We start from the raw sequence: 72,089 nt of genomic DNA, 5'->3' as shown, positions 1-72,089 counted from the left end.
CCGCTACTGTAATTGGTCGAGCTACTGAAAGACAAACAAAACAACTGTGTAAGAGGCTGTTTACAGTTGTAATATGTCCGAAGAATTTCATTTTAATTGCTTATTATTCAGCAACTCATTCAGGATTATACATACATCAAAAAAGTTTTGCATCACCTCGGTTCCGAGAGTTCCGGAACCTGTACAGAAAATTGGAATAGAGATCTACATAAACATCATTCCCGCCCTTTTTGTTGTTCATGAAAATCACACATTGTCTGTTGTTCCACCATACAGCGACACCTTCAGAGGTGGTGGTCCATATTGCTGGACACACCGGTACTTCTAATACCCTGTAGCACATCCTCTTGCAGTGATGCATGCCTGTATTCGTCGTGGCATACTATCCACAAGTTCATCAAGGTACTGTTGGTCCATATTGTCCCATTCCTCAACGACGAATTGGCGTAGATCCCTTAGAGTGGATGGTGGCTCACGTAGTCCATAAACAGACCTTTTCATCAATTCCAGGCATGTTCGATAGGGTTCATGTCTGAAGAACATGCTGAGCACTCTAGTCGAGCGATGTTGTTGTATTGAAGGAAGTCATTCACAAGATGTGCACAATGGGGGCGCGAAATGTCGTTCATGAAGACGAATGCCTCGCCAATATGCTGCCGATATGGTTGCACTATCGTTCGTAGGATGGCATTCACGTATCGTACAGCCGTTACAGCGCTTTCCATGACCACTAGTGGAGTACGTCCGCCTCACATAATGCCACTCCAAAACGTCAGGGAACCTCCACCTTGCTGCACTCGTTGGATAGTGTGTCTAAGGCGTTCAGCCTTACCGGGTTGCCTTCAAACACGTCTCCGACGATTATCTAGTTGAAGGCATATGTGACACTCATCGGTAAAGAGAACATGATGCTAATCCTAAGTGGTCCATTCTGCATGTTGCTGTGCCCATCTGTACTGCGCTGCTTGATGTCGTGGTTGCAAAGATGGACCTCGCCATGGATGTCGGGAGTGAAGTTGCGCATCATAGCCGGCCAGTGTGGCCGTGTGGTTCTAGGCGCTTCAGTCTGGAACCGCGTGACCGCTACGGTTGCAGGTTCGAATCCTGCCTGGAGCATGGATGTGTGTGATGTCCTTAGGTTAGTCAGGTTTAAGTAGTTCTAAGTTATAGGGGACTGATGACCTCAGATGTTAAGTCCCATAGTGCTCAGAGCCATTTGAACCATTTGTTTCCGCATCATACAGCCTATTGCGCACAAATTGAGTCGTGTTGCGACGACCTGTGGCTGCACAAAAAGCATTATTCTACATGGTGGCGTTGCTGTCAGGGTTCCTCCGAGACATAATCCGTAGGTGGTGGTCATGTACTGCAGTAGTAGCCCTTGAGCTGCCTGAGCGAGGCATGTCATCGACAGTTTCTGTCTCTCTGTATCTCCTCCATGTCCGAAAAACATAGCTTTGGTTCACTACGAGACGCCTGGACACTTCGCTTGTTGAGAGCCCTTCTTGGCACAAAGTAACAGTGAGGACGCGATTGAACCGCGGTATTGACCGTCTAGGCATGGTTGAACTACAGACAACACGAGCCATGTGTGGTGTCACCGCCAGACACCACGCTTGCTAGGTGGTAGCTTAAATCGGCCGCGGTCCATTTAGTACATGTCGGACCCGCGTGTCGCCACTGTGTGATCGCAGACCGAGCGCCACCACAAGGCAGGTCTCGAGATACGATATAGCACTCGCCCAGTTGTACGACGACATTGCTAGCGACTACACTGACGAGCTTTCTCTCATTTGCCGAGAGACTGTTAGAATAGCCTTCAGCTAAGTCCATGGCTACGACCTAGCAAGGCGCCATTAGCCTTACATAGTTTGATAGTTATCGTATGAAATGTCTCATCCAGAATGCTGTAAACAACAAGGATAAATAAAAGATAAGTATTCGAGGAGCTGCATACTTTTCTTATTAGCATTCAATAGTTATCCTGTTCCAGACTTCACGCCAGTCAGCGTGTGTGTACGCGTGCCTTTCTTTCGGCTACCCGTCACTGTGGACTGGCTGCCTTAGCAGTCCACATCACCGTGTACCTCCTCCCTGGTGGAATGACTGGAACTAATCGGCTGTCGGGCCCCCTACGTCTAATAGGCGCTGCCCATGCATGGTTGTTTACATCTTCGGGTGGGTTTAATTACATGTCTGGACAGTCAAAGGACTGTCTCTGTGATACAATATCCACAGTCAACCTGTATCTTCAGGGGTTCTGAGAACCGGGGTGATGCAAAACGTTTTTTGATGTGTGTGTTTAGACCACCTGAATAACAACTGAAAATGGATTGCGTTTTTGTAAATTCAACGAAATTCTTCTAAAAGTAACAGAATGGAGACCGTTTTCCGCTAAAAATTATACATTGTACATTACAGGTTTGCAGTTGTGACCTTTTAAGCTTGTCTCGCTGATTAGTATGACACTGGCGATTCATATAAAAAAGTAATTAACAATCATGGTAATGCGGAGAGTAGACCTGCGTCTACCGATTTCTTTGCTGACAGGAGTTCAGTTACGCTGATAGCCAGAACATTATGACCACCTATCCAATAGCCGGTACGTTCACCTTTGGGACGGATAACAGCGGCGACGTGTCCTGGCATGGAAGCAATGAGATCTTGGTAGGTTACTGGAGATTGTTGGCACTGATTCTGCACATACATGTCACTTAATTCTCGTAAATTCCGGGTGATGGGAGCGAGGGAGGGGGAGTGGGCGAGCAATGAGTTCTGACGCCACGTTCAATCACATTCCGAATATGTTCGACTGGGTACCGATCTGGCGAGCTGGGGGACCGCAGTTCAATTGGAGCGCGCCACTATGTTCCTCAAACCACACCATCACACGCTTGGCCATGTGACATGGCGCATTATCCTATTGAAAAATTCAACTGCCATAGGGAAACATGATCGTCATGAAGGGGTGTACGTGGTCTGCAACCAGTGTACGATACTCTTTGACCGTCTTGGTGTCTTGCACGAGCTCCACTAGATCCATGGATCCCAGATGTGTGTTCCCCAGAACATAATGGAGCCACCGCCAGATTGTCTCTGTCTTGCAGTAAAGGTGTCAGGAAACTGTTTCCCTGGAAGACGGCGGATTCACGCCCTCCCACCGGCATGATGAAGAAGGTATCGGGATTCATCAGACCACGCAACGCTCTGCCACTGCCCTACGTGCATTGGCGATGGTCAGGTGCCCATTTCAGTCGTAGTTGCCGATGTCGTGGAAACATTCTTACATGCATGGGTCGTCGGATGCGGAGACCCATCGTTAGAAGAGTTCGGTGCACCATGTATTCAGACACACTTGTACTCTGCCCAGAGTTAATCTGATCTTAGTTCCGCCACAGTTTGCCGCGTGTCCTGTTTTACCAGTCTGTCCAACCTACGACGTGCGACATCTGCAATGAGGGGTGGCCGCTTAAACTAACGAAGTTTGTTCATCGAACTACTCCATCACTCTTCTGGCCTCGTTACATGGCGCATTATCTTGCTGAAAAATATCACTGCCGTCGGAAAAACTAATCGTCTTGAATGGGAGTACGTCGTCTGGATCCAGCGTACGATACTCCTTGGCCGTCATGATGCCTTGCACGAGCTCCCATGGACTCGCCATGTGTTGAAGAGACTCGCCACAGCGCCACTCGAACACCCGACGAGTTGTGGAGTTTCTGGAATGTTCGTACCGAGCCTCCGCGCCATCAGAATCCGCCCTCGGTCAAAATCAGATCGTACGCCTTCCCCATTCTACGCACGTAGAGCACCATGCATGTCTCTGACCAAATGGTTCAAATCACTCCAAGCACTATGCGACAACTTCTGAGGTCATCAGTCCCCTAGATTTCGAACTACTTAAACCTAACCAACCTAAGACATCACACACATCCATGCCCGAGGCAGGATTCGAATCTGCGACCGTAGCTGCCGCGTGATTCCGGATTGAAGCTCCTAGAATCGCTCGACTACAGCGGCCGGCTGTGTCTGACCAGAAAATCATTTCTCGCCAGGTGACGCTGCTATCACCTAGACTGCTTTATATCGATAGTAGGTCGGTGGTTGTAATGTTCTGGCTGAGCAGCGTACATCTCATAGCAGAATCATTTTTCCTTAGTAAATGAGGTTTCGTGATTGTAGTGTTCCATTGATATAAATTTATTATATAATATGATGGTGTTCACAAGCAGTTGATCCTGCTAGTGCTTAAATTATTAATTTATTTCTTTGTGGGATCGGTGCTGTTATGCCCATGTGCCAAGCTACCTGTCCAAAGGTCTGGGGTACGACCTCTGGCCAGACCTAGGATTTTTATGCTTCACTATTTGATGATATGAATCGACGTTTCGGAATTCACCTTAAGGTATAGATAACCCTATAACAGGACGAGTAAGTCAGTTCAACAATCGGAGAGAGGCAAGCCCATACCATCTCCAATAGCACCGGACCTTGTACAGAAATGTAGTGTTCCAGCTAACCTTAGGATTGATGAGTGATTTACCATTTGTTTATGTATGTCGTTTTAAATATAACCTGTACATATCTTTTCAAAGTGGACGGATGAAAATGATGAAAAAGTCTCCTCTCATTGCAGATATATTTTTCATCCTTTATTTTATTTTATTTTTTGTGCTGTCTATCAGTTCACAATTCCCGTGCAACCTGTCATATACTCATCACCTAGTGCCAAAATACCAAATTACCAGAGTGCTGCATTTAACTAATGGCTGACTGTAATCAAAACTGACCGTTAAAATGCATTACGACTAATAGTACTAGTACAGTAGTTACTGGAAATCAGTGTTGCTGGAGAGACAAACAGTAAATTAAAGGATGAGGAAGAGGGGAAGTAGGTTGTCACATTTACTGTGGCGTCACTCTAAATACAACACGCCTACCCGTGGCAGCACAGATGGCGCCGACTGCTGTTGCAGACTCTGCATTAAGCTTTCCGCAGTTGTAATTTCTATACAGCCTCAAGTAAAATACGACCTGCGATCATAAATGTCATGTTACACGTTTTAGCACCGGATCTTGGAGAGATATAAAACGGCGGAAAAAGAACGTAAAGTACAGTGGCACATTTTCGTATTTTACTCTCTGGTTTCCTATTCCGATGGCGTTGATCTCATTAGAAACATGTCTCACACAAACACATGCATAAAAAGCTAATTGTTCTGTAGTGAAACTATATTAGTGCTAGAAAACTACAATGCATATGGAGCTAGACCTTTAAAGGTTTGTTCTTATTATCGTCACACCCGCACACCTGTATATGTGTGTTATCGATACTGGTGTGAGATAACATAAATTATCTAAACCGTGACGACGGCCTAAAGAACATGAGACGAGTCTACGTGAGCTGAAACGTATCAGTTCAGGACTATCTGAAGATGACTGTTAGTGGAAGTACGCATAACAAGAATCAATTGAAATACCTTTTGCAACCAACTTGATTGCTGGTTTTGGGGAAACATTTTAAATAGTTGCATGTGAAAACATCTGTTTTCCCTATATTTCACATATTTTATTTTATATCAGTCGACCTAAATTTACAGTTAAAGCCTCATTTTGTAGTGTTAACGTTTCATACGTGGTATTCACATCTTCTGGTGTAGGTGAGAGTCATGTAGCTCAGGACACTTTCACACATTCGTCTCTAGGCAGCTCTGCAGTGGAAGTTTAGTATATTGTAGTGTTCACTATTTATGTGCTATACTCTTCTTCTGGAGTTATAAAAATACTTTGGAACATTAAGGTTTTTCCAGATGTGGAAACAGTCTGCTAGGTACAACATGGTCATCTACCTAGGGTAAAATTTTTCACAGAAATTTAAAAGCATTTCATTCGAGAAAATCTTGTTAATATCGCATTTAATAGTCTATCTGTTACACTGTTACTCTACAACACACTAAAATCAGTAAGTGAAATCAAATTAAGCGGTAGTACTATCAAAAACTCGTAACAATTTAAATACATTTTTAAATATAAGATATTGGAATTTAACACAAATTTTCATTTTCAAGATATTAAAGAAACCAAGTTAATTTGAAAGCATCACATGTTGTATGGTAAAACATTTTTTTCAAAGTACGGTATGGTTCACGACTGATGAAATACGGTTACCTGTCAATATGTGACGTCAATAGTTCTAAAAATACATAACATTTTATTCTCCACAAATCTCTGTAGCTGAAGAATTAACAAGATATTCCAAATAGATTTAGTTTATTATACATCACTTAAATGCGTAGAATGCATAATATTAAAAAAAATGTTGCACGAAACAAAACCCCATGTCGACCAACAAGAAAAGCTGTCGAAAATGACGGAAACTCTTTATGGCTATCTCTGGTGCACATTTCTTCATTATTAGACCGCAGCATCGACCAGAAACCGTCGTATATTTCCAGGTAAACTATAATCTAGGTACAACACCCTCACCTACAATGGAGTAAAAAATCTACAACAACAAAAAAATTAGTAGTATTTTCCAAACACATCAAGAGCTCACAATATACAACAACGGGATTAAGTGACGATTACGACACACTGGAGTACTGCAAAAGAGATTAGAGGATTACTGGTAAAAATGCACTTATTCACCACACAGTACCGACTATAGGCGAACTAGATTACAGGTTGAATAGAGATTTTCTCGCAACGCAATACTGATGCTGTACTGCACGACAAAGGATCACGTATAGTTCATTAATTTCAACAATATTTAATGACGGAGGTTCTAGTACAAATTAAGTAACTGAACTACAACAGTTTAGCTAGGGAAAGGGGAAGAATCAATGTGGTTTTCGTTCATCTCAGCTAGTTTTTCAGGTATATCAGTGTTTATCACGTCATATCTTCCGAACGGAATGTCGTACAATTATATAATTTTGCAGGTACATTCAGTGGTATATGAAGATACTGACTGCGAAATATATTGCGAACAGAGTTCGTACTAAAGAAGCAATAAGTTGAATGTCATGCAGTTTTACAGCATTAAAAGCGAAAATGTGGTAAGCGACTACCTATTTTCCTTCCATCATTTTGTGGGAGTTGTCAGCGAGGAAAAATTCATAAGCGTTAGAAATCACGTGTAAAGTTTGTTGAAGTCACTAGACGCTACCATTCTGAAATAATGGGTGAATGTAGCCGGAGTATTCCAGCGCGATGCGTTACGCTTGTTTTTCACCCACATCACCATGCTTTTGAGAGGTAGGTGGTTTTTACCCACACAGTACTTCTTCCTGATACCAACTGATATGGGTACCAAGTCATTAAAATCAATCCAGTAGGTGGAGCAGATGTTGAAGATATTTACATGCGTGTTTTTTTGTAAAATATGGAAGCACGGTACGAAAAACACAATACAACAGAACAGAACAGAACACCACACTACACACACAGACACACACACACACACACACACACAAACACACACACACACACAGAGAGAGAGAGAGAGAGAGAGAGAGAGAGAGAGAGAGAGAGAGCGAGAGAGAGAGAGAGATCTTACATTCACATGCACTGACCAAATTCATAGCTCTCATACTCTGCGAGATAACGAAGCTGAACGCACCTCTCGGCGTTTCCCACCCATCAATGCCATACGACTATTTTTTGTTACTGATATAAAGTTTATTTTCTTTATGTCTTGTAACTGGACGAAATCCAAAAACTTGTTATGCAGGGGTATTATAATTAATAGAAGGGAGAGGGTGGAAATCGATGACGCAACCGTCACAAATAACCCACCATCCGAAGGATGGATCAGCAGTATCACTGCCAACAGCTTGCAGTTAGGATTGCAATTTTGTCTAGGATATTGGACGACAACTCGGTGATCAACAAACCTGCACCATGACTCTCTAGTATTTGCAATCCAAACGCTTATGATGAAAAAAAAATCATACAAACAGAATCTTGTTCTTGGTAGAACAACATTATAATAAATGAAAAGCACCAGTTTGCTTTTGTTCTACTATATTACTTTTATTGCTAACCGGTTTTCGGCTTACAAGGCCATCTTCAGACATTTATTGAGTATTATCACCAAAGAAGTTAAATGTTAGCAGACAACATTGGAAGAGAAGTAACATATCTAGACTGAAGTAGAAACATACAGTAAGTAACATATTTGCAATGAAAAAGTAAAAACTGAACAGTACATAAATAACAATGGAGTAGACAGGAAAACCTTTAGCAAAAAATAGAAATAGCATGCCTACATAACAGTTTCTATTAATAAACAAAACTAATAAAATAACATAAAATAAAATAAAATTAAAATTAGTACTAGACAAGGCTGCATCAGGAAGTATGAAACATGGAGAGTGATACACGACCAATTAAAAGAAGACACAGTTATCAATGTGAATACAGATTGGTAACAAATCCATAAACTTCTTAGATATCACCAATGACATCAGTACACACACTCATTGTTTCAAAATTTACAGAAAACAACAACTACAGACGCAGTAATACCTTCTTGCTCACAACACCCCATAGCTCACAATCATGCAGCTTTCCACTCAATGGTACATCATCTCATATCCATCCCCATGTCCAGAGATGATTTTAACGCAGAGTTAGATACAATAAAATTTATTGCCACAGCCAGTGGCTACAAATCCAGTTCTTATTGACCACATCTTGCACAGGAAACAAAATCGAAAAATTATACCCCTCCTCTATGCCCCACCTGCTTACCCATCCACTGTCTTCAAGAAATGGTGTACACTACCACTCCTAGGTCAGGTATCACATATTGAAGCCAAAGCACTAAAATCCTCCAAGTACAGGCTTTCCTACTATGTCAGGAACACGAAAGCATAGTGTGTTTTTAATAGCAAAGACAAGATCCAGTTATTAGGCAACAGTGGGGTATACAAAATCACCTGTTCTGATTGTGACAAATTTTACATTGGTCAGTCAGGCACAGACATATCAACTAGGCTGGCTGAACATGAACACAGATGGAGGTTGCAGGATTCAGACTCTGCATTTGCTGAGCATGTACTGAGTGAGCCAGTGTCCCATGTACTTCACATAGCAAACAAATGCCATAAACTCAACCTGCTCGAAGCCCTGGAAATTAACAAACATCTTGCTCACAGTCCAGATCTCATCCTAAATGACCAGACTCAGCTCAACACTTCCCCTCTCCTAAACTTCAGATAATCATCTTTGTTGTTCATTACTTCCCACACTCTCTCTTCCTACATATTCCCATTTTCCAGTATTCATTAAGTTGTTTTGTTTTGTTGAAGTTGTCTTTGTATTCCACAATGACTGCTGTTTCAATAGTTAAGGCTTTCTTTTAAATGGTACTTGTATTACTGTCCATGTTTAACACCCCTTGTAGTTGTCTCATCAAATACTGTTCATATGTTACTTTGCTCATTTATTTAATGAAAACTGGTACACAGCCACTGCTTTGATTATAATGTTAATGTTAAAATGCAGTACCACCACACTCTTAAACTTTAGGTTCCCTCAAACACCTCCATTTTCCGGCATTTATTTATTTCTGTTTATCTTATTGATCTTGCTTAAGTTCCTTATGCATTCTGTATTTACATTGATAACTGTCTCTTCTTTTAATTGGTTGTGTATCACTCTCCATGCTTCATACCTCCTGATGCAGCCTTGTCTAATACTAATTTTAATTTTATTTTATTACTTTTGTTTATTAATAGAAACTGTGTGTGTTACTTCTCTTCCAATGATGTCTGCTAACATGTAACTTCTTTGGTGATAATACTCAGTAAATATCTGAAGATGGTCTTGTAAGCCGAAAACCGGTTAACAATAAAAGTAATGTTGTAGAACAAAAGCGAACTGGTGCTTTTCATTTATTATGAAAAAAAAAATCCATCAACAGGAACTTAGCTTTCGATAAAACGGCATTCCTTTTGCAGAGACAATGTCTATCTCATTGTGAGGTACTAATTCTTTTTTATTTTTTACTCAGTTACTTTTTATGAGACAATCATAATCGGTTTCCGTCTTCAAAGGCGTCTTCAGATGTTATGGGCGGCATCTGACGAATAAATGTTCATGCGTTGTCAGTGTAACTGTCTAGCATTGGAGAACATCGGCTGGTAATCCCGAATGTAGGGAGAAAAATTTGGTAATTGCAGGTCGTCAGACAAGATATCAAAAAGTTAGAACGAACCGCTATTCGTGCCGGAATGTGTGGAATGACGTACAACAAGTGCATAAGAACGTCGCCCATAAACTGAGAAAGCCAATCTCCACAAGGCTGGCAGACAAGTATTTGACTCACAAATTAAATCGTACGGGACGACGAACGTTCTGGTGGCCGTCTATAACTCAAGAAATGGTGGAAATCATAGAGGATGCCTTGTCATGAAGCACTTCTGCATTTACCAACAGACGGACTATCGTGCTAGGTATTCCGTAAATTTAGAAAGCCAAGTTCCACAAGATAGGAAACCAAGAATTTGGCTCACAAATTAAATCATACACGAGAAGAAACGTTCTGGTGGCCGTCTGAACTCAAGAAATGGTGGGACTCATAGAAGATGCGTTCCAATGAAGCACTTCTGCATCTACCAGGAGACTAAGTAGGGAGTTACGTATTCTATAGTCAACAGGTTGCATACATTCAGGAAACGTGCGCACCACGCCCAGATTCTACAAATGCTTGAAGTTAATGTTAGTACAGCCTAAGAGGCTATGTGCTATCATCTCTTACAGACTGTGAAAAATGCGAATCTCCTAGCACATCTTTGTTCAGCGATGAAGCAACACTCTAGCCTTCTGAGCACATGAAGAGAGAGAGTGCAGAATTTTGGGCAAATAAAGGATTACACGCAGGACACTCCCAAAGTGAATGTGTCGTCATGGATAAGAACTGATCTATAGACTCTTTCAGTTCTCAGGGAAAACCATTACTGGAGACGCTTTCTTCAATAGGTTGCCAACCTTTCTGGAGCCAAACTTAATACAAGACAGGATTAGGGACTCAGCAGTTTTCCAGCAGGATGGGGAACCATCCCATTCTGTCTCATTTGTCCATAATAACCTGGAAGCTGATTTTCCCGATAGATATGTCAGACGTGGATCTTAAAGGCTTTGGGCTCGTTCCACTGTTCGCAAGTATCAGTATCCGAAAGGTAAGTGTAAGGTTACAGGTAACTCTTCTGGAATTATATGTAATACGACAACACACACAACGATTTTATGTTGTTCGGATTATGAAACTGACGAAGTTCAGTTTACTGCTATTATAGTTCTTAAATTAATTGTATCACACAACTATTTTTCAAATTTTGGAACGAATGACTTTGAAATGATGTATTTCTCTGAAATACAAATTCTTGAAAGTTATATTAAAGAAGTCATTTAATAGGTTTTAGTATATATATATATATATATATATATATGTTGCCCTACTAAGGACCCCACATGAAATAACTTCTTTATTTTTTCCTTTCTTTCCTCCCATTAGTTTTTAATTCTTTCCCTATTTTGTCTCTTCCTTCTTGTGTGCATACTGCGCCTGAATTTTTCTTTGTTTGTCCTGGAAATCCTTGAAGCTTTCACTTTTGATTTCAACTTTTCTCCTCCTCCTACCCCATCCTCCGTTATTTCCATTTTTCTCAGGTCTTTTTAAACCTCTGTGAACCATGTCAATGATGTTTTTGGGTTTGTGTCAAGAAAGTTAAAAACTGTTTTTGTTATTCTCTTTTTCATCTACTCTCTTTAGGTGTCCAGAAAATACTAGTCTTCTTGTTGTGTTGGCAGAAGAGCCAACACCGTGTTACGAATAGAGGCCGAAATGCACGCGTTTTAGGTCACGCAGGCTGTCGTGAGGAGGGAAGAACTATACTGACGTGAGGTCTGCAACATGACAAGGAATTAGAATTCAGAAAGAGGACGTAATTAGTTTGACACTTAACTTTAATCCATTAATGATGATCGTCGCTCTTGACGGTACATGATTCACAATATTATCTGAATATGGCGCCTTGCTAGGTCTTAGCAAATGACATAGCTGAAGGCTATGCTAAACTGTCGTCTCTGCAAATGAGAGCGTATGTAGACAGTGAACCATCGCTAGCAAAGTCGGCTGTACAACTGGGGCGAGTGCTAGGGACTCTCTCTAGACTAGACCTGCCGTGTGGCGGCGCTCGGTCTGCAATTCACTGATAGTGGCGACACGCGGGTCCGACGTATACTAACGGACCGCGGCCGATTTAAAGGCTACCACCCAGCAAGTGTGGTGTTTGGCGGTGACACCACATTCCTCCCCCGCAAATCAGCGTACGGTTGTGGTATAAGGCCTCCGTCCGCCGTGGGGAGGACGATGATGATGGCATTGAAACAGAGGATGACACGCGTAAAGCTGAAATACTAAACACCTTTTTCCAAAGCTGTTTCACAGAGGAAGACCGCACTGCAATTCCTTCTCTAAATCCTCGCACAAACGAAAAAATGGCTGACATCGAAATAAGTGTCCAAGGAATAGAAAAGCAACTGGAATCACTCAATAGAGGAAAGTCCACTGGACCTGACGGGATACCAATTCGATTCTACACAGAGTACGCGAAAGAACTTGCCCCCCTTCTAACAGCCGTGTACCACAAGTCTCTAGAGGAAAGGAGGGTTCCAAATGATTGGAAAAGAGCACAGGTAGTCCCAGTCTTCAAGAAGGGTCGTCGAGCAGTTGCGCAAAACTATAGACCTATATCTCTGACGTCGATCTGTTGTAAAATTTTAGAACATGTTTTTTGCTCGAGTATCATGTCGTTTCTGGAAACCCAGAATCTACTATGTAGGAATCAACATGGATTCCGGAAACAGCGATCGTGTGAGACCCAACTCGCTTTATTTGTTCATGAGACCCAGAAAATATTAGATACAGGCTCCCAGGTAGATGCTATTTTTCTTGACTTCCGGAAGGCGTTCGATACAGTTCCGCACTGTCGCCTGATAAACAAAGTAAGAGCCTACGGAATATCAGACCAGCTGTGTGGCTGGATTGAAGAGTTTTTAGCAAACGGAACACAGCATGTTTTTATCAATGGAGAGACGTCTACAGACGTTAAAGTAACCTCTGGCGTGCCACAGGGGAGTGTTATGGGACCATTGCTTTTCACAATATATATAAATGACCTAGTAGATAGTGTCGGAAGTTCCATGCGGCTTTTCGCGGATGATGCTTTAGTATACAGAGAAGTTGCAGCATTAGAAAATTGTAGCGAAATGTAGGAAGATCTGCAGCGGATAGACACTTGGTGCAGGGAGTGGCAACTGTCCCTTAACATAGACAAATGTAATGTATTGCGAATACATAGAAAGAAGGATCCTTTATTGTATGATTATATGATAGCGGAACAAACACTGGTAGCAGTTACTTCTGTAAAATATCTGGGAGTATGCGTGCGGAACGATTTGAAGTGGAATGATCATATAAAATTAATTGTTGGTATGGCGGGTACCAGGTTGAGATTCATTGGGAGAGTGCTTAGAAAATGTAGTCCATCAACAAAGGAGGTGGCTTACAAAACTCTCGTTCGACCTATACTTGAGTATTGCTCATCAGTGTGGGATCCGTACCAGATCGGTTTGACGGAGGAGATAGAGAAGATCCAAAGAAGAGCGGCGCGTTTCGTCACAGGGTTATTTGGTAACCGTGATAGCGTTACGGAGATGTTTAATAAACTCAAGTGGCAGACTCTGCAAGAGAGGCGCTCTGCATCGCGGTGTAGCTTGCTCGCCAGGTTTCGAGAGGGTGCGTTTCTGGATGAGGTATCGAATATATTGCTTCCCCCTACTTATACCTCCAGAGGAGATCATGAATGTAAAATTAGAGAGATTAGAGCGCGCACGGAGGCTTTCAGACAGTCGTTCTTCCCGCGAACCATACGCGACTGGAACAGGAAAGGGAGGTAATGACAGTGGCACGTAAAATGCCATCCGCCACACACCTTTGGGTGGCTTGCGGAGTATAAATGTAGATGTAGATGTAGATGTAGACCACATGTTGACGTATGCGACGAGGTGGGGACCCTAACAACAGGCGAGGCTGTGTCACCCGCACCCTGCCATTCGGACCGCGGGGAGCTATGGAACGCCTGAAAACCTACTCCAGGGTGCACGCCAACATGCGGTGCATGCGCCCGTAGAGAGGCAGGAGGGGCCGAAGGGTCGATCTCCATCGGGCCGGGGCATTCGACGGGTGAAGACGACATATGGTCTGGAGCGGGCAAGAGTTCCATGTCGGAGGACAACTGGTCACGGGAAGCGATCGGCGGCGCGTGACCCAGGGGGGCGCCCGGCGGCTGCAGCGACGCGTCCACTGCGGGCGTCGCCGTCGGGAGAACAGGCTGCGGCGACGGCGGCGGCGCGTCGCCATGGGGCAAAATGGAAGGCAGCGTCGGTAACACCTGGTGCAGAGGCGAGCCAGTAGATGGGTCCCCGGGGCGCTGACGGGACGGCACCGTCGCTGAAAGCAGACGGCGAGCGGCAGATCCCGTGCGACGACAGAGGGGCAGCTGATTGAGATGCCGGCGCACCTCACCAGAGGCCCCCAAAACCAGATACATAGCGCGGCCGAGGCAGCGAAGAGCGCGCCCTTCGAGCCAACGCCGTGAACCACGATAGTGGCGGTAGTAGACAACGTCGCCTGGGGCAAAAGCAGCTGTCTGCCGCTGCACAGGAACCTGATGCGGCGGATGTAGCAAAGACATCGAGGTTCGATGATGGCGACCGTGGAGAAACTCAGCCGGCGAGCGACCATCTCGGGGCTGAGAGCGATACGAGGACAAAAAGAGCAATAACGCGTCCTCCCGAGAGTGCGACTGTTTCAACTTCAACATCTGTGACTTGAAAGTCCTGACCAATCGTTCAGCGGCACCGTTTGACTGTGGCGAAAACGGCGCGATGTTGAATACCATTGGCCTTGCAGAATGACTGAAATTCGGCGGACATGAATTGTGGGCCATTATCGGAAACAATTGTCTGTGGAAGACCTTCAACGCAAAAGATAGCAGATAACGCTTGGATGGTGGCAGATGATGTCGTGGAAGTCATCCGGACAACAAAAGGAAAATTACTGAATGAATCTATCACAACCAACCATCAAGCATTCCAGAATGGACCAGCAAGATCGATGTGTAAGCGTTGCCAAGGGATAGTGGCTTTTGGCCATGCAAAGAATTTCTGCGGTGGTGCTGATAGTTGCTCGGCACACATCATGCAAGAAGAGCACATATTCGTAATAGCGGCATCGATTGCGAACCAAGTACAGTGCTGACGAGCAAGTTCTTTCGGTCTGACTATACCCCAATGTCCTTGGCGGAGAAGCTTTAAGACAGAGTGTAGCGTCCCCACAGCAAATACCCTCTACCACGCCCCAATTAATAATTTTCAATCAAACTATCCACATTCATTCACTTTGGAAAAGTTATCTGATCTGATTTTCTCATAATATATGCCGCGACAGCTCGTCGATGCCAAAGTATTTTCTAGTGCATTTATTCTTTGAAATAACAGAGATGCATATATGCATTCTCCATGGTTGTTAGAGGGGTAACTAGGACAGCTTCTGGAGTATCTGTTGAGGGATTGACGTGTTTCTGAGAGATACATATTCTGCTTTTCTTCTCGCTAAAGCGAGCCAGTTAACATTTGTGCCGCTATCGGTTTGTTTTGAAGAGAAAGAGATTGTAAAAGGAAAAATAATTAAGGCGTGGAATCACCGGAGATCTGGACATTTAATGGAGATGGACTTAATACACGATTTCCTCCATAAATAAGGTTTGTGACTTTTTTGTTCTGTAGTGAATGAACGAATCAGTTTTTTCTGAATTATTTGTTGATCACGTTGGCCCTGTGATTAGTGGGGAGTTTCAGCTGTGTCGAAGAGAGCCTGCAATCACTGCGTCTGTGTTAAATCGTCCAAAAAGGCTTCGTACACATCTGGAATTCGCAGTCTTTCGTAAAAGGAACAAATTGTCCAAACGATTGATTCTCCCGACTGACTGCAGTGTTTAACAGTAATAATAAATGTAAAGATCTCTTACAGCAAGCCAGCCGCTGATTACTAGGACGACGTACTCCACCAAAGATTCTATTTGGCTGATTCTTTTTATCACTACATCAAGTAATGAAATCTTGTATTAAAAACTATACATAGATAAAGGAGAAAAAGAGAGAGAGAGCGAATGAAAATAGAGATAATACTAATAATCCTCCATTAGTCTAATTTTTCGCCTGTCTTATCACGGATCAGCCAAGAACTGGGAGGACCTTACTTTACTGTATAGACTTATGTGTGATGATGAAGGGACCTTAAAGACAACAGATACACGTCTATACAGACAAGACATTACACAGAGATAGCGGCTAGCTGCATTGATCGTCAATCCTTAGATTAAAGAGACGGCAACTTCTCATCCGAACATTAAAATGTTAAGAGAGGACTGTAACGAACGTGTTACCACGACCCTGGACTGATCATTATCAGAATGCAACACCAAAAAACACGCCGAACAAAAGTCTCCCCTTCTCAGCAAAAAATCGGCGAACCAACGGGTCCCCGGTCCGTGACTTTGACAAGGGCCTCTGCGTAGCAACAAAATACAGAACGGTAGCAAGGAAAGGGTCGGCAGTTGTGGCTGTAGCTACACGACGAAAATCAATCGGAAACGATTCGACCACGTCATCGGTTTCCGAATCAATGAACATTACAGCAAGTTCGGAGGAATCGAATGCCCTACCCTCAGCAACAGGCAAACGGGACAACGCATCGGCGTTTGCGTGCTTAGCAGTGGACCGATACATGATATCGTAGCGGTACTGCGTGAGGAAATTAGGCCAGCGAATGATTTTCTGTGCTGTACATGGAGGTACAGGCTTGTTCGGATGAAAAAGCGATGTCAAAGTTTTGTGGTCTGTGATTATGGTAAAGTGACGATCATACAAGAAGTCATGAAACTTTTTAACACCAAATACGAGAGCCAATGCTTCTTTCTAGATCTGTGAATAATTTCTTTGCGCACACGAGAGCAATTTGGACGCAAAGGCAATAGGGCGATCGTGTGAGCCATCTTTGTGCGCAAGCTCAGCACCGATCCCGAAATCCGATGCATCCACCATCAACAAAAGGGGCTTCCGGGAATCGAATGGCGTAAGGCAAGTATTGGAAAGCAACGCCGATTTCAACCGGCGAGAGGCGCGTTCGCATTCCGTCGTCCAGACGATCGGAACACCTTTACGGCGTAAGTGATGAAGCGGAGCTGAAATGGAAGAGGCATGCGTCACATATCTGTGATAATACACTCCTGGAAATGGAAAAAAGAACACATTGACACCGGTGTGTCAGACCCACCATACTTGCTCCGGACACTGCGAGAGGGCTGTACAAGCAATGATCACACGCACGGCACAGCGGACACACCAGGAACCGCGGTGTTGGCCGTCGAATGGCGCTAGCTGCGCAGCATTTGTGCACCGCCGCCGTCAGTGCCAGCCAGTTTGCCGTGGCATACGGAGCTCCATCGCAGTCTTTAACACTGGTAGCATGCCGCGACAGCGTGGACGTGAACCGTATGTGCAGTTGACGGACTTTGAGCGAGGGCGTATAGTGGGCATGCGGGAGGCCCGGTGGACGTAACGCCGAATTGCTCAACACGTGGGGCGTGAGGTCTCCACAGTACATCGATGTTGTCGCCAGTGGTCGGCGGAAGGTGCACGTGCCCGTCGACCTGGGACCGGACCGCAGCGACGCACGGATGCACGCCAAGACCGTAGGATCCTACGCAGTGCCGTAGGGGACCGGTACCGCCACTTCCCAGCAAATTAGGGACACTGTTGCTCCTGGGGTATCGGCGAGGACCATTCGCAACCGTCTCCATGAAGCTGGGCTATGGTCCCGCACACCGTTAGGCCGTCTTCCGCTCACGCCCCAACATCGTGCAGCCCGCCTCCAGTGGTGTCGCGACAGGCGTGAATGGAGGGACGAATGGAGACGTGTCGTCTTCAGCGATGAGAGTCGCTTCTGCCTTGGTGCCAATGATGGTCGTATGCGTGTTTGGCGCCGTGCAGGTGAGCGCCACAATCAGGACTGCATACGACCGAGGCACACAGGGCCAACACCCGGCATCATGGTGTGGGGAGCGATCTCCTACACTGACCGTACACCACTGGTGATCGTCGAGGGGACACTGAATAGTGCACGGTACATCCAAACCGTCATCGAACCCATCGTTCTACCATTCCTAGACCGGCAAGGGAACTTGCTGTTCCAACAGGACAATGCACGTCCGCATGTATCCCGTGCCACCCAACGTGCTCTAGAAGGTGTAAGTCAACTACCCTGGCCAGCAAGATCTCCGGATCTGTCCCCCATTGAGCATGTTTGGGACTGGATGAAGCGTCGTCTCACGCGGTCTGCACGTCCAGCACGAACGCTGGTCCAACTGAGGCGCCAGGTGGAAATGGCATGGCAAGCCGTTCCACAGGACTACATCCAGCATCTCTACGATCGTCTCCATGGGAGAATAGCAGCCTGCATTGCTGCGAACGGTGGATATACACTGTACTAGTGCCGACATTGTGCATGCTCTGTTGCCTGTGTCTGTGTGCCTGTGGTTCTGTCAAAGTGATCATGTGATGTATGTGACCCCAGGAATGTGTCAATAAAGTTTACCCTTCCTGGGACAATGAATTCACGGTGTTCGTATTTCAATTTCCAGGAGTGTAGTTGATTTTTCCCAGCACACTCTGTAGCTGCTTCAAATTCTGCGGCGAAGGCAAATCTTGTATGGCACAGAGGAGCGTGGAACTGGGATGTATGCCTTGGGCATTGAGTACATGTCCCAAGTATGACACGTCACTAGCAAAAAACACACATTTGTCCTTCCGTAAGCGAAGACCATTTTGTCGCTAGACCTGAAATAATGTTCTGAGATTGCCTAAATGTTCTTCTTCCGTCTTTCCGGGGATCACAAGCTCGTCTAGATAGTTTGCTGCAGTAGGGACCGACACACAAACAGTTTGTAGATATTGCTGAAACAATGCAGGGGCGGATGCACACCCGAAGGGCAGTCGTTTGAATTGATGCTAACCAAGATGCGTTTTAACCACCAAAACGCGCTGGGATTCTTCGTCCACCGGTATTTGCAAGTACGCATCTGATAGGTCCAACTTCGAAAAATATTTGCCCTGGCACAGTTTGTCAAAAACATCTTCTGGGCGGGGTAAAGGAAAAGTTGCAATCACTAGTTGTGGATTCACTGTTGTCTTGAAGTCCACACAAAGTCTCAATTTTCCCGAAAGTTTGTGCAAAATGTCTAAGGGTGATGCCCAGAGAGAAGCCTGCACACGTTCAATTACTTCTTGTGATTCCAAATCGTGTAATGTTTTTGCGACCTCATCACGCAGTGCGTGGGGAACATTGCGCGCTCTGAAAAATTTCGGCGGCGCGTTTACTTTCAGTTCCAAATGTGCTTTATAGTTCTTAGCGCAACCGAGGCCCGGTGCAAAAATGTCTGCAAATTCTTCACATAGACGAGAAACACTGTCCAAAGGCACAGTCTGGTTCAATGATAGGACCTAATTTACTATAGACAAGTTGAGTAACTGAAAGGAATCGAAACCAATCAAGTTCACTGCAGAAGAAGAACGAAGGACGTAAAATGACACAAGTTTTGTTTGTCCTTTGTATGTTGCAAGAAGGCTGCACTGTCCTAACACGGGGATCTCTTGAACTGAATAGTTAGTGAACGTAACATTTGCGGCACGCAGTGGATGTGTGCCCAGCTGTTTGTAAGTGTCCAAGTCTATAAAAAGTTTATTGTCCTGCTGACGACAAGAGCGACTGTCTCGTGCAACGTGAACTGACACTGGTACAAAATCACTTGCGACTTGACGGGAGTTCCGGCGATGTCGACGCACACTATTTGTGGGACGAACACAGTCACTGTTAGAGAGAGAGACACTGGGCGGAGTGGAATGAACGACATGATTTTCCATGGGCAAAGTTTCACGAGCCTGAGTATCGACGGTTCGATTCCGATTTCGGCGCGAAGCAAAAGGCCGGGAATGGGTTTGAGTTTTCGAGCTGAGCTTTTTCTGGCAAACACTCTGAACATGTCCTGTTTTATTACAGTAAAAGCAAATAGCTTGGCGTGGCGGGCAATTCTCACGCGAATGTTTAGTAGCGCACCGCGGGCATGATTTGAGCACTGCATTTGCTATCTGGCGCGGCACATGTGGCTGAGAGCCTGGCGGCAGCGGCGCGGCCTGGCGGGGGCGAAGTTTCAAATGATCCCTGAGCAAAGTCAAGTGTGTCCTGCCGATTCAATATGTCCATCACTTGTTCAAGGGAGGGATTGACTAGTTTCAAAATCTGTTCCCTTATACGAACATCAGAAACGTTCTGTGCAATTGCATCACTTACCATAGTACCTGTTTAAGAGAGTCCACATTGACACTCGAAAGCACAATCCCTAGTAAGGCCTTGCAAGGTTGCAACCCACTCCCGATTAGTCTGACCTGTCGTAAATTTTTTACGAAAGAAGGTATACCGTTTCGCAACTACATTGATTGATTGTTTGAAATATGCATCTAATGCAGAGTTGCTACGTCGCGTCGGGGAAATAATATGACTATCACATGGTAGGTTTGCACACCGACGGACGACAAAAGAAAAGGCTGCCGCTTGTTACCTTGATTTCTGTAGGCAGCGAGATGGAATCCAAATTGGCGTGACCACTCCGTCCAGCTTTCCAGTGCAGCATCAAAAGGTCTGAAGGGCGGTGCAACTGCGTGTTGTGGCTGCGTTAGTGGTGTAGTGGCGGCTGCCGCATCGTTTTGCATTGTACGTTGACCCTGGATAAGCTGTCCGAGGGCATCCAGTAACGCCTGCGTCTGCTGATTCTGTAAGCGATAAAATTCGGACAGTACATTTGGAAATCGTGGGGAAGCCATTAGAGAATTAAATCAGGGCAGTATAGATAAGGACACCGGTTTTACACTCGTCGCCAATGTTGTGTTGGCAGTGGAGCCAACACCGTGTTACGAATGGAGGCCGAAATGCACGCGTTTTATCTCACACAGGCTGGCGTGAGGAGGGAAGAACTATACTGACGTGAGGTCTGGAACATGACAAGGAAATAGAATTCAGAAAGCGGACGTAATTAGTTTGATATTTAACTTTAATCCATTAATGATGAACGTTGCTCTTGGCGGTACATGATTAACAATATTATCTGAATATGGTGCCTTGCTAGATCGTAGCAAATGACATAGCTGAAGGCTAAGCTAAACTGTCGTCTCTGCAAATGAGAGCATATGTAGACAGTGAACCATCGCTAGCAATGTCGGCTGCAATTCACTGATAGTAGCGACACGCGGGTCCGACGTATACTAACGGACCGTGGCCGATTTAAAGGCTACCATCTAGCACGTGTGCTGTCTGGCGGTGACACCACACTTCTCTTTCTCGTCGTGACTGATATTGGTTCCAGTTTTTTCATAAATTTCTTTATAATTTGTCAATTTACTTTACCCATTCATATAATTTGCTTCCAAGACTTCCCTTGTTATTTTCTTTCCTTCGTTGCAATTTCACCTAGTTGTTTAGCTGTGTTTAACGAAAGTCATTCTGAAGCTGTAATATCAAATGTTACCACAGAAATAACTGTGGCAGATATAGTGCTGTGTACAGGAATCAAAGAGACTGTTCCTCGCATAAGAAAAGCGAACATTGTTATTGCATTATCTCTGATTTTTACTGTTTCTGTTATTGAATGTAATTTTGACCATGTTCTAATAAAGACGAAGGGAACTTATTGTGAATATTATGTATTACAATTCGATAGTAAGAACAGAAGTTGTACAATAAACGAGTGCTCATCTCTGATAAATATTTAGGTGACACTCGAACGTAAATATTACTCTTAGTCATTATCACTACTACTGAATGTTTCAGTTACACTGTGTCGACTTGGAGTTGGAGAGACGCTGGGGAGATTGGAGAAAGAACCTGCAAATAAGCCGGCCGGAGTGGCCGTGCGGCTCTAGGCGCTACAGTCTGGAGCCGAGGGACCGCTACGGTCGCAGGTTCGAATCCTGCCTCGGGCATGGATGTGTGTGATGTCATTAGGTTAGTTAGATTTTATTAGTTCTAAGTTCTAGGCGTCTGATGACTTCAGAAGTTAAGTCGCATAGTGCTCAGAGCCATTTGAACCATTATGAACCTGCAAATAAACATGACGACTTTCAACGGACGCAAGAGCAAGCAACAAGAAATCTGCGACAGCTCTTTACCAGCAAATTACTCATGACAAAACACGCAGAATGCGAGTTTAATTTCTTTATACTATTTAAAAACCAAGATTACAAGCTAATCTGGCCCGTAAAACCATAAAATACAATAAAAATAACAATGTAAAGCATAAAGGCATTCTGGTCCAACGGAAGTGTTGTAGTGCCGGAGTTTGGATTGCTGGAAGTAGATTTCTTTTTATACAGGTTGTTTATTAGTTTACAGTAATTATTATTTACTTTGACCTGTGACACATTATAAGTGGAGGTGACAGTATGTTATATTGGCCAAGAGGGGCAGGTGGGGATGGGAGAGAGAGTAGCAGACTGTGACCTCCCAACACTCTCCCTCCCTCCCCCGCCCCTCCTCCACCGAACCTTGGATATACACCTAAGAGTGACTTTGCTGGTGAATTGGGGATGGGGACACGTTGGGCTGGGGGGGGGGGGCGTGTCTCCAGGGTGGGAGGCGCGACCGCTCCTTTCCCGTGTCGTGTGAAGGCCGAGCCCTTAACGACGCGAGTCGCCGCGACCCTGGTGGCTGGCGGATCGGGCCTCCGTCAGCTGGCAGCAATCAGCGCAGCGGCAGCGGCAGCGGCAGTGGCTCCCCTTTGAGGGCGACTAACAAGGGCCGTCTCAGCTCGGCTCGCCCGCCGCCACCGCATCGGCTATCGATTTTTACGACCGTAGCGTCATTAGCGAAACATCAGCGCACTTGGTTCGGCCTAAGCCGCTTAGCAATCGCAAAGCCGCCATAGGGAAATTCCCTCGGCGCCTCTTCCATACCGGCGGTTTATCACGAACAAGGAACTAATGAAGAATTTCTACACCCAGTTTCGGTCGTTTCTCGCACGTTCTATGTCGTCTTCTGTCAGGGTAAAAAAAGCCGCCACATCCGACTGACATTAGTTCCACTGGGGACAGTTATTCATGAAAGCCGGTGCCGCACTGTCCTGTCACAGCGAGTACTGTTGGATTCGCCGTTAGAAGCGCTCTTTTTCATCCTAGTATGGCGGTTCAGTGAATGCGTCTCCAAAATCAGGTCTACGACTGCAGTTCACAACTGATCGTTACTACGTATCTCTGTGCTGAATTCGGCCTACAATGAGCTGTCGACAGTATTGACTTTAATGTAAACTTTCACGGCCGGAAATATCATGTCCATTATAATTATCCGGGCTGTTATGCCGTGGTCGGTTGATGAATTCTGAGGTGATTCCCAACGTTTCGTCTCCGACTGTGGGAGACATCTTCAAGGGGGTCCGTAGCTTGATGGAAGGTCCAACACACACACTGGCTCGCTACCGACTGCCGCTAAATTCCGTGTCCGCGCGCCCCCGCGCCGCGGCGTGGCGTCACGTGTTTTGAAAACGTCAGTGCAATTGGCCGCTGTCCGTCGCCGTCGATCGCCGTTGCCATCACCCAGTAGTGGACGAGTGGTACACATCTTCTTTAACACCGGCATCCATATACCGTTTAAGTTGACGCCTTCCTCCTTTCGGTTGAAATTATTTGGGTGTTTAGCGATTTCGATTGCCTCCCTGTAGAGCCTTTCGTAGTATCCGCTCGTGGCCGCTAGTACTTGCGTCTCCTCGAAACGAATATTGTGGTTCCCTGGCTGGAAAGCATGCTCCGCAACAGCTGATCGTTCCGTTTCTCCTCTTCTACAATTTCCCTTGTGCTCTTCCAAACGTTTAGAAACAGTTCTTTTGGTGGTACCCACATAAACATCACCACAGCTGCATGGGATCCTATACACTCCAGATTTTTCCAATGGTTTGCGAGCGTCCTTGGCAGGCCTAAGGTATTCCTGTATCTTCCTGGTGGGCTTGTAAATTACGGTAATATTCCGCTTCGTCAAGGTCCTCCCTATTCTTTCCGTTACATTTTTCCTGCCGATATTTTAGAGCTGTTTAAGTGTTGTTTGACGACCACATACTTCAATTGGAATGAACAGTTTTATGAGCAAACGGATGGCGTGGCTATGGGAAGCCCCCTAAGTCACGTAATTGCAAACTTCTTTATGGAGAAATTCGAAGAACAGGCCTTAGGTACTGCCAGCAAGAAATCAAATGTATGGTTCCGATACGTGGATGACACGTTTGTGTTGTGGAGACATGGTAGGGAGGAATTAAGCCGGTTCCACGAACATCTGAACGGTACAAACTCAAGAATTCAGTTTACTATGGAGGAGGAGGTAGACGGCAAACTACAGTTCCTCGATGTGCTTGTGTTTAGAAACGAAAATGGTAGTTTGGGCCACTCAGTGTACCGCAAACCCACACACACGGACCGTTATTTGCACCGGTATTCGAACCACCACCCACAACAGAAGAGGGGTGTTATCAAGACGTTAGCGGACAGAGCTAGAAATATTTGTGAACCTGAGTTGCTCGACGCTGAGATGGAACATCTCCACAATGCACTAACGAAGAACGGATACTCGTCCGCCGAAATAAAACGTGCGTTGAGGCAGCCACGCAGAAATCATACTGACGTACAGGCTACTGCAAAATCTAAGGTTTTCCTGCCGTTTGGCGCGGGGGCGCGCGGACACGGAATTTAGCGGCAGTCAGTAGCGAGCCAGTGTGTGTGTTGGACCTTCCATCAAGCTACGGACCCCCTTGAAGATGTCTCCCGCAGTCGGAGACGAAACGTTGGGAATCACCTCAGAATTCATCAACCGACCACGGCATAACAGCCCGGATAATTATAATGGACAGTATTAACTTTTCTGTTTTAATAACTCTACAGTTGCTAGTATGGGTTAACGTGCAGACTGGTAGCTAGTGAGTGAAACATGAGGAGTTGAGTCAGGCCCCTATCGAGTCCGCGAGGTAGACTAGGTAGACAAACGATCGTTGGTCTGGTGCATCTGTCTGCATTAGTATGGTCTTTAGGTGGTTTTCCACTTCCGTTTAGACAAATGCTAGACCGGTTCCTAAACCCTACTTCAGAAAATACGATACTCCAACATTTAAACTGCGACAACACACGGAACAAAGTTACACGATTCATATACAATCGGAGCACAATACTCCGCTCTCTCAAGTAAACTGACGATTGTGTGAGAGGAAGAGTGTCCCGACAAAAAGTTAAAATAACGGGTTGACCAGCAATTTGCGGTTGTTTTTTGATGACGCTGTGGTGAACGGGAAGGTGTCGCCTTTGGATAACTGTAGGACTATATATGTCTTAGAATTTCTTGTTGATGTGATTAGTAGCAGCTTACTTCAACTTTAGAAAAATATAAGTTAATGCTAATGAGTAGGAAAAACAATCCTGTAACGTCGAACGCAGCATCAGTACGAATATGCTTGACACAGTCACATCGATTAGATATGTAGGGTAACATTGCAAAGCCATATGAAATGGAATGAGCACGACGGGTTGGTACAAGGCAAGGTGAATGACCGGTTTCGCTTTATTGGGAGAATTTTGAGAAAGTGTTGCTCATCAATATAGGAGACAGCATGCAGCATACTAGTGCGGCCTATTCTTGAGTACAGTTAGAGCGTCTTGGATCCCCACCAGGTCGGATGAGAGACAGAGGTGTGATATTAGATTTGTTACGGGTAGATTCGATTAGCAAACGAGTATTACGAAGATGCTTCGTGAACTCAAATGGGAGTTCCTAGAGGGAACACGACGCCCTTTTCGCAAGACATTATTCCGGAGATTTAGAGAACCAGCATTTTAGGCCGATGCAGTAAGATTCTACTGCCGCCAACATATATTTCGCTTAAGAACCATGGGCTGGTACAGAGGAAAGTCGTTTTTCCCTCGCTCTATTTGCGAGTGGAACGGAAAAGGAAATACCTAGTACTGGTACGGCGTATCGTCCTCCATGTCCCATACGGTGGTTTGTGGAGTGTTTTTGTACCTGAAAATGTAGAAAATCAGTCTGAAATATCATGAGAACTGTTGAACCCGTAGACGGGGATTAACTGTAGCAGAGACAGCGGTACGTAAACTTGCAACATATCTTCGCAACAAGAATGCTGATTCCATCGCTAAATACGCCTAACTTGGAGCGAGGTCACATAACGAACGGCGAGAAGAATGGAAACAAACAGGATGATGGAGCGCCCTCCATTACTACAATGTGAAACACCCCTCCATTCTCCTCTCACCCTCCATCCACAGGTCGTGTTTTACGTATTAGACTTGTGGCAGACGATACCACTGCCAAACGTCCACGATTAGGACATTTCCCAATTACAGATACCTGCACGGTCACCGGCACGGGACCGACGCTACATATAATTCTTTCGCGCGACAATATCGCAAGTTACGAGGTTCGCAAAATAAATAATGGACTAAAATTTTTTTTGAGGTCATGCTTATTAGTAAGATTTATAATTTCGTGACAGTATCAGTCAACATTTCATTTATATGACGATTTTGCTACATGTTCTCCTTTGCATTCTAGGTCCCCTTGCCAGCGTTGTGTGAGAGCGTGTATTCCCCACTGATAAAATTTCTTGTCCCGTGCTCGCAGTCATATTCCTACTGCATGAATTGCGCTCTCAGGATTTTGAAAGTGTGTCCTTCGTACAGAAACCTCAAGTGATGCAGACAGATGGAAGGCTATAGGGTTGAAGAGGTAGTGATGTCCAGTCCTTTTCGGTAATCTAGCCGCGCGTCGTGCCCGCGCATTTAGAGGCGCCATGCCACGAACTGCGTGGTCCCTCCCGTGGTAGGTTCGAGTCATCCCTCGGGCGTGTGTGTGTGTGTGTGTGTTGTCTTTTGCGTATGTTAGTTTAAGTAATGTGTAAGTCTAGGGGCGGTGACCTCTCCAGTTTGGTCCCATAGGACTTCACACACATTTAAATATCTGTTCGGTAATCTATTCCTGGATTGTGTGTGGGTGTGCATTGTCGTTTTGGAGCAAGGTTCCTTTTGGATTATTATCTGAACGAACACATCGCACATGGATCTTCATTTTTTTAGAGCCTCCACATATGCTCTGAATTAATGGTTGATATTTTCGATGCTATTCCCACGAGAATGACACCATCAGTATCTCAGAAAACTGTCACTAAGACTTTGCCCGTTAAAGCAGCTGCCTTGAACGTCTTCATGTCTTCTTTCTTGGTGATTGCTCGTTGTGCCATTATAGTGACTGTCTTTTTTCTATCCTATTCAATGTGATGCATTCGCGTTTCGTCGCTTGTATCTACCCATGACAGAAAAGCTTTTTCCATTGGCCTCATAATGCTCCGACAGTTTATATGAAATGGCTGTCGTTTACTCTTGCTATCGCACGACTAACAGCACTGTCACAATTCACCATTGTGCAAGAAGTAGCTGTGACCGTATATTTTAAAACGCGGTCTGTCATTGAGCTCAGTTTCTGCACTTCTTGATGCTTTTGTACTGTTAAATCATTGCCCAACAGCACTCGTAGCGAGTGCGTCACAACTTGCACACAAACGTCTACGAATATTCGTAACATTTTCTTTTCCCGCAACCAAGATTTTAATTATAGCATGCTGCTTGTAATGAGTGCCTTCCGAAAACATCATTTTGATTGTTGTCAACGGCTCCGTCACCTAACGGTATTGTTTGTACTACTGTGGCCACTTGAAAATAGGATATAACAGTGAGATATTTGAGCAACCAATAGAAATGGTACATTCCCAGTGTCATCTAAACTGTAAGTTTTGAAATTTCGCTAAAGAGCCGATGACGCAGTCCAGTCGGCAGCTGACGGATACGACAAACTGTCGCCAGCAAGGTGAAATTTGAATGCATAGAAATAGATGATAATAATGTATTTTAGCACGTGAGAAGATCCTCCTTTTTTTCGGTTCCTTCCTTTCAAGTGCACGGTTGATGCATTTTCACTGGATATTTCTCATATTATAATGCATATATTCGGTATTTTAATCAATATTTTTGCCATTTCCATTGCATAAATGACTGCATACATTCGGTCACGTTCTAGACAACTGAATCATTGCACCTGGGATACAGGTCGCATATCGATGCAAATCTGCAGCGTACACTCTGCATAAAAGGATGGAGAATAGAAGCTGATTATGACAGTGTACTAATTAATAAACTGTGACACCGCAAGATGATCAGATGATTGAAACCTGTAGTCAACAGAGAATTAATACATGACGTTCATTTTAGACTTTAACTGAAAAACTGCACTTTGCGGCGCCTTCCAGAAATTGAAACTGGTAATCTGTATTAAAAAAGTTGTTGTTCTTGTTTATTTCTGACAGTAAGTGACTAATCACACAAAACGGTTGTAAAGAAATTAAGTAGAATATGACGGTAAGAGTAAATGTGATCTCACAGAATTAGCATAGCTCGTGAATAAAGAGGTTGAAAAAGACGTATTGGCACTGAACGTGTAAAAGAATCAAAATAACTAAAGTGGGTAATTTCCGTCGTATGTTATTAGCTACGTTAAAATCGCGCAGTGTCAATACTTGCTGCAATTATGCCCAATAGAAGAGAAAAAATGCCAGTGCCTTCAAATGGTTCTGATCACTATGGGACTTAACATCTGATGTCATCAGTCCCCTAGAGCTTAGAACGACTTAAACCTAACTAACCTAGGGACATCACGCACATCCATGCCCGAGGCAGGATTCGAACCTGCGACCGTAGCAGTCGCGCGGTTCCGGACTGAAGCGCCTAGAACCGCTCGGCCAAAGCAGCAGGTGTCAGTGCCTTCACAAAGCTGTGTTGTCATTAGGCAGATATAAGAGTAAGTGAGTGGTTACACATGACGGTGAAATAATTATACACTGTACAACAGAAAGAATAATTGTGATCATGACTAATGAATAAACATGGTTAAGAAAAAGTATTGTCGTTTAAACGGTAAAATAACTAAAAGCGATTGAAGTGAGTGGTTCCAGTTGTGCGTCGTTAACAGATTAAATTTTGATTATCAATCACTTACTGTTATATCTGTCAAATTAAAGTGCAACTTTGTAAAACCACTGTCATCTGTTCTTTTGTTAATGTGCATAATTGCTTTATTCTGCTTTGTTTGTATATACATTTTGAAACTGTTTTAATTTTTTTTACGCTTCAATTTTTATTTTGTATTTAAGATTAGTCTTTACTTCTAACGACAGTGCTCTTACAATCGTTGTACACAGATGAGCCAAAACATTATGACGAACTGCTTAATAGTTTGTTTGTCCGTCTTTGGTAGGAAATACGTCACAGATTCCGAGTATCAGAAACCCGATAGTTCGCTGATAAATTTGTGGAGCTATGTGTTATTAGATGTCTACGCACAGGTCACGTAATTCGACTAAATAATGAGCCACTGATTCGCGTATTTGATAATGGCGCCCGATAGAGACTCAAATGGGTTCCATGGAATTTACATCAGACGAATTAGGTTCAAAAATGGTTCAAACGGCTCTTAGCAGTATGGGACTTAACAGCTGTGGTCATCAGTCCCCTAGAACTTAGAACTACTTAAACCTAACTAACCTAAGGACATCACACACATCCATGCCCGAGGCATGCGACCGTAGCAGTCACGCAGTTCCGGACTGAGCGCCTATAACCACTAGACCACCGCGGCCGGCACGAATTAGGTCTCCAAGAAGTCAAAGTGAGTTCTTTATAATGTGCATTAAACCACTGTATCACTGTTCTGGCTCCGAGACACGGACAATTACACTGCTTAAAGATGATATTGGTATCGGGGAAGATATCAAACATGAAGGGATGCAGATGGTTCGCAGCTGTGAGCGTGTCTTCGATTTTTACCCCAAGACCCATGTAAGCACAGGAGATAGCGTAGGACTGCTCCCATCAGCCTGCGTCCATGGCGCGCTGCACGTGTCGATTTGCCGTTCTTCTCGATGATGGCGTTTGTGGACACGACAATCGATCTAATGCAGCAAAAATGTGAGTCACCCGAAGACCTAACACGTTTGCATTGCTCCTCGGCGGAATCCGGCTGGTACCGTGCCCACTACAAACGTAATTCACTGTGTTGTTGGGTCAACACGTGAACATGCAGGGGAGGTCTGATGCTGAGCTCCATGTGCAGCAATGTACGATGAACGGTGAGCTCCGAAACACTTGTGCGTGCACCAGAATTATGCTCTTTCAGTAGAGATGCCACAGATCACCATTTATCCTTCTTTACAGAGCAATCAAGCCTCCGAACCCCATGTTCTGTGAAGAGTCGTGGACATCCAACCATTTAGCGCCTAATGATAGTTTCACTGTCCTTCTACCTCTCTTCGTAGAGGCTCACTGCAGTAGCATGTGAACATTTGACCATCTTGACTGTTTACGAGGTGCGTAATAAAAATGGTTCAAATGGCTCTAAGAACTATGGGACTTAATATCTGAAGTCATCAGGACCCTAGATTTAGAACTAATTAAACATAACTAACCTAAGGACATCACACACATCCATGCCCGAGGCAGGATTTGAAACTGCGACCGTTGCAGCCGCATGGTTCCGGACTGAAGCGCCTAGAACCGCTCGACTACAGCGGCCGGCGGTGCTTAATAGTAATCTGCCATTTGTCAAAGTCGCTTATCTCAACGTATTTCCCCATTTGCAGCCCATATATTCGTATCTGCTTTGCTTACACACTTTTGATACCGCGTCACGTGCCCGCAACGCCTGCAGGCGATATCCAATGGCGCGGTGAGCAGTGATCGTAATGTTTAGGTTTAACAGCGTATAATACTCGACAGAGGCCAAGTAGTATGTTCACGTGTTTACCTCTCTCGTGAAGCATCCCGTCTGGACAGTCCAGTATACACAGTGCGCTGCTTCGCATGCACTCATGCTTCTACCAGGCCCTGGGCGGAGTGTTTGTTCGATCTTCATTTCCATTCGGTGAGGCTTTATTATAAGGGCATTGAGAGTTTCAGCAACCTATTTTATTCGTTAATATACTATTGCTTTTAGGCTAATTTCTGGTTTTATTTAATTGTAAACAACATGATGATGTTCTGACAAACGAAACCAGTCGTGACATACTGTGTTTGAACACAGTTGTCGTTGTCCTCATTAATCATCAATATTGGTATCAACGAGTAGTGGAAACCCAAATGATTATTAACGAGAAACCGTACAGAACAAGTGAAGATGTGAGGGAACCTGCTTTCAATGACCTCTGCTCATCTAAGCCTGGTTTACAATGACAAGGTGCGACCAACTTGTGATAAAAACCAGTGTCGCTGTCCCTACAATGAACATAATCATGAGGCCCAATATCCGCCATGTACAGTCACCACTCTTCATGTGTAGGAATGGCTTTCTTCCCTACTGAAAATTGGCTAACGGAGGATGAAATTTTCATCAACACATAAGGAAATCTGGAGTTTCGGATTTGCAGCGTTCGGACAAGGTGTTCGTGACGTTTCTAGCAGTTAATGAGGCACTTTGTTTTCTACGGGACGATGTATGTTTATAACTGGTCTTTTATTACCGATTTGATCTCGCGGGTTATATTTTAGAAACTCTGGTCTAGTCAGACGTGCTGGAATGCCCAAGTTGTTTGGCTGTACATTATATATCCATGTAGTTGCTATAAAATATTCCAATCCAGTTCAAGCCGTTAAAATAGAGAATCTACAGAAGAACTGTGAACGTTGTTAGTCCTGTAAACTGTTTGTTCGTCTACCCCTCCTCGTATTTCTGCGAACTGTGCCAAATTAGTTATTGTTGCTTCTCTTCCTCTTTTAACGTAACGTCGGGTAACAGTAGGCGTCTGGTTAGAGTTCACTCTGGCGTTTGTTCTACAATGGCAACACTGATCGACAAAGAAAAACTACAATGTTCAATTATTGCTTCTACAGCGACATCATCACCTTTAATCTTGAAGATATCCGCCAGATTTGTTGGTTATAGTAGGTAAAAAAAATATTTGCCAAAAGAATCACCGTTCTGTGAGCAACAATCTACAGCACGACAAATAGCGGAAGCAAGCAGTTATTGCCATTTGCGTGATCTTTTTAAGTGTCTGGCTTATCGGTTAACGGAACGCTGTAAGATAGCTGGAAGACCCTGTGCGTATCCCCCCGACGCCTATGTTTCTAACGGTTACTAATACCGGAAGACCCGTTAGACAGACAGATGCGATTCTACAGTAGCCGCTATCGAAACCGCTCAGAAATCCTTCTAGTCAACGAGAATATTCCCGTTCAATCTAGATGTCTTCACGGCAGAAGACTTAACTCCACCAGAAATCACTGAGAGAGCTGAAATTCCAACTGAAAAAGGGAATGGAATTCAACAGGAGCCAACGAACAAATGGTGCTCCTCAGTGACAAATGATTTGTCTGTACAGTCACCAGTAAGAACCCAGCAAGAGACACAATTAGCTCAGAGTGCTGACGTACGAACAGGTGTAGGCCTAACTATTACTTATCCGCTACCAAAATATGATCGGTCCACAATAAATAAGAAAACGGTAAGAAAATTCGAGATTTGATCTGGTGCCCAGTTAAGAAATGCATAGTTAGAAAAACAAGCTAATCCAGACAAAACCAAGAAGAGACAAAATAACAGTAACGAAAAACGCAGACTCTCTAGGGCTGATGTGGACTTCACCGATCTATGATCTACAGGAACAACCAGGTCCTAATCCAAGGAGAGGTACGATGTTTTGAATTGTCAGTGGTGTGGTGAAGCGTACAGGGAGCTTATCAAGGAAGACTGAATTGTGATAATTGCTTCGATTGGTGGCGTGAAGAATGAACAGTTTATGAAGGACATGGTGAATTTTCTTGAGATTTATGTTAATGTGTACTCCTTGACTACATGCCGCGTACTTTTACCAGACAATGTGACTAAGACTACGAATGAGCAATGTCTCATATATTTTGACATTTAGTGTTCGCGCTAAACGTTAGGAGCTATTAATGCTGTATTTTGTTCCTGAACAAACCAACAGTGATTTTTTAAAAGTAAAGTTTGTTTTAACGTCTCCCATAAGTCCAACCCCTCGTCCAAGTCGTGGGAGATGGGCAACGGCACAAAGTAGGGGACTGCCTATAGGGGCGATGTACAGCGGGGACTTCGTGTGCCCCAGGACCGCTACGGTAGCTGGGAAGGCCCTATGGGAACCCTGAAACGTGACGGCTAACGGGGCTCTGGTGAAGCTGCGATAGGCCTAGCAAGCCAGTAGTGGATAAATCAACTGCTTTCAAAAAGGGAACATGCCTCGGATCACAGAACGGATTTACAGGAAACCGACCAAGCAGTGGAAAAGGATTACGAGCTGGTTTAAGACTAGGCACCTTAAACGTAAGGACTCTAACTGGGAAGTTAGAAGAAATTGTAGAAATGATGGAAAGGAGGAAATTGGACATCTTGGGACTTGCTGAGACTAGGTGGAGAGGAGTTGGTGTTGGTGAAAAACCACTAAGTAAAGGATGTAAACTGTACTGGATAGGGAATGAGAGGGGAAGAAATGGAGTGGCAATAGTGGTCAGAGAGGGTCTGCAGGAGGAGGTGGAAGGTATCAATGATCGAATGATAAAAGCCAGAGTACGAGTGAAAGGAAAAAGCATTGAAATCATCCAAGCATATGCCCCACAGGTGGGGTGTACAAAACAGGAGAAGGAGGAATTTGAAGATGACATGCAAAAGCAGCTAAATGGAGGTAATCAGATTATAATAGGGGACCTCAATGCACATGTTGGCACAGACAGGAAAGGATTCGAGGAGATAATGGGACCAGAGGGCTGGGGGAACCGAAATAGAGAAGGAAAATTGTTGCTGGAATTCTGCAAGAGGAATGGGCTGGCGATCGCAAATTCCTGGTACAAGAAGAGAAGTAGCCACAAAATAACTTGGTACAGTGGAGACTGGTCCCAAACTTCAGTAGTAGACTATGTACTAGTGGATAGGCAGATGATGAGCAGCCTCACAGATGTTAAGGTCATTCCATCTGAGGCCTTAGACAGTGACCATCGGCTGTTGGTAGCCACCCTGAGAGAGAAAAAAGATAGGAGGGCAACAGACATACAGGAGAAAAGGTTGAAGACATGGATGCTGAAAGAGGATGAACGGAGGACCCAGTACCAGACACTGATCAGGAAGAAGCTGCCAAAGGAAGATCAGAGAACAGTGGAAGAAGAATGGGGAGATTTTAAGAGGGCTCTAGTTGAGGCAGCTGAGACTGTGTGCGGAAGAACTAGCACAAAGAGGAGAAGTAAGGAAACCCCATGGTGGAACAACATATGTAAAGAGGCAGTACTTCGAAAGAACAAAGCCTTCAGAGAATGGTTCCAGACCCGAACAGAGGAAGCTAGGGTAAAATATAAGGGAAGCAAGAAAGCGGCACAGACCATAGTAAGGGCGGAGAAGAAGAAGTGGATGGAAAAATGGACAAGAATGTTAGAAGAGGACAGTGAAGGGAACAAAAAAGTACTTTACACCATGGTAAGAAATAAGAGGAACGACAGAAGCGAGTGCCTGAGGATCATGGATAATAATGGAAGAGTTGTGGAGGAAATGCATGAGCTCAAAAAGATTTGGAAGGAGTACTTTGAAGATCGGTTGAATGCCGTCAAGCGGGTAACTAACAGCGATGGAGAACCTAAGGCAGCAGACGATTATAATAGTGGGGAAATTGATGATCTAACTTGGAATGAAGTGGAAGAAGCCATAAAGAGAATGAAAGGGGGCAAGGCACCAGGTTGGGACGAAGTAACAGTGGATATGATACGAGCAGCAGGAGAAGTGGCTATACAGAGTGCTGAGGGTGGTGTGGAAGGAGAACAGAATTCCTGAGGATTGGAAGAAAGGAATTATAGTCCCGATATTCAAGAAAGTGGATAAAAGGAGATGTGAGAACTACAGAGGAATCACCCTGCTATGCCACTGTGGAAAAATCTATGAAAAAATCCTGGAGAAGAGAATAAGAAGCAGTATTGAAAGTAGACTGCAAGAGGAGCAGTATGGTTTCAGACCGGGAAGATCAACAACGGACCTCATATTTGCGGTAAGGCAACTGCAGGAAAGGCACTATGAGTACGGGAAGGACTTAATCATGGCCTTTTTAGATATTGAGAAGGCGTATGACAGTATCTATAGGGACAAGCTCTGGGATGTGCTGAACGCAAAAGGGATAGATGAAGAGATAACACGAAAAGTCAGAAAAATGTATGAGGGAAGTGAGAGTTGTGTGAAAGTGGGGAGGGAACGTACTGCATGGTTCAAGCTGGAAAATGGGCTGCGACAGGGAAGTGCACTTTCGCCTTTATTGTTTATTATTGTTATGGATGAAATCCTACAGCAAGTATCAGATGTAATTGGAGATCATAAAATGAAAGCAGTGCTTTTTGCCGATGACCTGATGTTATGGGGAAATTGCGAGAAGGAGGTGCAAGAGCAGTTAGATGTATGGGAGGCAACGGCAGCACAATATGGAATGCATTTCTCTGCAAAGAAAAGTGAAATAATTGTCACAACAAGGAAGAAGAATAGGCCAAATGTGGATATAACTTGTGGAGGGGAAAAACTACAAGTGGTAGAGAGCTTCAAGTACCTGGGAAGCATGATTGAAAGTAAGGGGGGAAACGCAATGGAAATAAATGAAAGGTGCAGAAAAGCAGGGCAGTTCTTCAAATGCATTAGGGGGCTTATTTGGAGCAAGGAGGTGCCACAGAAATCCAAGGGAATTATATACCGAACCTACTTTGTCCCCATATTGGCATACGGAAGTGAGACATGGGTAATGCACAAAAGCGACAAAAGTAGAATACAAGCTAGTGAAATAAAGTTGCAGAGGAGCAGGTTGAGTGTAACAAGACGAGACAGATTGCGAAATGTGTATGTGAGGGAAAGACTAAAGGAGGAACCAGTACAAGACAGGATAGAAAAATCAAGACTGCAGTGGTATGGACATATGAAGAGAATGGATGAGGGAAGAATTCCAAAGAGGATGTTTGATCTGTAACTGGAGGGGAAGAGGCCCAGGGGAAGACCAAGAGATAGATGGGTGAAGGGAGTGAAGGGATGTGTGACGAGAAGAGGAGAGAACTGGACGAAGGTGGAAGAGGGGGAATGGTGGAAAGACAGAGCACGATGGAGAGGCTTGTTTTCCCGACAGACCCAGCCAGTGGCTGGAAACTGTCCAAGATGATGATGAAAGTTTGTTTTTTTTTTTTTTTTTTTTTTTTTTTTTCTTTATTGAATTTCAATTCCCCCCAAAGGGGGCGGGCTGGCAGCAGCTTAGGACGCCGCTCTGCAGCCTACAGATTTTCTGACAAAGAGCAGGAGAATAAATAATAATAAAAAAAAAAAAACAGGCGATAAAATCGGGGACTTAGTGAGTAACAAGGTGAAAAGAAAATGGGGAAATTAAAACAAGCAACAGAGGGATGATGAAGCGAATAAAAATACATACGGAGCAGACAGGGAAAACAACAGACAGTTAAAAAAAAAACACGGCGACAGTCTGGATTCTGTTCGCAAAGTATATAAAATTCACACCCAGCGACAGCATGGTTTCTGTTCGCAACACAACACTGAATAGGCACTAGAACACAGCACGAAAAAGTCGGCAAAGGTGACACCACAGCCGAGAGCAGGCGGGGGAAACTGGACAGGAGATGGGAAAACAAAAGGGGGGAAAGGAGAGTAAAAGCGAAGGGGGGGGGGGGAACCGGGAAAGGAGCTGATGGATGATGAGGACCCATAAGAGGGGTAGGGGGCAGACGCGACAGGGAGGGGGGGTAGGTAGAGGAGGGGAATACAAAAGGACTGGGGGGGAGAAGGGAGGTAGGGAGAGCCGTAGTGGGGAGGAAACAGGACGGAAGGGGGGGGGAAGAGGGAGCCCAGGGAAAGGAGGGGGAGGGAGGATCAGAGTTGATAGGAAGGATAAATGGAGGGAGAGAGGGCATCATCCGGGAGGGGGAGCTGACGGAAGCCACCTTGGGAAAGGAGATGGAGGGTGTAGAGATGGAGGGTAGGGGGGACACAACGGTGAAGACGTGGCAGGGGGCGAGGATGGGAGAGGAGAGGAGCAACCAGGGGGTGAGGGGGTTCAAGACGGCGGGAGGTGTAGAGGATGCGGATATGTTCGAGGAAGAGGAGCAGATGGGGGAAAGGAATGAGATCGTAGAGGATCCGCGTGGGGGACGGGAGGCGGATACGGAAGGCGAGGCGGAGTGCATGACGCTCAAGGATCTGGAGGGACTGATAGAATTTGGGGGGGGCAGATATCCAGGCAGGACTGGCATAACAGAGGATGGGACGGATTAAGGATTTGTAGGTGTGGAGGATGGTGGAGGGGTGCAACCCCCAAGTCCGGCCAGAGAGGAGTTTGAGGAGGCGGAGGCAGTTGTGGGCTTTGGATTGGATGGATCGGAGATGAGGGATCCAGGTGAGGTGACGGTCAATGGTGAGGCCAAGGTAGGTGAGGGTGGGGGTGAGACGGACAGGACGTGCGCAGACAGTAAGGGAGAAATCCAGGAGCCGGAAGGAGCGAGTGGTACGACCTACGATGATTGCCTGGGTCTTGGAAGGATTTAGTTTCAGGAGCCATTGGTTACACCATGCAGAAAAAAGGTCAAGGTGATTCTGGAGAAGGCGTTGGGACCGTTGGAGGGTAGGAGCGAGGGCGAGGAATGCGGTGTCATCAGCATATTGCAAGAGGTGCACTGGAGGGGGGGGTTGGGGCATATCGGCCGTGTACAGGAGGTAGAGGAGAGGGGAGAGGACAGAGCCCTGGGGCACACCGGCAGAGGGGTAGAAGGTGCGGGAATTGGCATGATGGATGGTAACGTATGAGGGGCGGCGGGAGAGGAAGGAGGCCACCAGACGGATGTAGTTGATAGGAAGGGCGTAGGTTTGGAGTTTAAACAGGAGACCGGGATGCCAGACACGGTCGTAGGCCTTTTCAAGGTCAAGTGAGACAAAAATGGCGGAGCGACGGGAGTTAAGCTGGAGGGAGAGGAGATGAGTGAGGCGGAGGAGTTGGTCATCAGCAGAGAAGGAAGGTCGAAAGCCACATTGGGTGTTTGGGAGGAGGTGGTTTTGGTGGAGGTGGAGATGGATGCGCCGGGAAAGGATGGATTCCAAGAGCTTGCTGAACACCGACGTGAGACAGATAGGACGATAGGAAGAGGCATCAGATGGAGGCTTATTGGGTTTGGAGAACATCAGGATACGGGAGGTTTTCCACAGGTCGGGATAGAAGCCAGTGGCAAGGATGACATTGTAGAGGGCGGCAAGGAGGGAAAGGAAGGAGGGAGGGCAGTGTTTGAGGTGGCGGTAGGTAACGCAGTCGTGGCCGGGAGCAGTGTTGCGTTTAGTGCGGAGTGTGAGGCTGATGTCCTGTGTAGTGATGGGAGTGTTAAGTGCAGATGGTGGGGTGTGGCCCAAGTACTGGAAGCTAGGAGCAAGGGGAGGAACAGAGGTATCCGTACGGTCCACGACATCAGGGAAGAGGGAATAATCAAAGCGGGGATCATCTGGGATGGAAAAAACATCAGAGAGGTGGGAGGCAAAGTGGTTGGCCTTACTGAGGTTGTCAGGAAAGGGACGATCATTAAGGAGGAGAGGGTACTGGGGGGTGGGGCGGTTCCCAGTAAGGCGGTGGAAAGCAGACCAATACTTGGAAGAGTTGATGGGGAGCGTGGTGTTGAGGTGTGTACATGTCTGGCGCCAGGCTCGGCGTTTCTTCGCAACAAGCAGGTTGCGGATGTGTCGCTGTAATTGCCGGTGGCGGGTAAGTGTATCCCGGTCACGAGTGCGGAGAAAAGAGCGGTAGAGGCGGCGGGACTCCCGAAGGAGAAGGACGGCCTGTGGAGGCAGGGCAGGGCGGTGAGGGTGGATGGCTTTGGTGGGGATATGGGTGGCGACGGCGTCAGACAAGGTCTGGTGCAGGAAGGCAGCAGTGCGAGAGATGTCATCAGGAGACTGGAGGGTAAGGTCGTGGCTGTCAACCTGGGTGTGAATGGAATCCCGGTAGGCATCCCAGTTGGCACGGGAGTAATCATGGACAAGTTTAGGAGGGACGTCAGGGCGAGGAGTGGGGCGGGGATGGCGACCGTTAGAGATAGTGAGGAGGACAGGAGCATGGTCACTGCCAATGAGGTCAAGGACATCCGCGGTGATGCGCCCAAGAAGGTTGGGAGAGGCAAGGACTACATCAGGAGTGGTGTTGGATTCGGGCCGGGTGTGCTGGGGCAGGGGAACCAGGTCTCCCTGGAGAGTGGTGAGAAACTGATGCCACCGCCGGAGGTCGGCAGGATCACGGCTGTGGATATTGAGGTCGGCGGCAATCACGTAGGTGGAGAAGGTGCGGTCAATGTGGGCCAGGAAATCGTACGGGATGGGGGTGCGAGGGCGGACATAAATGGTGGCACAGGTGATGGTAAGGGCGGGGAAGAAGAGGCTGAGGGTGAGATGCTCGGCAGGATTGTTAAGGAGAGGTTGGGGCCGGACTGGGAGGTGCTTGAGGTGGCCTATAGCAACTCCGCCACGTGCCAGAGGGTACGGGTTATCGGTGCGATGTAGGGTGTAAGGGGCAGTGGAGACGGAGATTCGGGGCTGAAGGAAGGTTTCATTGAGGACGAAGGCATCCACGCGGTGCTGACGTAGGGTGTGGAGGAAGAGGAGTTTGTGGGTGGGCAGGGAGCGAATGTTGTGGTACAGGATACGGTACGGTTGTTGTACCATGGGAGTGGAGAGTTAGACGAGGGTGGTGAGGGGGGTGAAGGTGAAGGGGGCCTGGTTGTGGGAGTAAGTGGCATAGGTGGTAAGATGGAAGATGGAGCGGGCAGCGAGGGCGATTTGGGAAAGAGTGTGGGAGCGCTGGAAGGGGTGGATGTTTTGGAGCACAATGGTGGTGAAACGGATGATGTCCTCAGCAGTAGGGGGAGGGCGGAGCGAGTTGTTGGGGTGGATGGGGTCATCAACAGGACGGACAGGGACGGTGAGCTCAGGGGTTACTGGTGGAGGTTTCGCTTTACACTTCGAGGAGTAGGTAGGATGGGGTTCATTACATGTGTTGCAGGAGGGGGGAGAGGTGAGGTTGGGGCAATGCTTGAGGAAGTGGGAAGCTTTGCAGTGGGGACAAGTAGGGGGGTTCTTGCAGGCAGAGGTAACGTGGTCGTTGTAGGTGAGACAGCGTTGGCAGCGGTAGGATTGGACTGGGGAACGGGAGGGGTCCACCTTATGGCGCTGATTGTAGATGAGGGCTCCCTCGGTGAGGAGGCGGTCAATAGAGGAGGAGGATTCAGTGAATATCCGCATGAGAAAAGTCGGCCCGGCATCATTGAAGATGCGACGGGCCGAGCGGATTTCTATGTCGGGCCGGGAGTTGAGTTCCGCCAACACCTCAGCCTCCGTGATCACGGGGCTAAGCTTCGTGATCACAGCGGTGAAGGTCGGCGGACGTCGGGGAGGTTGAGGCTGACGGGGAGAGGACGGGGTGTGGTAGGGGGTGAGGGTTGCACGTTGGCCAAATTGGATACGAGGGATGCGGGAGAGGAGGTCGGTGTGGAAGGAAGCATTGGGGGATTTTATGAGGACCGAGTCCTTGCGAGGAATCAGTTGGGAGATGGGAGCATTGGGACAGTATTTCCGGATGGCGAGAGTGAGGGAGCGGGCATCAAGGAATTGAGGGTCAGGATTGGAGAGGACAAAGGTGTGGGTGGCAGGCGTGGCGGGGGCGGGGGTCGGGGCCGCGTCCATGGGAGTGGGTGGGTCACGGGGATTGGGGGTTTTTTTGGAGGAGACTTCAGGGGAAGGGTCAGCATTCGGGCGCTTGGAAGGTTTCGTGGACACCACTGGGTGGGGAGGGGGCAGTGGGACGGGTTGCAGGGGGAGATGGCGGGGGGCAGGACCACCCTGAGCAGTGGAAGACGCAGACGGTGGGGGCGTGGGTGTCACTGAGACTGTGGAACGTCGAGCAGAGATCCGTGCTGGCTTGGAGCCTGTCGGAGGCGGTGCGGGGAGCGGCGGAAAGTCTGTAGCTGTCGATGGGGCGACAGTGATAGGGGAAGAGGAGTTGGGGGTGGGTACAGCCAAAAGTGGCGCAGGGGTGGGGTGGACAGGGAGAGAAGGAAGGACGGGAAGTGGGGTGGAGGATGAGCTCCATGTGATGGTGGTTGGAGCAGTGGAGGGAGAGGTGAAAATGATAGTGGTAGTGGTGGTGGGTTGGGACATGGCGGCGGCGTGCGAGAAGGGCGGCGGCGGCGACCAGACGGCGACGGCGGCGACCGGCAGGCGGCGGCGGCGGCGGCGGCGAGCACCGGCAGGCGACGGCGGCGGCGAGCCCCGGCAGGCGGCGACGGCGGCGGCGGCGGCGGCGGCGAGGACCGGAAGGCGGCCAAACGGCGGCGCAGACGGCGACGGCGGCGACCAGCAGGCGGCGGCGGCGGCGGCGGCGGCGGCGGCGGCGGCGGCGGCGAGTACCGGCAGGCGGCGACGGCGAGCCCCGGCAGGCGGCGACCAAGCGGCGGCGGCGGCGGCGGTGGCGGTGGCGGGCAGCAGCGACGGCGTGCAGACGGGCAGCAATACGACAGGCACGTTGGGGGCTCTTCCACGTCGAAGATACACCCTGAGAGTAGCCCAGGCAGTGCGAGTCCTCGATGAGGAAGTGAGGGAATCCAACCCTCGAATGCGAAAGTTTGTTTTAACCTTGTCATCTACTAGCATTGAGCTGCTAAATGCTAAGTGCGTACGTTTTCCCGACTTTCCCCTACATTTACAAGCGATGTCTCTTTCTCTGCCTTATTAAACTGTATCATTGCAAGTAGATTAATTCTTTCCTTTTATGGACATAATTTCCCGTTACAATAGTAGAAGCATGCACATAGTCTCGATTTACTTGGAAACAAAGAAATCAGGAAGAGTGGAATGAGGCTGAGGCAGTAGTTAAAACTGCCGCCACCGTATTTTAGCCACAATAGCAATTAAGAGGCAAATTCCGGCAGGGTGAGGAATAACGGAGCATGAATTATGTAGAGAAATTTAAATAACAATAATTAATAAGAAATATAGAGCGCCGGAATCTGCGGTTCGCGTTTTTTGTTCGCTGAAAGAAGACACATAAGGGGAGCCGTTAGGGGGCCATATCCGTTATTAATGCGGCCCGCTGCGCCGTATTTATGTCCAGCGAGTCACGGGTCGCGGACGCCCTAGGCGGCAGCACCAGCGGCGCGAGCGCTTCAACAATATCTCCCTGTGCATCGCGTACTGCGATTTCTCTCAGTGGGTGCAGGGACTTCGTCTCGTCTGTTCCATTTCAGTAAAAACATAAACAGAAGCCAACCAGTGACTTAAAATATCCCATTAAGATTACCCTGAGACCCACAATAGTGTTTTCGGTGTCTGAAATGAATACGATCATGTGATCCGAAGATAAGTAAAAGCAGTTTAGAATGTTCCTACAGTAGTAATGGAACATCTATGGAGTGAACATTCAGCCTCGCAGAACTTGAAGGACTTGTCCCTGAGCTCTCTGCAGATTTTGAATATCATTACGTCGCTATTATTGACAGATCCCTTCCAAAAGTATCATACATTTTGTAGAGGCACAAGGTAAGACATCTTAACAATTCACAGTCGATATCGGGAATGAATGGGCTTAATGGTTTGAAGATATAATTGCAAGCACAGTTCACTTGTTTGCGACGAGTGTCACAGTTCTTATATCGTTATTTCTTGTGGAATAAGAAAGTGTTTTTTTCCTTATTTGCATTTGCAGTTCCACATCCGGGGCGAGCTGGCAGCAACATAGGCGCTGCTCTTCAGCCAAGAGAAATGACAAGTAGGAAGAAAGATATTTAAAACAATATAAAGAAGAAAACATGGCGGAACATAGGGAAAAAAAGGCGGAACGTAAGTGAATAAAGCATACAAAAAGCGGTAACTGAAAAACTGAGGTAAAAATCTAGAAAAGTGGTTTTCACAAGGAAACACACACTGTAAGGATTAAAAGGCACCAGGAAAAGTACGGCCAGAGCACAGAAAAGCGCAGAACTATTAAAACAGCCACATGATGGATGGTGTAGCACGAAACGATCAAAGATAGCAACTATATACAGATCGACCACACAATTAATGACACTGTATAGTGGCACCGAACACAACACAAGTCCAGCACACTTGATGATGAATAGAAAACTGGGAGGAGCTGCCAGGGGGGGCGGGGGCACAAGGGAGAAAGGAAAAGGAGGCGAGAAGGAAGGGAGAGAAAGGGGGACGAGGTGGGGAACGCGCCGAAAGGGGCCGAGGAGTGAAGCATGGGAGAGGAAAACAGCTGAAGAGGGGGGGGGGGGGAGAAGGAGGAAAGTCCTGGTAGGAAGTGTAGGTGTCAAGGTGAAGTTCAACATCCGGGAGATGCTGGAAAGTGCCCTGATGAAGGAGATGGAGGGTGTGGAGGTGGTGGAGAGAGGGAGGGATACAGCGATAGAGGTGCGGCACTGGGTAGGGGGTGGAGAGGAAGGAGGAAACCAAGGGAGGGGGGGGGGAATCAAGCTTCCGGACAGTGTAGAGGATGCGGAGATGTTGGAGGAAAAGGAGAAGGTGGGGAAAGAGGATGAGGTCATACAGGAGCATGTTTGAGAAGGAAGGCAGATATGGAAAGCAACGTGGAGCACATGGCGTTCTAGGGTTCTAGGATTTGGAGAGCCTTATAAAAGAAGGTTGGGGGCGAGGGGATCAGAGATCCAGGCAACGCTGGCATAACAGAGGATAGGCTGGATGAGGAATTTGAAGGTGTGGTGGATGGTGGAAGGATGCAATCCCCATGTCTGGCCAGACGGGAGTTTCAGGAGGTGGAGGTGGGTATGAGCTTTCTGCTGGATGGTCATGAGATGAGGGGATCAGGTGAACTGATGGTCAAGTGTGAGACCAAGGTATCTCAGGGGGAGGGGGGGTGGAAGTGAGCTGGATGGGATGACCGTAAATGGTTAGGTAGAAATCATGGAAACAGAAGGGGTGGGTGATGCAGATTATGATGATCATCTGGGTTTTGGAGGGTTTGATACGAAGGAACCACTGGTTACACCAAGTGATGAACTGATGAAGGTGGGTTTGGAGGGTACGTTGGACCATTGAAGGGTAGGATAAAGAACCAGGAAGATGGTGTCCGCAGCGTATTGGAGGAGGTGTAAAGGTGGGGGTGGCTTGGGCATATCTGCAGTGTACAGGAGGTAGAGGGGAGAGGACGGGGCCAGCAGTGGGATAAAAGATACAGGAGTTGGTGTCATGGAGGGTGACATAGGAAGGACGGCGTGAGAGGAAGGAAGCGACCAGATGGACAAAACTGATAGGCAGGGCATAGGTTTGGACTTTAAAGAGGAGACTGGGATGTCATTCGTGATCGTAGGCGTTTTGGAGGTCGAAGGAAAGAAAAATGGCGGAGCGACGGGAGTTAAGTTTGAGGGAGAGAATGTGGACGAAGTTAAAGAGTTGGTCTTCGGCGGAGAAGGAGGGTCGGAAGTCATACTGGGTAAGGTTATGAAAACATGTCCACCGCTATTTATAGGTTTAGTATTGAGTGTGATCATATTCTCGAGTCTCTGTTTTAATAAATTACTCCATGGTAGCTTTGTGAAATGACTTCCTAGTACGTTAAAGTGAAAGCGCACCAGATAATATAGAATTAGGAGCTATGACGTGCAGTAAATAAGCGATTGTAAGACCTGACATCGTCGGGTAAAGGACGTGCAGCAACTCGTATTTTACACTGTCGTGTCAAAACTCAAGGTATAGCTATACACACATATACAGATAGCGCTAATATCGGGTACGCAAGGTATAAAAGGGCAGTGAATTCGTGCAGCTGACTTTCGTACTGAGGTGATTCAGGTGAAGAGGCTTTTGACGTGATTATGGACACGACAGGAATTAACAGAATTTGAATGTGGAATGGTAGTTGGACCTGGACGCTTGGGGCATTTCATTACGGGAGTCTTTGGGAAATTCAGTATTCGGTGATCCACAGGGTCAAGAGAGTGACGATAATAACCAGTTTCAGGCATTACCTTTCACCACGGACAACCCAGTGGCCGAAGGCCTTCGCTTAACGACTGAGAGCCATGGCATTTGCGTAATACACTCCTGGAAATTGAAATAAGAACACCGTGAATTCATTGTCCCAGGAAGGGGAAACTTTATTGACACATTCCTGGGGTCAGATACATCACATGATCACACTGACAGAACCACAGGCACATAGACACAGGCAACAGAGCATGCACAATGTCGGCACTAGTACAGTGTATATCCACCTTTCGCAGCAATGAAGGCTGCTATTCTCCCTGGAGACGATCGTAGAGATGCTGGATGTAGTCCTGTGGAACGGCTTGCCATGCCATTTCCACCTGGCGCCTCAGTTGGACCAGCGTTCGTGCTGGACGTGCAGACCGCGTGAGACGACGCTTCATCCAGTCCCAAACATGCTCAATGGGGGACAGATCCGGAGATCTTGCTGGCCAGGGTAGCTGACTTACACCTTCTAGAGCACGTTGGGTGGCACGGGATACATGCGGACGTGCATTGTCCTGTTGGAACAGCAACTTCCCTTGCCGGTCTAGGAATGGTAGAACGATGGGTTCGATGACGGTTTGGATGTACCGTGCACTATTCAGTGTCCCCTCGACGATCACCAGTGGTGTATGGCCAGTGTAGAAGATCGCTCCACACACCATGATGCCGGGTGTTGGCCCTGTGTGCCTCGGTCGTATGCAGTCCTGATTGTGGCGCTCACCTGCACGGCGCCAAACACGCATACGACCATCATTGGCACCAAGGCAGAAGCGACTCTCATCGCTGAAGACGACACGTCTCCATTCGTCCCTCCATTCACGCCTGTCGCGACACCACTGGAGGCGGGCTGCACGATGTTGGGGCGTGAGCGGAAGACGGCCTAACGGTGTGCGGGACCGTAGCCCAGCTTCATGGAGACGGTTGCGAATGGTCCTCGCCGATACCCCAGGAGCAACAGTGTCCCTAATTTGCTGGGAAGTGGCGGTGCGGTCCCCTACGGCACTGCGTAGGATCCTACGGTCTTGGCGTGCATCCGTGCGTCGCTGCGGTCCGGTCCCAGGTCGACGGGCACGTGCACCTTCCGCCGACCACTGGCGACAACATCGATGTACTGTGGAGATCTCACGCCCCACGTGTTGAGCAATTCGGCGGTACGTCCACCCGGCCTCCCTCATGCCCACTATACGCCCTCGCTCAAAGTCCGTCAGCTGCACATACGGTTCACGTCCACGCTGTCGCGGCATGCTACCAGTGTTAAAGACTGCGATGGAGCTCCGTATGCCACGGCAAACTGGCTGACACTGACGGCGGCGGTGCACAAATGCTGCGCAGCTAGCGCCATTCGACGGCCAACACCGCGGTTCCTGGTGTGTCCGCTGTGCCGTGCGTGTGATCATTGCTTGTACAGCCCTCTCGCAGTGTCCGGAGCAAGTATGGTGGGTCTGACACACCGGTGTCAATGTGTTCTTTTTTCCATTTCCAGGAGTGTATTTTCAGTGCTAACAGACAAGTAACTCTGCCAGAATTAACCGCAGAAATCGATGTGGGACGTAACGACGAATTTATCCGTTAGCATACTGCCGCGAAACGCGCCGTTAATGGAGTATGGTGGGAGACGACTGACGCGACTGTCTGCTACCAGCAAGACGTCGCCTGCAGCGCCTCTGCTGGGCTCTTTACGATATCGGTTGGACCCTAGAGGACTAGAAAACGGTGGCCTGGTCTGAACGATTTCGGTGGATAAAAGCTGATGGTGGGGTTCGAGTGTGGCACAGACCCCACTAAGCCAACAAACGAGGTTGTCAAGAAACCACTGTGCAAGATGGTGGTGGCTTCATAATAGTATGGACTGTGATTACGTGGAATATCCTGTGTCCTCATCGATGTTCGGCGGCTTGGAGACCAATTCCAGCAAGTCATGGACGTCATGTTCCAGAACAACGACGGAAGTTTTATAGATGACAATGCGGCATGTCACCAAGCCATAGTTCAAGAATATTCTGGACAGTTCGAGAGAATGGTTTGACCACCCACATCTCACGACATGAATTCCATCGACCATTTATGGGACATAGCCCAGAAGTCAGTTTGTGCACAAAATCTTGCACCTGCAACACTTTCGCTATTCGACTTTCCATGACAGCATGGCTCATATTTTTATACAGGCAACTGTCAGCTACTCGTTCAGTCCGTGACCCGTCGAATTTCTGCACTACTCTGGGCAAAAGGAGGTCCGACGTGATTGTAGGAGATATACGATGACTTTTGTCACCTCTGTGTATACACTACTGGCCATTAAAATTGCTACACCAAGAAGAAATGCAGATGATAAACGGGTATTCATTGGACAAATATATTATGCTAGAACTGATATGTGATTACATTTTCACGCAGTTTGGGTGCATAGATCCTGAGAAATCACTACCCAGAACAACCATCTCTGGCAGTAATAACGGCCTTGATACACCTGGGCATTGAGTCAAACAGAGCTTGGATGGCGTGTACAGATACAGCTGCGCATGCAGCTTCAACGCGATACCACAGTTCATCAAGAGTAGTGACTGGCGTATTGTGACGAGCCAGTTGCGCGGCCACCAGTGACCAGACGTTTACAATTGGTGAGAGATCTGGAGAATGTGCTGGCGAGAGCAAGACTCTAGCATTTCCTGTATCCAGAAAGGCTCGTACAGGACCTGCAACATGCGGTCGTGCATTATCCAGCTGAAATGTAGGGTTTCGCAGGGATCGAATGAAGGGCAGAGCCACGGGTCGTAGTACATCTGAAATGTAACGTCCACTGTTCAAAGTGCCATCAATGCGAATAAGAGGTGACCGAGATGTGTAACCAATGACACCCCATACCATCACGCCAGGTGACACTCCAGTATGGCGATGACACTTCCAATGTGCGTTCACCGCGATATCGCCAAACACGGATGCGACCGTCATAATGCTGTAAACAGAACTTGGATTCATCCGAAAAAGTGACGTTTTGCCATTCGTGCACCCAGATTCGTCGTTGAATACACAATCGCAGGCGCTCCTGTTTGTGATGCACCGTCAAGGGTAACCGCAGCCATGGTCTCCGAGCTGACAGTCCATGCTGCTGCAAACGTCGTCGAACTGTTCGTGCAGATGGTTGTTGTCATGCAAACGTCCCCATCTGTTGACTCAGGGATCGAGACGTGGTTGCACGATCCGTTACAGCCATGTGGATAAGATGCCTGTCATCTCGACTGCTAGTGGTACGAGGCCGTTGGGAACCAGCACGGCGTTCCGTATTACCCTTCTGAACCCACCGATTCGATATTCTGCTAACAGTCATCGGATCTCGACCAAAGCTAGCAGCAATGTCGTGAACGATAAACCGCAATCGCTATAGGCTACAATCCGAACTTTATCAAAGTCGGAAACGTGATGGTATGCATTTCTCCTCCTTATACGAGGCATCACAACAACGTTTCACCAGGCAACGCCGGTCAACTGCTATTTGTGTATGAGAAATCGGTTGGAAACTTTCCTCATGTCAGCACGTTGTAGGTGTCGCCACCGGCGCTAATCATGTGTGAATGTTCTGAAGAGCTAATCATTTGCATATCACAGTATCGACTTCCTGTCGGTTAAATTTCGCGTCTGTAGCATGTCTTCTTCGTGGTATAGCAATTTTAATGGCCAGTAGTGTATAAAATAATTGTTTGCTGATTACCTGTTTTAGTTGCTTAATACTCATAGTGAGATCAGACATTGAAACGAATCAACATATCTCTATAATGTTGGGCTCTACACAATTGTTACTAAATGTAACTCAGAATCACGCTTACTATGAAATCTGTACCAAAATAAGTCGTTATTAAGTGTAAAATGTCAGAACACTAACTAGTTCTTATGGTTCCGAACATCAACGGATACGCTTTGAACAACTATTTACTACTGGTGTCTTGCACTCAGTAACAACGATGTAGTGGCAAACATCGTAGTTAGAGACTGATTCTTTACTAAGCATGATTTGAAGATGGTTATTAATTAACTGGAACTGCTTATCAGCAAATCGTAATTTTACATTTTTTATTACGACCAAGACTATTAAAAAATTAACAAATTAGCGATTTATCGCACACTGAAAGATTTTTAGGGTTGAAGTTCTGCAGTATTTACTTTCTGGTGCCTTTTATTTAACCTTCGTTTATACTTAAAATATTAATCATGAATACTCATTCTCCACATCATAGTTACTGCTGGTATTCTTCCCTGTTGTGACTAGCTTAAAATAACCAGAATGGTTTAGGTATCTGCATAATATGAAGGTAATGACTGTCATATAATTCTTATGTGCGTGTCGAAATTGCTCTAAATGTGCATAAAACTGACGAATTAACTACTGCAGACTTCCACCTTACCAAATTTGTATAGCACTTGTCACGAAAATAATGGTCGTACAGCCACATAAAACAGCCCCACGTTGTTACCCCTATGTATCGATAATAGCAAATCATCGCCCCTCACTAGCTCAGCACGTTTCGTAGGTATGTACCACGAAAATCTGTTTTCCGGTACTTAGCTATGAAAACGAAATTTTCCAACTCTGACAAATTTTCATCCATAGCTTGCACAATTCAGTGCCATTGATATCACTAATAAATAAATGTGTGAAAACAGTGCAAAAGTCTGTGACATTAAAGCTTCGGTCTTAGAGCAAAATTTAAACAACAGTTTAACAATTACGTCACCTGATAATTTTAGTTTAATGTTGTCAACGTGTGCAATATGTCTGCTAAGTCTGTGAGTGGACACAATGATATAAATACATAGGCTGTCAGGAGTATAAGTGATGAGTGAGGACTGTTATTGAATAAAAGTATATCAGCATTTACTTTATTTGCAGACAAATAATTACTGCTATAATAAAATTATATCATCATTTATTTCATTTGCAGACAAATAATTACTGCTATTAATAGCAGTATGTTTTAGGTTGGTTAGTACCTCAAAGTATATGTGGCAGATGCAAGCCATTAAAGAGTTTTTTGAACCCTGGGCAGCGTGTCTGGTATTGAAGAGAGGATGCGTGGAGGCAAAAGATTAGTCTATACTGATAGGCATAGTTCACTTCGCAGTATAGGGAAGATTGTTAGATGTAGAGGAAAAGAACTTAACACACTGAGCTGGTACATATTTAGATATCAACTGTCACAATATCTGCAGCTATGCCAATACACATGTATATAGAGTAAGAAAAGTTTAGTGCAAACACCACCAATACAGAACAGGCATGTTCCATGCCTTCCATATAATGCCATTTCTTTACTGTTGCGGATGCTGAAACTGAATAATATGCTACTATTAATACAGCCTAAAGGTCAGTGGTATCAGGAAACTGGTTTACTGGCATTGTTCTTTAAAGCTGGCTATAGAACACTTATTAATTAAACACTTGTTTGGTAGGACAGCACTAGAACAGAGATGTGGCAATACAATGAGAAATGACTAATTATATTGATTAAGAGTCATGACACAATATGGTACTCATATTTAGCTTTGGTGTAGTTTGATGTGTGGTACCTGACGTCCGATACGTAATACAATGAAATCGAAATACATTTTCTATCTTTTGGCAGTCTGTGTTATTGTTGCCATAACTGACAGTAGCGATGCAGACGCTCCTGGATGACCTATTACTTCGTAAATAGTGACTACTAACTCAGAATGTGTCTTGCAGAAATTACATTGAGCTGGCTGCAGGCACTGAACTGAACTATCCAACAACTGGCTCAGAACTATGTGTTTGAAGGGCCTCATGTTTTGTGCCTGTTGGCTGAAAAATTTCCGTATCTGCCAATACAAGGCCGAAACGATGTAGTGAAAGCTCAGCAGCGCTCTCTTTGGCGGCAGTGTACGCTGTCGGCGGACCTGTGCAAGTGAGCGCCATATAGAGGCTGTTGCACGGAACTGAGAGGTGCCAGGCGAGTGGTTGTGGTATGAAGTGACAGTCTCTCATGGTACTTGTTGTACCTTGCTATCTAGAATGCATATTTGATGGATGCACGCCAGATGCACGAGTCCATTTCCTTCAGTTAGTCACTGGCTGGATGCAGCTGGTTATCACTGCTGAAGGTACTGAAAGAGAGGGGCTGCTGGCTGCATTGGAAGGTCCATCAGACAGCTATTTGTCATAGGTTTTCTGATTCCGTAGAAGAGACCAGCTCAGACGTTCTGAATATATATGCATGTTAGTACGGTCCTACCTGATTTTATGATACGTTGCGACTTCATTCGAAGGTTTTATTTTAAACAAAACATTACTAAGCTGCTCTATGATTATGATTAGTACTTATGTCTTTTCTTTATTTGTAAACTAAGGGGGTACAGGGTTATTCAGTTTAAAAAAATTTAGATTTGATTGTTGTCGAAATTCAGCATGTGGATATAGGGGTGACTTTAAGACTGACATCACTATTCGGTTTGGTCTTGCATAGTGTTTCTGTACTGAAGATGCAAAGTGTCTCTGTGCTGAGAGAGAAAGATCAATAAAGCATTGTGTTCATTGTACTGTTCAGCCAGCTTCATCATATCTGATTGGTAAGTTAGTAAGAATCTTTCTGCGAGTCCTTTGGCCTCAGGATGGAACGAAGCAGTACTGAAGCGTAAACAGTCATGGGTTTCACAAAGTAGGTCAAATTTTGTGAAACCGATGGCCTTTTACACCTCAGTTTCATAAAATAATGTAAATTCCCTATTTTGTGACACCACTGGCAATCTTACGCTTCAGTACCGCTTCGTTCCATCCTGAAGCCAGTGGACTTCCACCTCCTTGGGGACTGCCCCCTTACCGTTGGCGACGAGGGTTGTGCACTCTGCTATTCTGGCGGGAGATTATGCTCCTGTCAGGGCCACCCACACCAGATAGGTCTCTCAGGCAGCAGTCCATAATGTAGGGGCGGCAGGGGAGGCTCCGTGGCATAGGCAAGCCAAGAAGCCAACTCTCCTAGAGGAGAAAACCTCGATGACAAACAGGCAAGGGCACTCTAACCCCTGGGGAGATGGGTCCACAGCTGTAGTGAAAGCAACCATCTCAGGGAGACAACACCAAAAGGGAAACAAATGTGCTGGGATAGCAGAAGGTGGCAGCCCCACCATCTAGCTACCTTGGCCACAGGCCATAATTCTGTAACGTTATAGCATTAGTTATAACCCCCAAAGCCGGATAAATTTAAGGTAGCCGTGGCACAGAACAGAAAGAGAGCCTACGTGGAATAGACAGTGTATTCAAATTACAATTTGCCTACTTGGAATGTCTTTGTCCCTGCTCCAAAAGATAAAACAGGAGAGCTTGAAAATAAACCAAATACACAAAATATTGACGTTGACATCACAATGAAAACCAAAAACGAATCCAGAGGTTCAACAACAGCAAACAGGTATGAAATGCTCTACAGCTGAGCCCCTCAAAAGGAAATAGCCTGTAGTAGAATTACTGTTCTGTGGAAGAGCACTTTGACAGACGAAATACACTCTCACACCTTCATCAATAAACAGCTAATTGTGGTCAGAGTAAAGACACCAGGAAAATAAATTTGTAAATTTGTGGTAAGATCTTATGGGACCAAACTGCTTAGTTCATCGGTCCCTAAGCTTTCACACTACTTAATCTAACTTAAACTAACTTACACTATGGAAAATACGCATACCCATGCCAGAGGGAGGACTCGAACCTCCGACGGGGATAGCCACGTGGACCGTGAGAAGACGCCTAAGTTCACGAGGCTACCCCGCGCGGTGACACCAAGAGGTTATCTGTCAGTAATAGGAGTATATGCCCCAGAAGAGCGACGGTATGAGGACTTGACTTCTATGGTACCTCCTCGCAAAGAACGATATATATATATATATATATATATATATATATATATATATATATATATATATCGACGGGCTATCTCCACTTCTGTTTAATATAGTCCTGGAAAAGTCATTAAGGAATGGGAAAAAGAATTAAAAAATCAATCCTACTGGAAACCAATCCATCTTGGTAGAACCACAGACAACGTGGAGATATCTTGTTTAGCATTCGCGGACGACTTGGCCATACTTGCAGATGATGAAGAAATCGCCACCAAACAAATAGAGATCCTTAAGGAATGCGCGGATAAAGTAGGTTTACAAATTTCGTTTCAAAAGACAGAATTTTTCTGTACGAAATTCCATATACACAGTTTGAACACAAAATATGGAAAAATAAATAGAGTAAAACATTTTAAATACCTAGGTGAAATTTTGGAGCCAACCGGAGGAGAGAAAGTTGCACAGAAGATCAGACAACAGAAAATGAAGAGAGCATATGGTATGACACATGAAATATACAATAAAAAATGCATCTCCTCGAACACAAAAATCAGACACTACTGCGCAGTAATTAAGCCAGCAGCACTATATGCTAGTGAAACGCTCACACTCCACACAAAATGTGATTTAGAAAAAATACTAAAAGAAGAACGCAAAATTATGAGAAAGATTTTAGGTCCAAAATTAACAGAAGAAGGATACCGGATACAATCAAGAAGAACCACAGAAACTATATCAAACCTGGCAGCAGACATAAGAAGGTGAAGATTAAAATTTTATGGACATGTCACTAGACTTCCCCCCACACGACTCACCAACAGAATTCTCACTTACATAGAAAAAGTCAAATCAACAACACCATGGATTAGCCAAGTAAAATTAGATTTACAAAAAGCAAATATTGAACTTAAAGATGTCAAAGATAGAAAAACTTTTAGAAATAAGGTGGAAAAGTGGATTGCATTGTCGGAGAAGGAAGCACTAAAGAGACCAGGAACAAAATGGACAGAAAAAAGAAAAAGAAAACATGGAGAACGAATGAAAGAAGTATGGAAGAAACGACGTCAGAAAGCTTTGCGTGATCCTTCTGGGTCCATTCGCGATAAGTAAGTAAGTATATATATATATATATATATATATATATATATAATGTAAGCAAAAAATGATTATCTGGTAATGGCAGAAGATTTAAATGCAAGAGTGTGTGACACCCCCGTGGAGAATATTATTGCTATGAATAATAATAGATACAAATTGAAGGCGTCCTCATTAATCAATGAGGTAAGAGTAACAAATACATTCTGCAGGCGTAAAGAGATCCACACATATATACCTGGTCAGCTGGAGGCTCTGCGACAGTTATATTATAGATCACGTAATTGCAAATAGGAAGGCTGGGTCTTTAGTACAAGTCAGAAGGCTCTTCAGAGATCCAGATGTCGCTTCACATCATTTCATTACTTAAAAGCTGAAAGATATATTCCAAACAGAAACAAAGAAATGCCAAAGCAACATTTAAAGAACAGAGTATCCGGTTTAAGTAAAAAAGCACATAATATCAGAAAGGAATGGAATAATATAAAGGAAGCACTAATTGAAGTTGCAACAGAGGCATATGGCACAAGAAAGAAATTTTTTTTCAAAAGGGGCCTGAGATAATAGAATGATGAAATATGTAGCCTAATTGAAGATAAGAAACATGCCTACTTAAAAGTGTTGAATCCCCCAAACGATCAAGATTAGATTATAAAATGAAAGCAGTTCTAGTCAAACAAGTTAAAAACCTTAGTTGGGAAAATGTACTACAGATATTGAAAATGATGTAAATGGAAAAGGCAAAGAATAGAAAATAATGAAACATTTAAACAAAAAAAATGTCAGTCTGCAAATAAACACACAATCTGAATCTAATTGGTTACAATACTATAAAACACTCTGGACGGATGTGCAAATTACAGAGGTGGTTCGGCCTGAACCAGATATGAATGTAGACTACATACCGCTGGAGGAGCTGCAGGAAACAGTAACGTCTAACGAGAACAAGAAGACTCCAGGATTTGACCAAATCAGTACAGAACGGATAGATATGCACCAAATATTGCAAAAATAAGAATACTCAATTTTATGAATATGTGCTGGCAAAGTGGTTATATACCTGAAGAGGGGAATACAGCCCAGATATTCCCAATTTATAAGAAAGATAACAGACATGAATGTCAGAACTACAGAGGTATTAGCCTTCGGAATTTATGTTATAAATTGTATGCTAGAAATTTAACAAAACGAGTATCGCTAATCTGCAAAAATGTACAATCTGATGCTCATCATGGTTTACGAAAACGCAGATCATGTTCGGACTGTATCTTCACCACGATATAATTAATAGAAAAATATCGTGAATTCAGTGTATCAACGTTTATTAATTTCATTGACTAACAAAAGGCGTTTGATAAAGTAAATCAGAACCAACCGAGTGAAATTTTAAGAAACAGACGGATTTCATTTCATCTTATAAGAACTGACTAACAAAAGTATAAATAAAAGTAGCAGGTGGCAGACACAATATGGCTGAAAAAGAAAAAAGAAAAAAAAAATCAGACAACGGTATCCCGTCTCACCCACTCATTTTAATATATATATTCTCTATAACCATGTTCTGGTTACGTCGTCACGATATATATATATATATATATATATATATATATATATATATATATATATATATATATATATATATATCGTGACGACGTAACCAGAACTTGGTTATAGAGAATTAGAGAATGAAACATTTAAAATTAACGGTGAAAATGTTGGAACAATATTTTTTGATGACGGCCAGAATGAAAGTGACTTAGAAGAAGCTGTCTTTAATTCAAGTAAAATAGCCAGTGGATACAGTCTGAATGTCTCTTTCTCAAAGGGAAGATCGAAGGAATTTTTAAAACACCAGCCCATGCGAGTTAAGATTGAAATTGACGAGCAGGTCACAGAGCAAGCTAATACATTTAAATATTTAGGGTGTGGTGTTACGTAGAGGGTAACTGTTTCTTTGGAACTATATACGGAAATCTGGGAAAGAAAGTACTCAGAGATTACTAAAGTTGTGTAAGGTCATGGCTATACCAGCAATGCTCTATGGATGCGAAAACTTGGCCGGTCACTATGACCGAACGGTTCTAGGCGCTTCGGTCCGGAACCGCGCTGCTGCTACGCTCGCAGGTTCGAATCCTGCCTCGGGCATGGATGTGCGTGATGTCCTTATGTTAATTAGGTTTCAGTACTTCTAAGGGGACTGATGACCTCAGATGTTACGTCCCATAGTGCTTAGAGCCATCTGAAACATTTGCGAAAACTGGACTCTTAAGAAGAGAGATGAGAGGAAATCAGACGCATGTGAAATGAATTTCCTTAGATACGTGGGTGGATATAACTTGATAGATAAAAAGAGAAATGATGACATCCGAGCTGAGCTAAATATGCAAAACACAACTGACATGATAACACAATACTAGTTGAGATGTAAAGAACGTATAGACCGTATGCCAGATGCAAGAATCACTAAAGTTATAAAGCAATATAAAGCCAAAGATCCAAAAGATCTTTAGGAAGACAGATCCTTGATGTAGACGTAGTTTAAATTCCCGATAAAGAAACTGTGTGTCATTATCAATGTGAGCAGATTTCGGCAATCCTTCAATATAAAAGTCCCTTGACAAGGTCAGACTATATTTTGTTGAAGTTGCCAATGCAATCTGTATCAAAAACAGACAATCTCTGTCCGAACAGGCATTGAAGGCCCAACGATACCGGCCGGCCGCCATGTCATCCTCAGCTTTTAGGTGTCACTGGATGTGGATGCGGAGGGGCATGTGGTCAGCACACCGCTCTCCGGTCGTTGCTAGTTTTAGTGACCGGTGCCGCTACCTCTCAATCAAGTAGATTCTCAACTGGCCTCACAAGGGCTGAGTGTATTCCGCTTACTAATAGCAATAGGTAGACCCGGATTATGACCCATTCAAGTGCTATTCAAGCCCGACAGACCTTAACTTCGGTGATCTGACGGGAACTGGTGTTACCACTGAGGCAAGGTCGTGGGTGACATCTGTATCGCAAGTGGAAATTTGGAAAAAGCATATACGAGGACGAATCAGTAGCTTCTGGGAAACGACTGCAGCCGGCCGATGTGGCCTTGCAGTTCTAGGCGCTTCAGTCTGTTAATTCCCATAGTGCTCAGAGCAATTTGAACCATTTTTGAAACGACTGCAAATTCAGTAAGCAGACGTGACGTGGCCACGGAAACTATTGTCTGTCTCCAATTATTGACGTAAGCCGACCTGATTTCAATGTGTTTTTCAATATTTTTCCAGCAGTAATGATCCCTGGGAATGTATTTGGTGTGACCTATGTCACAATGGCAGTGATGTAGCTTCTGTAGTACCTCAGATTTACGCATGACAGGCATAACCACTCGTTTCTCAGATGATTCCGAATATATCAGAATGACGCCTTTCTACACATTAACTGCGTGTCTCATATTCCAATAGTATTTCTTCGCATTAGGTCACTCTGTTTGGATATACTGAGACAAAACAGGATCTTGAGGCACAAACTTGGCAATTTACTCCACAGTGTCTTGATTACTGATATCTGCTGAGAAAGAAAACATGGTACTGGTAGATGTGAAAGCAAGTCTGCGTTTGCGTGCTGTGCTGTGGACGTGGACGTAATTTCACAGTCGTAATTCCACAAAAGTAGTGGCCAGCGCTGCGCTATGTAGGAAAGGTATTGTTCGATTCAAAGGTAGCGACTGAAGGTTTATGGTCTGTGAGAAGGGTCAGTTTACGTCCATAAATGTAGTCACGAAAATCCACTGCAGATACAATCGCGCGGTCCTCTATAGATCTGACATTAATTTCTCTGTGCCATTGTTATTATCTTCGAAGCGAACGCTAATGGACGTTCAGGACAATGGTGTCGACGCAACAAAACAGCTCCTAACACACAACCTGAAGCAGCAGCACCAAATGTGAGCGTTTTGCTCGGATCACATATGGTAAGATGTTTGCCGTCATGCAAATATTATTGTAATTTTTTAAGTGAGCTTTGGCGTTCTCTGGCCCATTTACATTTTATACCTTTACGTAACAACTTGTGCGAGGAACTTCCCATAATAATTTATCCATCCCAACACCGAACATATTTCCTTGACGTCCTTGAGTGGCGGAGACTTTATGAAGGGTGTCATTATGATGCAGCGCCGGCTTGATTCCGTGTGGAGACATACACTGAAACGCCAAAGGAACTGTTATGGGCGTTAGTATTCAAAGACAGTGATATTTAAACAGGCAGAATAAGGTGCTGCGGTCAGCAACGCCTATATAAGACACGTGTCGGGCGCAGTTGTCAGATCGGTTACTGCTGCTACAATAGCAGGTTATCAAGATTTAAGTGAGTTTGAACGTGGTGTTATAGACGGCGCACGAGCGATGGGACACAGCATCTCCGAGGCAGCGATGAAGTGGGGAATTCCCCGTACGACCATTTCACGAGTGTACCGTGACTATCAGGACTCCGGTAAAACATTAAATCTCCGGCATAGCCTCGGCTGGAAAAAAATTCTGGAAGAAAAGAAGCAACGACGACAATTCTACGTGACACAAGTGTAATCCTTCCACAAATTGCAGCAGATTTCAATGGTTGGTCATCAACAAGTGTCAGCGTGCGAACAATTCAACGAAACATCACTGACATGGGCTTTCGGAGCTGAAGGCCTACTCGTATACCCTTGATGACACAGAGGTTTACGCCTCTGCTGGGCACTCCAACATCGACATTAGATTGATGATGTCTAGAAACATATTGCCTGGTCGGACGAGTCTATTTTCAAACTGTGTCGAGCGAATGGACGTATACCGGTATGGAGATAACCTCAAGAATCCATGGGTCCCGCATATCAGCAAGGGGCTGTTCAAGCTGGTGAAGGCTCTGTGATGGTATGGGGCGCGTGCAGCTGGAGTGACGTGGGACCCCTGATACGTCTAAATACAACTCTGGCAGGTGACACGTACGAAAGCATGCTGTCTGATCACCTGCACCCATTCAAGTCCCTCGTGGGTTCCGATGGACTTGGCCAATTGCAACAGGACAATGCGATACCTCACACGTCCAGAATTGCTACAGAGTGGCTCAAGGGAACACTCTTTCGAGTTTAAACACTTCCTCTAGCCATCAAACTCCCCAGACATGAACATTATGGAGCATATCCCGAATTCCTTGCAACGTGTTGTTCTGAAGAGATCTCCACCCCCTCGTACTCTTACGGATTTATGGACAGCGCTGTACGACTCACAGTATCAGTTCCCTCCAGCACTACTTCAGGCATGAGTCGAGTCCAAGCCATGTCGTATTGAGGCACTTCAGCGTGCTCGCGGGGCCCTACGCGATATAAGGCAGGTTATAACACTACAACAGCATTTTACGTAGCTTATTCGATCAAATACAAAGTTTGGTTTAGTACATACGATGTCCCAACAGAACAATTAGTCCTGTCACGGAAAAGCCACGTATAACACTTTCGTCCGCTACTGCTATACCATAACCTCGAAACTGGAGGCAGTTTGCAAAACAGAATTATTTTGTTAGAGTAATTATGGTATAAAGCAACAGAGCAGTGTTACCCTCTGGGAGGAATTTTGTTTTGTTGACCGTGTTGCACCTAACGGAGGTGGCTTATCGGAAAAGAAAGTCAGAATTACGTAAATATTTGAACAGTAACAAACAAAATTTTGCCTATCTGCACTGTTTAACTGATAAAGAAAACGGTCGCCAGCCTAACTAGGCAAGAGAATGATTAACATTCTCGTTCAAGAAAATAGTTATTAGTAACTTTAATGGATAAACACAACCTATACTTTGTCACACGCGAGTGCAATGAACTCTGACACATACATATATTTTAGGATTGAAGCTAACAACTGGAGCAGCACAAACTATTTGCAAAATTATAAGAGATACCGAAACACCCTATTACTTTCAGGCTTTAAAGAAATTATGGTTTTTATAATTACTTTTTACCCAGCATTAACACAATAGACAAACTGTGGATCCTGTTATATTATTAATATGCACTTCCTATACACAAGAGAGACATACACTTAACAAACATGAGTATATAACGTTTCACAGCTGCAGTTTTCCACTTTTACTACAGCGAAACACAATGTTGACAAAATTGCAAAAAACTGACTCACCTTTTTGAATTTACTACAGATATCAAGGTGATCATTTGCTAAGCAAAACTTTAGAAGCCTCATCTTAAGAACTTTTAATCTTGCAGTTGGCAACAGCACTTTAATAAGCAGTTTTAATAGGAAAATTATTTTCAGCAAACAACATTTACTTTAACTCACTCTCTTGCCACATTAACTTTAACTTCCTTTTTACTAAGTTCAAGAGGCATTAATTAGCATAACATTGGTCATGAATGTTCTTTCAGTAGGGACACTCGGTAATTACTTTAGTTCAAATGGAGAGGAACCTGAGAGGTGTTATGATAAGGAGGAAAATCAAGGTAGGTACATAAATTCAGATATAAATTACCTTATATTTGAGCACATTAGCACATCCATTAAGCTGATCCTTCACTGTACATCATTATAGTATTACGTTACAGTGATTGCACAACGTGATGGCAACTGCTTGTTGGTAGGTGGATTCGCAGACAGAATTGCTGGACTCTGTCATTTCTTGGTGGCGACGACAGATACAAATTCCAGAATAGTTCCAGCTATTTATCCATCCATCCGAGGCATTGGAAAGCGGCAGGAAAAGCCTCTCTCGGAATCATCACGATATGCAACATTTACATGACAGTGCACAGTTTGGTAGCTCGTCCCCGACTCGTAGCTCGTCCCCGACTGACTATCAGTTCCACCTTTTCTACATAGGCCAGCCACAATTTGCGCGCGCTACACAGTTTCGTTTCCCGAGGGGAACCACAACAACTTTTACATACAGAATAACTAAGAATCCTAAGTGAGGATCAGCAGTTTACATAACAGCAACCAAATACATTAAATAAAACAGAACATTTGCACATATTGACATTTCTACCAAAAATTATTCACACAAAATTACAATCGTATACAGTAAGTTTTGTTCCCTCCAAATGGGACAAAGCATTTAAACGACAATATACTACACCGCATAGAATCACACCATGACTCAAAGTTTTTAGAAGGAAAGGAGTATACAGTTTTGTGTTATCTATTCAAACAAACACATTTACAGAAGCACAGCAATGTAACATTAAATGAAACAAAAGCAAAATAAATCAGTACAGCATTAGAAGTATGGTGTTACAAGGTGTTCCAGTTTCTTCAGCTCTTCAGTGTACGTGACCCTAAGAAGATGCACTTGTGTTCCTTGCACTTCAAATTTGCCGTCTGTATAGATTCCCAATTCTCAAACAGTTCCTGGGGAGCTCTGCGTGAGTCATATTGGCAACGTTGTTGACAACAGTGAGGAGAGACCTCTATTAAAGTGATGTGGCTTTCAAAGAGGCAAACAGAGCAAATTTTTCGCAATATGTGTAAAAACGGTTGAGAAGCTCTTGCGCTGTAACAAGCATTAGTGTCAAAACAAAAACAGTTCAAGGAAATATTATCAATTTATAAGAGGCTCATTCCTTGACGAGGAAACAGCAAATATTATAAGACAAATGCAAACTGGGCACAGAGAAGAGGTTGGGGTGTGGAAGAGGGAGTTGGTCATCATGTGTACTAAATCTTGTTTATACCCATTGTTAGTAGCAATGGCATTTCTTGCAATAATTTCAGTTTGTAGAGCGCTAGGAGAAAGTGGTGTTGTAATGGGATGATTCATAAGAGGATGAAAGAATACTAATTCGTATGCATGTCGTGAGAAGAATCAGCTGGGATAATACTACCCGAGTAAGATGCCTTAAGGAAGACATTAAACCAGCTGCTGTTATCTGCTACAGATATTTTAAGAACAAGGAAGATAAGCTACACGTTTTCGTTCTGGATTTCTTCTGGAAAGCTATTTTCTTGCGAAAATTATTCAATGGGTGAACCACAGTTCTAATTTACGGCCATTGGCATCAAAAGTAATTATTATATCGTCTACATAAAGAGCATAAAAGAGTATTTTTCTTTGTAATTCTGAGTTAAAACTGAAGAAATCACATCGCATAGAATTAACACTCAGCTTGGATTCCAGCAAAGTGCTGGCCATCACTGGGCCATATGGTTGTATATAAAATTTACCATTAAATGTCAAATAATTATATTTAACTACCACCTGTAACAAATTAATAAGCTCGGGGAATTGTGCTTCAGTTAATTTTTTGTAAACCTTACTACAGTAAATTCTTCTTGACAATGTTGAGAGGTGGCATGCCACCAGCTCACTTTAACAACATTATCGACCAGATTAACGTTCAAATTTCAGCTCATGATCTCGGTGTTCTCCAGTACTACATTTGGTATGTGTTGTTTATGTCTTTCTTAATTCAGGAAATTGTGGGCAGAAATTTCTTATAATTACATGAATAACCTGTAGAGAACTTGTATCCAAGGTGCTACATGCTGGCGATGGAGGAAAGGAAGAGAGATGAACTGGGGGCCATAAATCCTGAGTGAAATGACATGGCTGTGAGAGTGATTCTAGGAAGCAGCGCTCAGTGGATCGTACCTACAGAGGGACTTCTGGCCAAAACACTCTCCTCCTCCTGCTTAAGATCAGAGAGAAGGGCGCCGGTTCGCAAAACATTTTACCTGGGCCAGGCGACAGTCCATCGCGAAGGTGGCCAATTGGCAGGAAGTTGCTGGAGGAAGCCATTTAAAAGAGAGTACTGTAAACTGAGCCTTTGTGCAAACGGTGAGAAGATCAGAAGACTACGTGCATGTTAGAAGCTGGGACAATACAGACAGAGCGGCTGGTGCACGTTTTTAGTGGAGGAGAGAATGCAATCCCCCAATCCGCCATGAAGTCGCCAACTTTTTTTAGCGAGCGTTAAAAACATATTTCATGGGCACGACTTTGGTTCAAATGGTTCAAATGGCTCTGAGCACTATGGGACTTAACATCTGTGGTCATCAGTCCCCTAGAAATTAGAACTACTTAAACCTAACTAACCTAATGACATCACTCACATCCATGCCCGAGGCAGGATTCGAACCTGCGACCGTAGCAGTCGCGCGGTTCCCGACTGAGCGCCTAGGGGCACGACTTTCTGAGAAACTTAACAGCCTTCTTTCAGAAAAGGGGTCGCTCGGAGTGGCGGCGCGGTTTGAGGCGTCATGTCACGAACGGCGCGGCACCTCCCGCCGGGGGTTTGAGTCCTCCCTTGGGGATGGGTGTGTTTCTTGTTCTTAGTATAGATTAGTTTGAGTAGTGTGTAAGTCTAGGGACCGATGACCTAAGCAGTTTAGTCCCTTAGGAATTCAAACACATTTACACACTCAGAAACAAGAAATGGTCGGCCCGTAAAAATTAGACCTCTCCGTAAATGAGGGACCGTGAGCCCATCTAAGTAGATGTTTTTTGCCAAAACATAGCCATGTGTACTGTGAGAACGGCGCCTCCCTATTGTAAAATACTGTATTTTTAGACAGGTTTGAAGTCGCTGACTGGCTCCCCTCAGGGAGACTTTTCCCCCCCAGCGTGGGATCACCGGTGCTGTGACTGGATTGGCTATCAGGCCCACAGAACACTCAAGAGGGGAGATTCAATGAGCAGAAAGTTCGATTGCTTTAAGCAATGTGAGGGCGGTTTCGTTGTTGCTAATTCGGCCCCTGAAACGAAGCTTGGTGTGACGACTCTTTGCCTTCTTCGTCTTCTGGTCCTCTCTTGATGGAGAACTTCACCTCCTTCGCTAGTGGGTGAGACTTTGGTCTGCATCTAGTGGTTGACTAAGAGCCAATAGCAGTTTTCAACTGTGCCGACAGTCGAACTGCGTGTCATCTCGGACATAGTATGTGACGGCGGTGACCTTATTCATCCTTAGTCGGCCGTCTGACGTTTGACAACTCCAGCACACACCGTCGTATCTGTGAGTAAACTGGGTTGGCCAGACCAGCGAACGGGTTCACCTCACACTGAAATCTGCTCCCCTACTTGCAGCGATGTACCGTAGGTGACTAGAAGAGCGTAACGTTCCAAAATATTTTAAAAGGGCACTGGTCATTCCCGTTTTCAAGAAGGACGTCGAACAGATGTGCAGAACTATAGACCTATATCTTTAACGTCGATTAGTTGTAGAATTTTGGAACAAGTATTATTTCCGAGCATAATGACTTCTCTGGAGACTAGAAATCTACTCTGTAGGAATCAGCATGGGTTTCGAAAGAGACGATCGTGTGAAACCCAGCTCGCGCTATCCGTCCACGAGACTCAGAGGGCCATAGACACGGGTTCCCAGGTAGATGATGTGTCTCTTCACTTCCGCAAGGCATTTGATACAGTTTTCCACAGTCGTTTAATGAACAAAGTAAGAGCATATGGACTATCAGACCAATTGTGTGATTGGATTGAAGAGTTCCTAGATAACAAAACACAGCATGTCATTTTCAATGGAGAGAAGTCGTCCGAAGTAATAGTGATTTTAGGTGTGCCGCAGGGGAGTGTCGTAGGACCGTTGCTATTCACAATATACATAAATGACCCTGTGGATGACATCGGAAGTTCACTGAGGCGTTTTGCGGATGATGCTGTGGTATATCGAGAGGTTGTAACAATGGAAAATTGTACTGAAATGCAGGAGGATCTGCAGCGAATTGACGCATGGTGCAGGGAATGGCAATTCAATCTCAATGCAGACAAGAGTAATGTGCTGCGAATACACATAAAGAAAAATCCTTTATCATTTTACTACAATATAGCAGGTCGGCAACTGGAAGCAGTTAATTCCATAAATTACCTGGGAGTAGGCACTAGGAGTGATTTAAAATGGAATGACCATATAAAATTAATCGTCGGTAAAGCAGATACCAGACAGATTCATTGGAAGAATCATATAGAAATGCGGAACGAAATCAAAGGAAGTAGGTTACTGTACACTTGTTCGCCCACTGCTTGAATATTGCTCACCAGTGTGGGATCTGTACCAGATAGGATTGATAGAAGAGATAGAGAAGATCCAACGGAGAGCAGCGTGCTTCGTTACAGGATCATTTAGTAATCGCGAAAGCGTTACAGAGATGACAGATAAACTCCAGTAGAAGACTCTGCAAGAGAGACGCTCAGTAGCTCGGTACGGGCTTTTGTTAAAGTTTCGAGAACGTTCCTTCACCGAAGAGTCAAGCAGTATATTGCTCCCTCGTACGTATATCTCGCGAAGAGACCATGAGGATAAAATCAGAGAGATTAGAGCCCACACAGAAGCATACCGACAAACTTTCTTTCCACGAACAATACGAGACTGGAATAGAAGGGAGAACCGATAGAGATACTCAAGGTACCCTCCGCCACACACCGTCAGCAGGCTTGTGGAGTATGGATGTAGATGTAGATTTAAGGGCTCTGATAGGGAAGTTTGCCGCGTTCTTCTAATAATCAGAACGTCAGACCATGTAGTTTTCTTATTTTCGTGACGCCTCACAACATTACACCACACCGCTTCTCCCCACCGCGTGACGTTGTTTGCTGCTCCCTGAATAAAGGTGAAAGCGTACAATACAGCTGTATTGGCTTATGGTTGTTAAATGATACTCATAGCTCCCTGTTCTAAGTGAAAAATGGTTCAAATGGCTCTGAGCACTATGGGACTTAACATCAGTGGTCATCAGTCCCCTAGAACTTAGAACTACTTAAACCTAACTAACCTAAGGACATCACACACATCCATGCCCGAGGCAGGATTCGAACCTGCGACCGTAGCAGTCGCGCAGCTCCGGACTGAACGCCTAGAACCGCGAGACCACCGCGGCCGGCGTTCTAAGTGAAACATAGTTTGTGGTATACTTAGTCGTAGCTGATTCCATTTGAATAGAGTTGGGCCTCACAGTGGAATCATGTAAACAAGTCAGATTATTTTGAAAAATGGATTAATTCAGGGGAAAATTTGTATTGCTTCCACCCCACTGTATGCTTTGCCAGTCAAACAACATTCCTTTTCTGATTTGTGTTTGTGATTTTTGTGTAAGATTTGTCAACCAGTTGTAGTTACAAAAAGGATTACTTAAACTTGTCATTATTTTGTAAACTTAAATACGCCACTGTTCTCATTCATACTCTCTCAACTATGAACTATTTCCATTTTAACAATCTTAATTAAATTAAATAACGTGATTACCAATTTGAGCTGTGAAAGTGACCATAGGCATAGACAATAAAAGTGCCTTCAGTAAATTCACTTATTCATATATAAATGAAACCTGGTAGTCAAGAAAGGCAGGATTCGGTTAAGATTGTGGACGGGACCGTAATCAGTTAGTGTTGGTTCCCTTTTGCAATTACACACATTTTATTTTAATACAATAATTGCAGACTTAGTCATAAATAAAGGTATCACACATTATTAATGAAGGAATAAACAACTGTGTAATTAATAGTGCTTTCAGTGCGTTACAATTTACCAAATGAGCAAAAAAAATCCAGACACAGCCAATAATATTTTAAAAACAAGCCGATGTGATCCCAGTTAGACTTTTAAGGCAAGTAACCACAGTCACAACTGAAGACCTTTAACGCCAAGAACGGAAATTATAAATAACTTAACAAACATACTGTAAAACAGCAATGTAGTAGCAAGGTTAAGTTAAGAAGACAGGCGACTGATCACCAAACGGGTGAAGCAAATGAGGGTAATCTTGGTAGCACAACCATTTAAACCTGCTGTAACGCCAAGAATGGCAGTTATATACAAATTAAAAAGAAGACATACAGCAAAACAGCAACTACAACAGCGTAGGTTAATTTAAAAGGAAAAGCAACTGATCACCAAACAGGTGAGACAAAATGATGGTAAACATGGTTGCACAATCATTTAAACCTGCTGTAACGCCAAGAATGGCAATTATAAAAAAAACAGCAAATACAATAATAAAACACAATGGCCAGTCACAAATGGTGCACCAGGAATCGACCTCTGAGTAGGTAAACCACTTTCGTGAGCGATGAGATAGGCAGCCAAGAATTGCATTCACTTCACAAAATGGTAACTCAGACAAGTGGCAGTCTAACGAATGACTAATGATAATCTTTCTGAGGTAACCTGACGTCCAATAAACCAAATTCAAAGATGTAAAAATACGCCAAAGCCGGAACCGGCGGTCTGGACTCCACCCGCAGAATACTGTGCTTAGAGCGCCCGGAACGAGACAGGAGTCACTACCACCAGAGTAGAAGAATCACAAATCGACTTACAATCAAGAAAGCTGTCAAAACTACACGCCTCACCGGAGGCGAGGAAACGTACACGGCCGTTACATACACTAACCCCGCCGGCCGTGGTGGCCAAGCGGTTAAAGGCGCTACAGTCTGGAACCGCGCGACCGCTACGGACGCAGGTTCGAATCCTGCCTCAGGCATGGATGTGTGTGATGTCCTTAGTTAGGTTTAAGTAGTTCTAAGTTCTAGGGGAATGATGACCTTAGAAGTTAAGTCCCATAGTGCTCAGAGCCATTTGAACCAGTAACCCCCAGGACAGGTAACTGGGGCGTCAGCAGCCACGAGGTAGGAAAAATACCTCTGGTTGAAGTTGAGAAATAGTAAAAAACTGAATACAATAAATAATAATTAGAAGCCCAGTAAGGCTATTCAGATCCACCTTACCCAAGCACTCCACACGATGCTCTTCGCCTCGGCAACACTACGAGCGCCTGCCGCTGTGGCCGAGCGGTTCTAGGCGCTTCAGTCGGGAACCGCGCAGCTGCTACGGTCGCAGGTTCGAATCCTGCCTCGGGCATGGATGTGTGTGATGCCGTTAGGTTAGTTAGGTTTAAGTAGTTGTAAGTCTAGGGGACTGATTACGTCAGATGTTAAGCCCCATAGTGCTTAGAGCCATTTGAACCATGTGAACACTACAAGCAGCAACACGAACCCAAGTCACTGGAGAATCGCAAGAACTCACAATGGTGAAAGTTTCTCTACTTGAATCCAAATGCAGTCAATTTAAAACTTGCAGGATCTGGTTTTGGAGAAGGTCATGCACCCTCGTGACCACAGGCCTTCGATCCGGCAGTCCATGCGCGCCACCAGCGGTCCCAGCGTGTTCTCGCACTGCGCGGACCTGGCTCCTCCTGAGTCCCCAACCGAACTGCACACTGACACGACCCGGAAGAAGCACGACGTCGCCCCAAAGACAGGGCCACAATTACTACATATCGATAACCGCCGTTGCTGCCACTAGTGGACAGGCAACGCTTGCGAAACCAAGTGGAGCCAGTCATCACGAGAAGAAGACAAATAACCGCAACCATATCAACTAAACGTTTCGGTCTGGCCTCCAACAAAGGACAGAAACCTACAAACAGCACCAATGCAAGTTGCAGTATGGCTCAATAAAAATTAAGGGTTTAGCTCACGATTTGGAGGTTATGTTAATTGTCAAATCAGTAGGTACTATGTCAAAATGAGACCAACCTAGTTTCCGGTGTAAATTTTATTGTTCTTATTTTGTTTTTAAGTCAGTTGAAACTTTTCTAACAAGCTTTCAGTATTAGCTAAACATTGCTGTATTTGTTTTTGCAGGTTAACGATGAGATAGATAAAAGTGTAAGGCTTTTTTTTAGAAAAACATCGTTAAGGTCACTACCGATCCTACTGTTCACATGCAAAAATAAGTAAGTTTTAAAACTGTCGAAACCGCTGTCAAGGTTTAATAAACTTTTTTTTAAACTAGTTGGCTGTTATTTCCAATCGATTAATTTAGAATTTCTAGTTTTCGGGTCATGCCGTGAAGGTAGCTTGGCGATGCTGACCGTTGACGTGTAATGAGTAACGTCAGGGGCTTCGCACTGTATTGATTCTGCAGATAAATGTGTTTGTTCACATGCCCAAATAAGCGGCAGTCTTGTAAATTCGCGCTTGTTGGACTAGGCAGGTCCTTCTTTAATTTACTGCCATTAGACAGCGTGATAAGTATGTTCCAAATAAGTTAGTCTGTGTAACATTCCAAACGGAACATTTTCACAATGAGTCAGTCTCTGAGATTGATAAAACAACAATTCTTAGTTTTGGTTTGACATCCTGAAATACAGACAAAGTCTTTGTCTAGGAACAGCAACGTAAGGTAGCGAGGCAAAATATTTCGGAGGCATTTATTTAATGTCAGAATAAGAGAGAGTTACAGGTTCACAAGAACGTGACAATTTCTCTAGCAGTTTAAATACAGTGGGACCTGATATGTTAATAAAAATTATTTTCCTTTCACATCACATGATAGTCCTGTTCCAGATGTCTGAAGTAGCTTTCCAGGACTCAACCTTCCTATCGAACGGCCGGCTGGTGTGGCCGAGCGGTTCTAGGCGCTTCAGTCTGGAACCGCGCGACCGCTACGGTCGCAGCTTCGAATCCTGCCTCGGGTATGGATGTGTGTGATGTCCTTAGGTTAGTTAGGTTTAAGTAGTTCTATGTCTAGTGGACTGATGACCTCAGATGTTAAGTTCCATAGTGCTCAGAGCCATTTGAACCATTTGAACCCTATCGAACGCCGGAAAAGGTGGTGCCAACGTCTTAAATTTCTGTAGCTGATTTTGGCTTTCTCCGTTGTTCTCTTTAAATCGCACATAGCGCAGCATCATGAGATCCTGGAGTGCTGACACTTGGTGCAATAAAACTGAATTGTCTAACTGTTGATTCGGAACTGTGTGCGTGTTCTCGGCGCCTCGTGTTTTGTGCCTGTCGGCGGAAGAATTTTCATGTTTGCCAGTAAAAGGCAGAAGCAATGAGGTTTACGGTCGACAGCGCACTCTTTGCCGGCTGTCCACCGTATCGGCAGATGTGTATGATGCACTGAATGACATGTCACGGGCCGGCCGGAGTGGCCGAGCGGTTAAAGGCGCTACAGTCTGGTCGCGGTTCGAATCCTGCCTCGGGCATGGATGTGTGTGATGTCCTTAGGTTAGTTAGGTTCAAGTAGTTCTAAGTTCTAGGGTACTTATGACCACAGCAGTTGAGTCCCATAGTGCTCAGAGCCATTTGAATTTTGACATGTCACGGAAGTCCGGTTTTTGAGCGCCATCTGGGGGCTGCTGCCCTGAACCGAGAGGTGACAGTGTTGTGACGTCCTCTGTAGGAATGCTGTGTACCTGTCGCTTGTTGTACAACATTTGCATTTTTCGGTAACGCAGAAACTTTACTGTGTTTACGGAGTTAATTGTTAGTAGAAGCAACGCTGAGTAACTGTTGTTGGTGTGGATGCAAATTGAGATACGACAAAGAGGCTAAGGCACTTTTCATTGATAAGTACCCGAATAGTACAATTATCATATTAATAAGATGTGGGAAACGGTAGGAAATAAAATAGATGAATCCTGGATAAACTGAAAGAAGCAGAGCTTGTTGGGAGATTCAGATGATTGGCTGAAACAGCCGAAACGTAAACAATAGAAGAATAATGGGTAGTTTTTAGACTTGAAATTGAGAAGACAGTAGAGTATCACGTAGGTAAAAGGACAAAGGTTAGCTGAATTTCGTAGATAACGCAGGAGATACAGTATTTATCTCATGCACGCAGAAAATATAAAATTGTAGCAAATGAAACAGGTGGAAGGGGCTGTAGTTGTATAAAAATGAGGTTGACAGAAAGTGCAAAAACGCTAAGCAGTAAAAACTAGAGTAAAAATGCTGGACTGTAGAAACACACATAACTACGGGTAACATACAGGGTGGTCGGAAATTCCTGTTACAGACTTCTAGGACTTCTGGAGGGGAGTGAGTACATCGTATTTTGAATATGAACCCATGTCCGGAAAAGCCATTCAACGAGACTACAGAGCGCCAAAGTTATATGCGCGCGCGTCTGTAAATGTACGTATACGTACACGGGGTGATTCCGTGATGATGTTATAGACTTTCTAGGATGATGGTGAACGATAAATGTATTAACCCTCTAACGGTAAGGTGAAGTTTCCTGACATAAACGGTAAGGTGGGGTTGGATCAGACCCCACCCTCCAAATATCGATTTTTCGGGATAAAATAAAAAATGAATAATGGGAAAAAGTTTTATTATCAATTAAACACATATAATATTTGTTATAACACGTTTTTTTATTTTTATAGTCAATAAGTAAGAATATAAAGTACTTTGGAAAAAAATAGGAACTTGATTACAAAAAATACCTTAATAGAAATATTCTTTATAAAATTATTGAAAACATAGTAAAAATCAATACATTCGTTCATCAACTAGGAACTTGAGTGCTTTAGAAATTCTAAAGATAGGAACTAAATGAGAAACATCTCTTACTACTTGTAGAAAATAATTATAGTGTCAGCAGTTTCGAAATATAAAGTTCTCAATAATAAATGTCTTTATTCACATAATGTAATAGGTGGTTTCTGGACAGTTTTCTACATCGCTATTGTCGCCATCCTCTGACTCAGCCTCCTGTCGGAGAAACTCGTTGTATATCTCCTCAGGAGTTCTAAGGAGTTGATGCGCCATTTTAGTAAGATTCTGGAAGAGAAAACAAAACTTAGATGTAATATAAACATCAATGTGGGGTTGAATCCTCACCACAAAAGAAACTAATAAGTGTGACGTAAACAGTATGGTGGGGTCGGATCCAGCCCGAGCGCTTAATGTAGGTTTCGGATAGAGAAGGTAGCAGCAGGTCACTCACCAGACTGACGTGGCCTCCTCGGCGTTCTCGGGACGACTGGCTGGTAGGTTAGCTGGAACTACAGCGCTCTCAGAAAAGGAGGTGGGGAGTTATAAACAAAACAGACTCGCTGGGGTCGGATCC

Source organism: Schistocerca serialis, chromosome 1 (assembly GCF_023864345.2).
Source record: "Schistocerca serialis cubense isolate TAMUIC-IGC-003099 chromosome 1, iqSchSeri2.2, whole genome shotgun sequence".
Lineage (NCBI taxonomy): Eukaryota > Metazoa > Arthropoda > Insecta > Orthoptera > Acrididae > Schistocerca > Schistocerca serialis.
This window is presented reverse-complemented; position numbering follows the sequence as displayed.